General features: G+C 40.8%; 1 protein-coding gene across 2 annotated transcripts; it reads left to right on the forward strand.

Moving 5' to 3' along the window:
* Nucleotides 1-18,887: 18,887 nt before the first annotated feature.
* Nucleotides 18,888-59,718, forward strand: LOC103469653 (transmembrane protein 132D). Of its 2 annotated transcripts, XM_017306460.2 has the most exons (10): nucleotides 18,888-19,499; nucleotides 26,790-27,666; nucleotides 41,999-42,136; nucleotides 50,435-50,627; nucleotides 52,423-52,566; nucleotides 56,773-56,826; nucleotides 56,899-56,978; nucleotides 57,203-57,467; nucleotides 57,707-57,898; nucleotides 58,000-59,718. In XM_017306460.2, exons 1-10 carry the CDS (start codon nucleotides 19,382-19,384, stop codon nucleotides 59,320-59,322), a joined length of 3,384 nt encoding a protein of 1,127 aa, XP_017161949.1. In that variant the 5' UTR covers nucleotides 18,888-19,381; the 3' UTR covers nucleotides 59,323-59,718. The 2 variants fall into 2 exon arrangements, with proteins under 2 accessions (XP_017161949.1, XP_008415673.1); XM_008417451.3 differs by having other exon boundaries at nucleotides 56,773-56,978.
* Nucleotides 59,719-60,948: the final 1,230 nt, after the last annotated feature.

Here is a 60,948-nt window from a genome sequence, read left to right on the forward strand (position 1 = left end):
TGATTGATTGACTGACAATCAATCAGTCAATCAATCTGATTGACTGATTGATTGTCAATCAGATTGACAATCTGATTGACAGATCAACCAGAGGGTTGATTAACCAGAGGGTTAATCAACCCTCTGGTTGATTAACCCTCTGGTTAATCAACCAGAGGGTTAATCTGGTTGATTAAGATATTTTGAGTTATATACACTGACCACACACATGCCATTAAGCTATTTGGTCAACCGGATGGATTTTGTATTTTTAGGGATTGACATGCCAAAATTCACTGATTAGGATCGCTGTACTGGGCTGGACGTACTTCCACTCTGGAGTTGCCCACGGTGAGAGGCGCCGGGCTGGAGTGGGCATACTTGTTGCCCCCCATTTGGGCGCCTGTACGTTGGGGTTCACCCCGTTGAACGAGAGGGTAGCCTCCCTCCGCCTACGGGTGGGGGGACGGGTTCTGACTGTTGTTTGTGCTTACGGGCCGAACGGCAGTTCAGATTACCCACCCTTCTTGGAGTCCTTAGAGGGGGTACTGGAGAGTGCCCCTCCTGGGGACTCCCTTGTTCTACTGGGAGACTTCAACGCTCACGTGGGCAATGACAGTGAGACCTGGAGAGGCGTGGTTGGGAGGAACGGCCCCCCCGATCTGAACCCAAGCGGTGTTCTGTTGTTGGACTTCTGTGCTCGTCACGGATTGTCCATCACGAACACCATGTTCAGGCATAAGGGCGTCCATATGTGCACTTGGCACCAGGACGCCCTAGGCCGCAGTTCGATGATTGACTTTGTCATCGTCTCATCGGATTTGCGGCCGTATGTCTTGGACACTCGGGTGAAGAGAGGTGCGGAGCTGTCCACTGACCACTACCTGGTGACGAGTTGGCTCCGGTGGTGGGGGAGGAAGCCGGTCAGACCTGGCAGGCCCAAACGTATAGTGAGGGTCTGCTGGGAACGTCTGGCGGAGTCCCCTGTGAGACGGAGCTTCAACTCTCATCTCCGGCAGAACTTCGAACACGTTCCGGGGGAGGTGGGGACATTGAGTCTGAGTGGACCATGTTCCGTACCTCCATTGCCGAGGCGGCCTATCGGAGCTGCGGCCGCAAGGTTGTTGGTGCCTGTCGCGGCGGCAACCCTCGAACCCGTTGGTGGACACCTTCGGTGAGGGATGCTGTCAAGCTGAAGAAGGAGTCCTACCGGGCCTTTTTGGCCTGTGGGACTCCAGAAGCAGCTGATGGGTACCGGCGGGCGAAACGGCATGCGGCTCGGGTTGTCGCTGAGGCAAAAACTCGGGCGTGGGAGGAGTTTGGAGAGGCCATGGAGACAGACTTCCGTACGGCTTCGAGGCGATTCTGGTCCACCATCCGGCGTCTCAGGAGGGGGAAGCAGTGCAGCACCAACACTGTTTATAGTGGGGATGGTGCGCTGCTACCTCAACTCGGGACGTTGTGGGCCGGTGGGCGGAATACTTCGAAGACCTCCTCAATCCCACCAAACATGCCTTCTGTTGAGGAAGCTGAGCATGGGGACTCTGGGCTGGGCTCTCCAATCTCTGGGGACGAGGTCGCCGAGGTGGTCAAAAAGCTCCTCGGTGGCAGGGCCCCGGGGTGGATGAGATCCGCCCGGAGTTCCTTAAGGCTCTGGATGTTGCGGGGTTGTGTTGGCTTACGCGACTCTGCAATATCGCATGGACATCGGGGGCAGTTCCCCTGGACTGGCAGACTGGGGTGGTGGTCCCCCTGTTTAAAAAGGGGGACCGGAGGGTGTGCTCCAATTACACTCTTAAGCCTCCCTGGTAAGGTCTATTCAGGGGTCCTGGAGAGGAGGGTCCGTCGGATAGTCGAACCTCGGATTCAGGAAGAGCAGTGTGGTTTTCGTCCTGGTCGTGGAACACTGGACCAGCTCTACACCCTCAGCGGGGTCCTGGAGGGTGCATGGGAGTTCGCCCAACCAGTCTACATGTGTTTTGTGGACTTGGAGAAGGCGTTCGACCGTGTCCCTCGGGGGGCCCTGTGGGGGGTACTCCGGGAGTATGGGGTACCGGGCCCTTTGATACGGGCTGTCAGGTCCCTGTATGACCGGTGTCAGAGTCTGGTCCGCATTGCCGGCAGTAAGTCGGGCTCGTTTCCGGTGAGAGTTGGACTCCCGCCAAGGCTGCCCTTTGTCACCGATTCTGTCATTACTTTATGGACAGAATTCTAGGCGCAGCCGAGGTGTTGAGGGATCCGTTTGGTGGCCTAGGATCGCATCTCTGCTTTTGCGGATGATGTGGTCCTGTTGCTTCAATCGGAACGGATCTGCAGCTCTCACTGGAGCGGTTCCAGCCGAGTGTGAAGCGGCCGGATGAGGCTCAGTGCCTCCAAATCCGAGCCTATGGTCTTGAGCCGGAAAAGGGTAGAGTGCCTTCTCCGGTCAGGGGGTCGTCCTGCCTCAAGTGAGGAGTTAAGTATCTGGGGATCTTGTTCAAAAGGAATGAGGGAAGAAGGACGGGAGATCGACAGGCCGATTGGGGCAGCGTCTACTGTGAAGCGGGCGCTGTACCGGTCCGTCGTGGTGAAGAGAGAGCTGAGCCAAAAAGCAAGCTCTCGATTACCGGTCGATCTACGTTCCCACCCCATCTATGGTCAGGAGCTTTGGGTCATGACCGAAAGAACGAGATCACGGGTACAAGCGGCCGAAATGGGTTCCTCCGCAGGGTGGCTGGCTCTCCCTTAGAGATAGGGTGAGAAGCTCGGTCATCCGGAGGGACTCAGAGTAGAGCCGCTGCTCCTCCACGTCGAGAGGAGCCAGTTGAGGTGGCTCGGGCACTGGTAAGGATGCCTCCTGGACGCCTCCCTGTGAGGTGTTCCGGGCACGTCCCACCGGGAGGAGGCCTCGGGAAACCCAGGACACGCTGGAGGGATTACGTCTCTCGGCTGGCCTGGGAACGCCTTGGGATTCCCCCGGAGGAGCTGGAAGAAGTGGCTGGGGAGAGGGAAGTCTGGGCCTCCCTTCTGAAGCTGCTGCCCCCGCGACCCGACCCCGGATAAGCGGAAGAAAATGGATGGATGGATGGAGGATCGCTGTGATGGGGTAAAAAATAGTAAGGTAAATTTAGGCTCAAGGTCATTGCAATATTTCCTAATATTGCAGTTGGGAGTTTTAATTACAAGGTGGAGTCCTTATTGGTATATCAGAAGTGGCGGTGGTGAAGCGGTGGCAGTGGGGTCATGTGTGTCAAAACCTAAATAATGCACATGGGAATTATAGGCTGGTTGGTGGTTTCTGAACCAACACACAAACTACTGTAGTTCAAATTGCTGGAGAAGTTAATGCTGGTTCTCATTAACTTGAGAACCAGCAAAACAAAGTGTGTTACAGTTTGTTGTGTCTGCATAGCTACTGCATAGAGATAGACTGGTCAGGGTTCCCTTGGTAATACCTGGTTCTCCACCAAACGATACTACAGCAGGCCTAAAAACACAGAAAAGCATACGACTTACGCATATATTTTTTCTTGACAGATTTCATTTTCTTGTCTATTTGAATCATTCTTTCTTTAAAAAGGTATACTATCAGATTACTAATTTAATTTAATACGCATTTAAGTCCACTCAGGTATGTTTTTGAGTGAAAGTTGCATGATATTTGAGGTCCTATTTCCCATAATTCTTTTTATAATACAAGAAATGGGACTACTAAAAGATGAAGAAGTTGTGTTGTTCCTAAAATGATCCATTTTAAGATTTCACACATGGCTTCCTGGACACCCCTGTAAACAGCAAATAGTCCCAGAGCACTGTGAAAACTTTATCTGTGTAAAAAAAAAAATGTTCCAACATTAAGTTTTAGAAAATTTTATTTCTAATATATGGCGAAGGTGGCAAACCTCTCAAAGACTAACCCAGATGCACTTTGTGAAGTTAAATGGAAACTCTGCCAAAACTGCAGCTTTGATTCCCTCTGGGATTACCCTCACTAGAGACATGTTTACTCTTTGGCACTGTGAGATGCTCTTAAAAAAAGCATGCACTCAGGCATATTTCTTACCCACACACACACACACACACACACACACACACACACACACACACACACACACACACACACACACACACACACACACACACACGCACACGCACACACGCACACACACACACACACACGCACACGCACGCACGCACACACACACACACACACACACACACACGCACACACACACACACACACACACACACACACATAGACATACAGAAAGAGAGAGAGAAAGAGAGATTAGGAGAAAATTAACATACTTTTTGTCCATTTTGTATTGCAACACTAGATGGCAGCAGAGCTTTGCTCCTGCACCTCTGACTGATTGCATATTTAAACATTTACACATCTCACCTGATCATTTATATGACATAACCTGATTACACACAGAATCATATCCACATGTTCACCTGCTACTGGAGTGACATGTTGGCTGTCAAAAAAAAAACTCTTGATGTGCACGCCGTCATCCCTGGTAAGAAAAGGGGAAAGAAAAAAAATCTAATAACATGGCTGAGTAGCTGCTCAGCCTGCATGTCTTGCTGTTGTGAGTTTGCATGAAAAGAAGTGTGCATAAATTAAAGCTGAGTGCACTGACATCCCTTCATTGGCCTTTTCCTTTAAAAAAAAAAAAGCCTATGGAAATGGAAAATAAGTCTGACTTTTGGAACAGAATAATTCCGTTAATCCTTCAGACCTGATCACAGTTTGCCAGGTAATTCTTGGAACTTGGCACCCTATCTTTGAAAGGAAATTGGGCTTAAGATATGTAGTTCCTCTGGTCTTCAGAGTGACTCAAAGACTGCCAGCAGGGGAAGACTTGAAAGTTCGGATTTTAGTGTTTTTGCCTCTTTTTGCTTCTGAGTTTAGATTATCTTCATGTTAAAACAAAGTTTCTCTTGATTTTCTGTGCTGTAAAAGCATAATTTCTATGTTTGATTTATATTCATTTTCATTTTCTACCATACTGACACAATTAAATAATTGTTTATATTTGTATTTGTATATCAAATACAAAAGAGTAACTACAAATGCAAAGCTATTTATTAATGCTATATAAAAAAAGTAACCGTGCCTTAAGGTGAATACTGGTGTGCCGTTATTGCAGGTAAAAAAACAAAATCAATGTGGGAACTGGTGAAAAATCATTCCTATAATTAGTAATACCCTTTAAAAAGGAAATATCATTAACATTGTATGTAATAAATTGGATATTAAAACCTAAGCAACATTAAGAAATAAAGAAAATAGATTATAGCACCTCAGAAGCTCAGTTAATCAGGCCTATTTCTATAACTTAAGAACACAGCAGCCATGATTTGGAGATTGAAACTGCACAAGAAAACCTTGTAAAGCAAATTACAGTCTTCACTGCATGTAAAATATCAGCGGTCCTTTGCAAGTGTTCAGAATGGCCTACTTTCTCTATTGTCTCATTTCTAACTTTTCAGATTTCTTGGACGATCTGCCCTGGACTCGGTAACCTGATTATGACGGACAAAACTACCAAACAAAACAAGGCTTTTTGCCTAAGTACTTCACTGACAGTCAACTTTGTTAAAGCGTCAGTAAAACTTTGGATTGAAACATAGAAAAAAAGAATGCTTTTAATTTGAATTAAAACATCTTACATCTTTGGTCACCAAAATTAAGTAGGTTGCATGCTGGATGCATTGTTTATTTGCTCTGTGACATCAATTAATGATGGCATGTTGCAAAAATGGTCAATATGTTACTTCAACAACCATTATAGGAATAATATTTGTAGTGTTGACGGACATATTTTTCTTGCCAGCTTCAATCTTAACAGATTATAGTTATTGTGATATATATGACATTGCACCCAGTAATAATGATACAACATCCTGAATGAGTCGACATTCTTGCTCTCTTGGAGTAATTTTGGTAGGCCGATCACTTTTTTGGCAAAGTCCCTAAGCCTTGCAAAAAGTATCAAATGTTACACATGTTTCCTTTGAAGGTTTAATGATTCTCTTGTGGAGTTTTCTGGAGCCTTAAAAAATGACTTTGGAACCCTTTCCAGACAAAAACAAATTGCTGAATTTCTTTAGATCGGGGCATGATTTGTTGTTTCTTGAAATCTTTTGGACTACTTCAGGATGTCAGTCAGGTTCTATTATAGCGATTCCTTAATTTTGTTAGCCTGGTGGTGGATAGCAAAATTGAAACAAGCTTTAAAAAAAGTGATTAATTACAGTTAATTCAACAAGAAAGTAATTACTTTCTAAAAACGGCCACATCAGACGTTTGGGTAGCTTTTTCCCCCACTGCAAATATTAAATAATAATTTCTTATTTACTCAGGTTGTCGCTGTGTCCACTGAAATTTCTTTGTTGATTTGATTTGATGTTGGTACCAAGGATCAGAAAACTGCAAAGAGGCCAATAATTCCTTACAGTACTGTAAATAATCCACTGACCCTGAACAAATGCTGTGGGCTGCCCATGTTGTATTTGTGCATGCAGTGTTACAGTAAACACACTTTTTGACTCTGAGAGGCCGTCATGATTCATCCCATCATGACTGACTGCATCTCTGCGGTGAGAGGGTGCGCGGGGTGAGCTTATCATCCGTCTCCTCATTCCATGCCCTGTAGCAGACAGTCTTCAAACACCGGTGTGGCCATCACTGACACACCTTAATTGCTCCACGGGAAGCGTATAGGAAGATGCAGCAAGCACACATCTAATCATCATATTAAAAGGAAGCTTCAGGTGAGATTCTCTTGCTCTCAAAAAAAAAAAAAAGAAAAAGTGTAACCTTTCTGGCTACAGCGTTTTCAGGATAAGGTGAGCCGGCTGCGATAGCCTATCCAATATCAGAAACTAATGAGGCAGAAAGAGGAGCCAGAGCAGACAGACACTATCATTTCAGCTTCATGCTTTTTCAGAAGATAAGCTTTGTCAGAGGTCAGATAGTGTGTGATAGTTTGACCAATTTCTAGAACCATTTCTGGCAGCGGCTTTCGATTTGATGGCAGCTCGGATTGTTGACTGTGGCGAACGAGCAGCAGGCGTCGTGCTTGCTCCTCACAGGGGAAATCTCTTTTGGGCTGCTCGGAGTTGAACCGCCGAGCGCTCTTACTCCCGGTGAGAAGATTGCTCTCATGTTTTATTGAACGATGCCCCCAGCGCCTCTCATCCATGACAATCTGATTCTATGAAGGCCCACCTCCTGACCTTAATGTGCAACCAATAGGGTGTTGCATTTCACTTGGGCTGACCCCTGAATCATCGTCATCAGCCTCATGGAACCTTTGGATAGTATTTATGGGCCGCCTTCAGACTGGATTAATATATTTGCTTCCCTCCTGCTTGTATCTGACTGTCCTTGCCCATGAATAACCCGCGGGTCATTATTACGTTTCTTGAATTCATTAGATCATACACAAGGCTAGATGGCGTCCTATCCGTCCCCTCTTAGCTCTAAAGCACTCATACTAGCTATAGATGTGGCCCCTTGAAATTGAATATGTTGGACTGAATGGATTCTAATTTGAGTTTGAGTTGAGCTGGATTATAACTGGTCTCAAAACTTCGACTGAACTTATCTACCTTTTAAAGCGATTTGGCCACAAGTCTAGTGTAGTTTTAGCGAATGTGTTACATTTGGGTCAAGGCTTTTTCATCTTGCCAGCCGCTGCCCGTCGGACCTCTGCAGCTGTCCGTCAAGCTGCATTTTAGAGGCGATTTAATCCACCGACGCTGCCACGGAGTCAGTGATGCTGCCACATAAAACAAGCTAAGTCCTCTATTATCTGTTTTATCCCTCAACCTTTATGGAGTTTTAGAGAAGGAGCGGAGAATCTATTTTCTGAGGTGTTCTTTAACTGATAAATCAAAGAAAATCTACTCTCCCCAATTTTTATGTAGAGGTCAAAAATGGAGTCATAAAACCTCTAGAAAGCTACCTAATATGGAGAGCTCACTAAGCAACAGGGTCATTTTTATAATTGTATTTGAGGCGCAGGTAACTGGAAAGGACATTTATTAACATATTTACAAATTTTTTGGTTATTTTTTAAAACCATAAAGCACTAGGTTTGCACTTGTAAAAGAGTTAAATAATATACAATGACACTGTTAGTCAAAGCATGTACTTTTCTGATTGATAGGTTGGAAAGTGGGTGAGATTGTCTGGTGTGCTAATTTGGTTGCTTCTTAACAAATTGGGACTCGTTTGTCTCTTGACAGTTACAAATGTGCACAAAAATCACATGTGGGGTTCCCCAAGGCTCCATTCTCAGGTTACTTTTATTTATTAACTGCATGCCCCCCCACCCCACAGCTTAGATTATTGAGTACTACAACATCTGCTACCATACACATGACACATACACTCCAGTTTAAGAAAGGGTCAGACAGAAGTAATGAGATCAAACCTTATCTGCAGTCAATAAGGAATAACTCTGCAGAGCATGCTAGACATTACAGTTTTATTAGTTATGAACTCTTAGTTACATTTCAAAAGCCAAATAAAGTCTATGTTTAAATGTGCCTTACTCATTGTCAGAACTGATTTCCTGAGAAGCTGCAGAATATATCGAGTCACAATTGCCATCCAAATATTAATGTTTGTGATGTTGCTACCACAAAGGGTTGAAAGTAATTTTTGGTAAGCTGTATTATTTTATTTACCACGCATTCAAACTCTGCATAGCAATGACATATTTGGTGAACTGGAGGGAATCTAACTTGATTCCTACAGTACGTACAGTATCTTTTTACTGGTCTTGATCTAAAGCTTACAGAGAATGCTGTTTATATTGGAAATATTAATATGAATATGATGAAAAATGGAGGAAAGAGCCAGAAAATTTAAGTTTTTCACCATCACAACATTCAGCAATAGTACTGCAATTGTTGCATGTTTCCCTGACAACGTGCAGCTCTAGTTTTCTGTCAAAACAGAACAAAAATTAGTTTGTTCTATTTTCAGTACTGTAAATATTGTAATAATGTCCATACAGCTCTCTACACTAAAAGGGGGAAAAAAACACACAGCTTTTCGTCTTCTAAATGGTTTCTGCCACCATCCAGACCACCACTAGGAAAATAGATTACATCACAGCAGTCCATAAATTACAGCACAGACTCCACTGATTTTAAAATGTTTTTAGATCTATTTTACACATAGCTTCTTGGTAGTCATCATGTTGACCCCTTAAGTCAGAGACCTACACATTCAGTGTTCCCAGAAACAAAACCATAAAAGAGGAAGCAGCATTTAGTTTCTGAAGCAAACTCCCCAAAAACCTGAATGAACAGAAATAGAGTTGGCTTCTTCAAATCATGGCTGACACATTATTTTCTAAGTCATTTTTTATCATGCTTTACATTTCATGCAGTACTTCTGATGTGATTCTTGTCTTTAATATATATTTGACTGTTTTCATGTTTTTTTTCTAAAAAACTTTAGGAATTACCTTGTGCATGAATGGTGCTGGACACATAAACTTGCCTTGCCTCACACAATGTGTGCGACAATGTAGTCCCGATCAATGTTAACACGCATATCTATCTTGTCCTTCAGCATAATTCTGCCTGTTAATATGCTCAGACTGGCTAATTAACCCTAATTATCACACAGAGAACAGCTCAGGCTAATGAGAATGTGTTTGTTTCTATTTTTTTTAATCTGAAAAGGCATGAAAAATTCAAATGAATCCACTGAGACTGATAAAAGGGAAAGATTTGAGTATTGATGAATAATTCATTGTGTTAATTAAATTTTTTTTGTAAATGTAAACAAAAGTTAAAACAGTGTCACTCCAGCTTTGGTCAAACTTTGGATGACTGTTTTCTGATTTTATCGTAACACTTCATACAGCTATCTCTTTGATTCTTACTATTTTTTTCTTCTTTTTTTCACATTACATTTCCTTAGAGGAAATGATTGATCTGTTTAATAAAACCGTTTTTTTTGCTTTGCACAAAATGACTCTTGTACAAAAGATATATTTATATACGAATATGAAAATCACCTGAGAAACTTTTCCTCTGGCTATAAAAAGAAATAACCCTTTAGATGTCACATTTCATTCTTTTCAATGATTATTGTTCACTTTCTTCTGAAAGAAACGTCAATGACTTGTCTTTTTGAAATGTCTGCGCCGTTTCATCGGACAAATAAGGAAACCCTAGAAGGAAGAAACATTTGGATCCTTGAGAGAAAAGTGCCTTTGACTGAGCAACTAAACATCTGTCTTAGGGTTTTTCTGCTAGTCTCAAGAAGCAGCTCCCCACAGGGGAGGTGGCATAACATTTTTTCTGCTGAACGAGCCTTTTGCTGCTTTGCTTTCACTTAACCACTGTTTGAAGGATGAACAGAAACACGAAAATGGGCTGAGAAAGTTTGATGACACTTCCAGGCAGTTGGGCATTTATGCGAAATGCATGTTTCTCAACGTAATCGATGTTATTTCTTCACTCGAACAGTGAAACGACTCCAAATTGCATGCTGACGTGTTGCCGTCGCCCCTGTGCAGATATCTGCTGGTGAGATGCAAGACTGAAAACGCAGAAACTTATTTATCCCTGAAGGGATTTTTAAATGATTTGTTGTAATTTTTTCGGAAGTAGTCGTGCATATTTCTGTGTTTTTACTATTGGCTCTGGAACTAATTGCCCCCTTGGGGATGATAAAGATTCTTAAGCTTGAATTGAAGTCAACATATTGTGCCTTGCGAAGATAAAATATTTAAATGAAAATCTGAAAAGTGGGACGTCTCTATTCGGTCTCCATTACTTTGAAACCCCCCCAACAATTCTAAATCGTGCGCAGTGTTCACAAATTCAATGTCCCTGTGAAGGAGTTTTAATTTTATTAGTCTGGTCAAAATATAAACATCATAAAGTGCTTCACAATAAACCAACAGCCCAAGAGTCAACAATACATAAAAAGCAGTAATTAGCGGAAAAGCAGATAAAAATATATGATTTTAACAAGGTTTAAAAAAAAAAAATCCAGAGTCCGAAGGAAGTCAGTTGCAGAAGCATTGGTTATTCAAACAAGCCAATTGAGGCACAATTGAGGCACAATTGAGGCATCTAAATTGTGTGCTAGAGGTAAGTCTATAAATAAACAGTAAATAATTATAATGTTATTAGAAATACTTCTCAGAGAAGGGACTTTAATAGACCAATCAATCAATCAATCAATCAAATTTTATTTGTATAGCACATTTCAGCAGCAAGGCATTTCAAAGTGCTTTACATAATTAAAATAAAAACAGAAATAAACAGTGAGAAAGAGAGAAAATTAAAAAAATATATAAAAATAAAAAAAAAAACAAATTCCCTACCAGAGGACGCCGCCGTCCACACAGAATTAAACTAACTTATAGTTAGAGGAGTCTGCCTCCCGCGGACTTAACTGGTTCCATTCCATTTCCATTCCACTTTAATTTCATCGTTTTCCACCCTCATTTTCACTTCTTCCCCATACATAAAAAAAGAAGAAAAAAAAAAAAAAAATTTAAAACATTAAAGACATAAAACATGGAAGACATCAAACCCGCACTCTAACCCTAATTTAGCCATAGCACTCTAAAACAGGTGGGTTTTAAGTTGAGGCACCCAGTGTTCAGCTGTTTTACAGTTTTCTGGAAGTTTGTTCCAATCTGTGGTGCGTGAAAACTGAATGCTGCTTCTCCTCGTCTGGTTCTGGTTCTGGGGATGCAGAGCAGACCAGAACCAGAAGATCTGAGGGGTCTAGACGGTTGGTACAGTAATAACAGATCTTTAATGTATTGTGGTGCTAAACCGTTCAGTGATTTATAAACTAACATCAGTATTTTAAAGTCTATTCTCTGAGCTACAGGGAGCCAGTGTAGGGACTTTAAAACTGGTGTTATGTGCTCTATCTTCCTGGTTTTAGTGAGAACCCGAGCAGCAGCATTCTGGATCAGCGCTTAGCTGATCTCTGGATTGACCTCAAGTAACAGGGAAATGATGAAGATGAGCAACAGGTGTGGCGATGCCTTCAGAGAGAACACTGGCTCCCCCTACAGGACAGAAATGATCTAGGCACCGTCTCCTACCAGATCCTCACAGTATCTGAATTTTCACTGAGCTCAAGCCACAGCATGAAAACGAGGACTTCAAACCTGTCAAAGCATGGCTACCAACAGGTAACAGTTATAAGGGAATGAAGTGGCCAAAACCTTTGTTCCACCACTAAGTGTGGAACAAAAGTAACAGCTGGAGCCACACCATGTCCGCTGTGGCAGCAACATGCTGCAGGGATTTTCTTTACCAGGGAAGCTTTCCACTTAATGGGAGTAAATACAGGTCAAGACTGGAGGGAAATGATGTTATCTAGTAGTAAAGCTATGCTAAGCTCACACCTAGACTTACAATGGAATAGTTTAGTGCAAAGCTGTGTCGCACATCACATTGTGGGGAAATGTGTCAGGCAGAATTTGACCAATTAAAAAAAAAAAGGAAACCAATCGTCTTGTTCCTTCAACATCACAATTGTGCACCATTTCATGTTGGTATAACACATCCCAACCTAATAAAATATATCTACATTTGTTCTTGCAATATGTGGTATGTGAAAAGACTAAGGTTGAAACGTAGCAAAAGGAGGAAAAAGAATTGTGCTGAGGATACTCTCCGGACACGTACGTCTTTCTAAACAATTCGTAAGAAATTCTGTAACTTGTCGAGGCATTCAAACCTCAATGCAATCATGAATGAGCGTCAAATTTCAAGTAAAGCCTTCAGTTGAGTAACCCTGTATGCGTGCTTGTATACCAACATCAGAGTGTGGCTTTTGCTGGCACTGCAAAAGCTCGTCCTGCCCACACTGGTGTTCCCGACTTCTCTGTTGTGGTTGTGCTGGGATTACGGCAGGGGATTAGCAGGGTACTGGCAGCGCCCATCAATGGGACAGAAATGACAGTTCCCATCATGCATTCTCCCCCCCCTCTTCTCCGACCTCCTTTCGCCACTTCGCAAACTTAAAGCGCCACAAACAGCAGATTACACGAGCTCAACTGCAGAGGAAGAAGTCAAACATCTCACAGTGGAGATTAGGCTAAACAAACTTGTCTTCCTCTGCTTAGCACCATTCAGCCCATACACAGAGAGCCGTCTCCCATGTCCCAGTTTGGACGAGATTAGGAAACTCTGTCCTTCTTCAAAATAATTAAAAAAAAGTATCAGAATTTCCACCCCATATTACTGGCAGTTTTGATATATATATATATATATATATATATATATATATATATATATATATATATATATATATATATATATATATTTTTTTTTTTTTTTAGGCAAATGATGCATATTAATACTTCAAATGAATACCTAGCACAAACATCCAGAGATCAGAATCACTTGTGTTGACAAGCTCAATGCATGTTTTGGTGCAGATCTTGGTAAAATTGGTCCAGGGCTTAGTTTACGTGCTTCCAGGACCTCGGGCAATAACAAGAGATCAAGCTTTTATGTATGTTTGAACCATCTGTGCCCTTGTTTGTTCAGGTCTTTGCTCTGAACCTTTTAAATTTTCCATACTTGGTATTAATGTTTTTATCGAAAAGCAGCTTGCAGCTCAGACTGTGCCCGAATGTAATGGATGGGGTTAAAAAAATTAAAATAAAAAATATATTCAATTTCCCTTCCAAATTTCACACACTGAAAAATGACTTTGTATCTCATGCAATAAGGTCAACCACATGTCAGAAAAATAGTTTTTTTCCTGTCTGATATATCCAGTTTTATTTGGAGTAAAATGTCATGGAAAAATATGCATTTCATCATTACAGCTGGATATTTGGGGCAGAATCAAAAATACATTTTTTTTTTGAAAGGTAAAAAGACCAGATCATTTTCGCCGGCTTGCAGATCAACACATGGATGCTTGCAGGTCCCATTAACTTGCTACTATGTTGTGCAGGGGTTTTGCAGTGTGTAGTACATTCCTGTACGCAGTAAAAGGCTTCATAATCTCGTCCTTTCTGGTTCCTTCCATCAAAACCTTCATGTACCATCAAGCTACATCAGCAAGAGAAAAAACATGTCGGTTTGCTTTTAATTAACGAGCGACAATTTCTTGATAATAAAATCCTTTATCCGCATCAAAATAAGTGATACAAGTGTTAAAACTCAACATGATGTCAGTCGGTCTAATTAAACAACCACAGCTGATTTGAAAAGGTGTTAATAAATCTGGTGACAAATACGAGAAATGTTAGTATTAGCTCAAAATAGCTCTGAGTCTACAAGCGTCAAAACAGCAGAAGGTGTGTAGGAGCTATCTTTCATAGCATAGCTTCTTTTCAAATATTTTAACATGACCCCTCCACCCACACAGGAAGCGTTGGAATAAATGTGTTATTTATTCTTGTTAGATCATCCATATTTCAGGTGACATTTCCTAAGGAGGAAATTGTAATTTTGAAGGCGTTAATGTCTCTCCCTAGCGAAGTTCTTACAAACCACATCTTCCTCTGCTGCTGTCTTGGCCATCTCATGCTAATGCTACTGCTAAGGGTAACAAACAAGAATTTCACTAAAATTAAGAGAGTTTGACTGGTCAGTCTTTCTTTATACTGTATATTCTAGGCTTAATTTAATAAAAGCATTTACTTAAAAGTTTTTGGGTGTTTGTGGTTCTACTTTCTGTTATATCAAAATAAAGCAAGGACAGTAAATCATGGCTACAAAAAGACACGAAAGAAAAAGTGTTGGAAAAAAGATTTTCTGTTCCGAGAACATTTTAATTTGTCATTAAACATTTAGTTCAGAAAAATGACAAAAACTGCCCATTCTTGGACTGGATCCAGGAGCCTCAGGTGGCTCCGGGGCCACACTTAGGAATCCACTTCAATATGCAGAAAAAGAACAAAATGAAGGAAATGAAAGTCCTCTCACTACGGACTTCTATAGTGAGAGGACTAAAAAAAAGTATGTTAAATGTGTGACAGTTGAAAACCTTTTTCAGTTTTATTGCTGAAAACAATTGAAGCAGGTGCATAAATTCTTATGTTACAAAATACACAGTATTTTTTCATTTATTGTTAATAAAACACATCAAAGCACATGCTACGTTAATTCTCTGCTGAATTTATGTACCAGCTCAGTTAAATAGTGGTACTTTTACACCGCAAACAGCATCAATCTATTTTGCCTTTATCTATTTTTAAGTACAGTTTTTTTTTTACTCTTCTGACATTTGTTGCATAAATATGACATAGCATTATCATTTCTGTTGTACAGTACCTTCTAAACCGGACCTCAGAAGTCCACTCTTGTTGTTACACGACTCCAAATGCGGCGCCAGCTCCAAGTCTGCCAACCGCTGTAAAAACATCACTGCTGCCTGTCTGGGTATGTGGTGGTCTCTCCAGCATGAACGACAATAAACCTTCCTCTATTTCGCCTTTGTGAAAAATGTTTTTCAGATGAACAACAGTTTCCAAGTTACAATCACAAACCGAAGGACAAACAAACCTTCAACTGATGATTTAACTTTTCCCCCAAATGTGCTGCAGAACTTCTGAAAATTAAGCCATGTGTATACTAATTATTAGCAAACACTGACATTTGGAGAAATCCATCCTTCCGGGCAAACATTGACACCACAGTCATGTTCCTGAAGGAAACGTGACGCTACAGGCAGCTACAAAGCAGCTTAGCCTATAGCTCAGGGACTAAAACTAAGAAGCAAACAGGCGCGCTTTGTCTAAAAGGTAACAAAATCCAGCCTTGGGGACCCTTCAAGGGCGGGTTTTGATTTGAAGACCGCTCAAGAAGATTTTCAACAACCCCCCAGCCGATATTTCGTAAAAAACAATTTCGACGTCTACATTCCTGTTGACGTGGAAGCTGTTAGCCGTTTCACTTTGTCTTCTGTTTTGATAAGGTCACATAAATTCAAGGTTACTAATTCATGAGAAGAAAAGTAAGAAAAAAACATCCTGATTAGAAGGTAAATAGTCATTTATTCAATTACAAATGAGCTGATTTATGTCCTCGTAGAGCAGAAATCGTAGCACGGAGCAGGTGAGGAGGACCTCAGAGCTGCAGTGAAGACGTGCTTAAGGAGGAGACAGAGATGCACACACAAGCTAGTCAGCATTTTGTTCAATGTCATTCCGAGGCTATGCAAATTTAAGATAATCTTTTCACTGGGTTTGAAACGAAAATGAGACTGGAAACATTAAAGCGTTTGTGGAAGCGCGTGTGGCTAAATGCTCCTCGGCAGAAGTTACCTCGATCTGTCACACAGAAGGATGATGTACACTGAAAACACATTCCCTCCCTCCTGGCACTCGCATTTATCTCTCGGTTTATGACCACTCTTCCCCCCACGCTGGCACATTTCTGCCGTGACATCCATCTATTTCAGCATCCTGACTCGCATATCCGGGGGCCCGTCTTGTCTCGCCGTCCTTAAGATGTTCAGGACGCATCCGTGATAGATTCAACCATATGCTTTCTCTTCATTTGGAAGCTGAGAGTGACAAGGCGAAGGTCAGCAGCATCCTTTTTTTTTTTCTTTCCTTTTTCTTTTGTCCTGTAAAATGATGTGTGGGTACGGTTGGTAACTTTTGAGAAGAATTTATTTTTGTGTGTAGCATTAGATAATTAGATAATGTAAAAAAGAGCATTCCTGTGACTTTTTAAGATAAACCAATAAATCAACCATCCGGCTGCCATAGCTCTGCATCTAGATTTGAAAGTTTAACTGCAGCACCAAAGTGTACATACCTCTTGAATGTTTTTACATAATTCCCTAAAATTGTGTGGCTGTAACGTGATAAAACATTGAAAAAAGGAATAAATATTTTTAAAAAGGCACTCCGTTTCCTCCTGCGTCACTGTTATTATTTTTTTTTTTTGGTTCTAACCCACCTTCAGAGTACAGCTCACAGTGCAGTTGCATTTCCCTGTGTGTGAGGAGCAGGTAAATAGCAGAGGATCTAAATCATCCCACGGCGGCACCGCAGCGCATGGAGCAACCCCAGCACACAGATGCTTCTGCTTATCACTGCGCTGCAGTGATGGAGAAGCTCAAATGTGCTCTCAGCTGTAGCTCATGGCAGCCTGCGTCCGTCTCCAGATAACTCCCAGCTGCTAGTTATGAGCTCTGTTCATTGATATGTTGCCTAATCCTCTTTATTTGTTAATAAAGCCCCAGTGCGTTTGCAGCAACAGGTCTGCGAGCCTCACGTGAGAGAGCAAGCGACTAACTTATAACTGAGTGATACAAGTCAGAGCATGGACCATGTTCAACCACTGAGGTAAAGGTGTTTTCATTCCCCTCCTTCTGAAACATGCATTTTCCCATCCTGAAATGTGTTCGCTAAACCCAAACAGATGTGTGTAGAAAATGTCTGATAAGTTTAAATTCTGCTCATCAAATGAGCCCATATGAAGGAGGAATCTATGAAGGAGGAATCTCGTTCCTCATCTTCAGCTGTAACTGAAAGTTGTTCACACGTGTCATGTAAAATCCTCTTCACCATTAGAGGGCACTAAAAATCCACATGAAGCTTTCACAACATTTCCTGCCCTTCAGAAGAAACTATTAGGGTTTTTTTCTACAAGAAAATCCTGTGGAAGGTTTTAAGATAAGAGACTTATTATTAGTTTGTTACTTTTTTTTTAAAGAGAAGTGGCAATAATAATGACTAATGCCCAAATGAACAGTACAGAAATATGAGTCATATTTTTTCCAAAGACTGGCAAAAACTGCATCTCTTTGAATAGCAACATTAATTTGATTATTTTTGGTGATATGAATCAGCTTTGTGAATGTTAGGAAATATTTAAGAGTTAGATTAAGTGGGCCAATTCAGCAAGAGATGAATGACTGTTTTTTTTTTGTTTTTTTTAAATAGCTTATTTTATTTTTTCAAAGTAAGTTTTAATCCTCAAAAGTGGAAGAAAACCGGGTTTATGCTCTAGATAGTGAGCCTTCTGCAAAATATTGTTGATTAACTCTCAAAGTACCAATACACCAAACCTAAACTGATTTGTTATGATTACTAAAACGTTATTCTTGCTAAAGAACTTTTTTAAATGTTGCTGTTATGCGTCCTTACAGAGTCAGTGTAAGGTTTAATGGAAACTGAAACAGAACGTGATTTGGAGTTCCACTTTCATCACCCACCAGTCACCACAGCAGCACTAATATCTTGTATGTTCTTTTGCTTATTGTTTACAGAGCATAGTCTATTCTACACTGACACTGGTGTCCATTAGTTTGGAGTTAGGATGATGTTATTGGTCAGGATGCAGTCAGTCAGAGTAAAATAGCAAAAATTAGCCGCCATTTATACATCTTGACATCTGTGCATATGACAACTGTCTCAAGTCCAACAATATGGGAGTCATGAGGGTCTGGTCTAAAAGGGAACCAGAAGCAGAATAAATGAATACAAACAAATTCATCATATAATTGTGCACAACATTTCAGCATTTTTACGGCCATTTATCTCTAAGGTTCATGAAAGTTAAAAACAAATGCGTGAATATGAAAAAGAATTAGGCAGATGGGGGAAATTTGGAGTTTTTAGGCTTTTAGCCTTGGTTTTCCTGTGTCTGATGGCATTATGTGTTTGTAGATGAACTGGGACGGTTAGGAGCAGATGAGTGCCACACAAAAATGGTTCCCTGTGAAAGAAGACAAACAAATATGTTGGAACTCTTCACAGCTTGATGACTAACGAATGAATATTAATTTATGAATAATAATTTTCTTTTAAATTAATATTCATAAGCAGCTGGCAAATTTATATTAGTCCCCCCCAACCCCCCATAAACCCCTGTTACACCCCACACCTCAGGCGCCACAGTTAGTGACGCTGACGTGATTAACCATCATCAGACATTCAAAATCGAGAAGCAACGTTTGATCAAGTCTCCCATCATCAGATTAAAATCCCGTGCAGGGTTAATCTGCTCGTTGCCTCCTGAGAGGATGAGCAGTGACACATGATGACTTTAGTGCTCTGAAAGGGTTGCGCACAAGACAGCCCCGCGATCTGCGTTGAGCTCCGCAGAGTCCCGTGAGCGGCGGGACACCGGGAGTCAAACACTGATCAACACGGACCTTTCCCTCCGCCGCAGCGCTCGCTTCGCTTGCATCCAGCATCCCCCTCCCCCACAACCCACCCGCCAAAGTCTCTCCGGGCTCGTTACGCACGGCTTTTACGCACAGTCCATGAGCGGAACTTGACTCGCGCTCCGCGTTTTCACCGACGCGCGCGGACCACGCTACAACTTCCCACTCCCACAGGTGTGATGGTGTCGAGCCAGCGAACTGAAGGGATGAGCGAGCCGGTCCGCTCCGCGTTCTGCTGAAAGGGGAAAAGTCCAACCAGCACGGACGATGGAAAGTAGTTGCCTGCAGCCGCGAGCCGCGCCGCGTGCCAAAATGAGCTTTAACCGGCAAAGCTGGATGATCCTATTGTTGGTGTTTGCAACTATATCAGCGGTACTCACACAAGGTAAGCGAGCGGAGAGTGACCATATGCTGCATTTTAGCCATTTTTTAATATTAAGCGAGCGATATGTCCCAGTGCGGAGAAAGTCTTTTGGAGCATCTTGGGACAGTACTTAATGGTAATAAAGAAAAACAAAAACAAAAAAACGAAGCTACTTGATATCTCCGTTGCATGTTTCTTGTTAGAGGGCTGGCTCCCTCTCAGCTAAATCATGATTAAAGCAGCTTTCTCTGAAGGTCTGAATAATAAATAAACGTCCCCCATTTACACCACAAACTTTCATCTCGCTCTTCAGTAATACAGCGTTGCAGCAATCCTAAACTGAGCATAATTACGTGTCTCACTTGCGGCAAAGAATTGTCACAGTAGTGAGGAGTGAATTAAATATTTAGGATGAAATCAGCGACTTGATGGGGTTGTATAAAAATTTGAACCGTGCCTTCATACGCTCGGTACATTGTCTCTGCTTTGATGTCAACCAGGAACCCTTTCCCCCCCCCAACACACTCAGTGAAGCAAGCACAGAGACATACACTTATACCCTCAACTTAATCAAGAAAAAAATGGAGTTAAAAAAAAAAAAAAGCAAAGGCAATATATGTGAAGCGTGGAAAGTGCTTCTCAGATGGCCATTTCCTGGGAGTGCAGGCAGACTGACTTTTAATAGGATGACAAAAGCTGAGAAATTGGGATAAATCTGATTTTTCAAAGCAGCTTTAAGAGTTTCATTGGAAATAACAATCCCAACCAATCACTACGCAAGCTTAAGCCTCCCTCAATCTATCTGCCTTTTCTCTCTCCCTCTCTTCTCTTATCCTTCCATGACTCCTCACATGCCACAAGATCTCTACATGTTTGAACATTGTCATGCATTTGTCAGACCTTAAAGCTGTGAAGGTGCTGCGATGCGTTTCCAAGGGTTATCAGTTAGACTTAGCCCAACCCGTTGGCACGTAATTTGGTGGTGGTTAAAATGTCACAATGACAAATGGGGACAGTTTTTTTTTGTTGCCTGTTTCTAATTATGTTTTTTTTTTTTTATACTTAATGAGCTTCAAGTCTGAGGTTGGAAGCCCTTCTTGCCATTATCTCCTTTGCTCCTCCCTCCTGTCAGGACTCATCTTGGCCACTTGAAAATGTTACTTAATTTTGGGCCAGATGCATTGGTGAATATTAGGTTTTTTTCTACACCTTACTCCTCAGACAAGTAGTGTTGGTTGCAGGAGATGTCACTGATGAAGTGTTCAATCTAGCTGATTTATTGCAAACAGACAACCAGACAGCTGAATATGTTGTGAAAAAACACAGAATTAACTGTACATATGAGTAGATTAGTGCACATTGATCCATTATATGGTGTTGGAACAAGGCCTGTCACAATGACAAATTTAGCAGGTCAATAAATTGTCCCAGAAGTTATTGCTATAACTTCTGGTATTGTTTTTTTCTTTTTTTTTGTATTGTTGTTTTGAGACCGTGTTCAAGTAACATGATGGTAATGGCAGAAAAATGCAAGAAAAGCCTCTCAAAAATCAATATGCTTCGATTTCTAACAAACATTTTACACTGGAACTGGAAGATATTTTAAGTATCAAAAGCCACAGAAACAACAAATAGAACGAATTAAGATGTTTCTGTAAACAAAATTGTCCTTCAAAAGAAAAATGACTGAAGACTTTTGTCGTCCAACTTTTGGCAGAAAATCACGGATATGGAAATTATTGAGCTCGTTTTAATTTATTGTACGATTAACCAATTTATTGCAACAGGCGTAAATGGAAACTTGCCATTTGAACTGGAAAATGATTCGACATCATGCTAAAGGCCCACATCATGATGCTGCCAGCAGGGACCTATAGGCCTATGGACAGAACAATGCTTTAATCTACATAATATTGTATTACATCCCTGATTAGTCTGAAATCTATATGCCCTTGTGCCTCTACCATACATAAGCTTGAACAAATCTCTTTCCGCTGCAGATTGCCCCTGAAAAATGTAACTTTCAATTAACTTATTACAGGACTTTTGCCAAATTAACAAGTGTTAAGTGTGTGTCCCAAGTGGGTGCTTAAATGTTGTGCCAACGCCAGTACATATTTTTTGTACTTAAGGGCCTCTTCTTCGGCAAACTGTCAGAAGCTCATAAAAAAAAGCTGCCATGCTCCGTTAAAGATAGCTGCTCTGCAAAGGCGAGCCAGTCAACGGACGCAAAAACTCACCACTAAAACTTGATAAAAGATGCCCACCAGTGTCACAGGTGTATAATTAGTTCTAGTAGTAACATCTGGGCCTTCGCCAGCGCTTTTTTAATTCCAACATATTGATATCGAGCGAATCGCCTCATATGCGACCGACATTTGATCTCCAAAAGCACCTGTAACAGCAGTAGAAAAGGAAAAACCAGATCTTTTCATCTCACCATTTACTAATTAGAATGCAGACACCCATTGCCTTCTGCAAAGCTGTTGGGATGGCAGAGTTGTTTTGCACATATGGTGAAAGCCATCAGTGCACATTAGGATTCACCGAGGATTTTCAGGCTTTAAGCATTTAATGGAAAGACAAAGATTGATTAAAACTCTGGGAGAAATGCTTTAAGACAAACACACTGAGCAGATGCAGAAACTAAAAATCTACAGGGAAAAGACTGTTCATTAGATATTGTTTTATCCAAGGTTAAAAAAAGAAAGAAAGAAAGAAAGAAGGAAACAAACCCACTGATCAAACTTTAACTTTTGCATTTTAATAACATAAAAATATTCCTCTTTATGAATTAAAGTAATTATTTATGCTCAGAGATGAGATGTAATCCACATCACAGCTTTGTTTCATGTGGAGTTTCAGTGAATAATTTAAAAACATTATGCGCTGGAATGTTAGATTATTCCTAGGTTTTGTATAATTTATATGAACAACTGTTTTTCCATGGAGGAATGTTTACGAGAAACAAATTGAATGATTTGCAAAGCAAGAGGTGAATGCATGCGTTCTTACTTTCAGCACTTTTTTATGTTAAAACAGTTAAAATTACACATGGAGTTTGTTGAAGTTGCTTGGTTTCCTGGCGCGGCAGGAAGCTAAGATTTGAGTCCGCACGTTTTTTGCTGAGGCCGATGTTGCTAAAGACGCTAAACGTGAGTCTGCGTTATCCATTCCAAAACCAAGTTTTTTTTTATCTGGGATCGTTGCACAGTTCAAACGCTGAACAGTTTTCAAGTTCAACCACATAGCTGTTGATTCAATGTGGAGGTGAACAAGTGAACATTGTTCCTCCTTCAAAATCTCATGCACGTTGCGAGGAGCTAGCAGAAGGAGCTAATATGCAAACAAAGCACAAGGCTCAACATGGCAGCAGAAGAAATAACTGAAAAACTTTTATTCCTGGAGCATGGGCAGCAAACTGGAGGAACTAGAGAAAACTAGGGAGCTTATATACTGAAGAAAGAGAGAGAGAAAAAGAGAGAGAGAGAGAGAATGACCTTGGATCCAGGTGAGCTTTATAAGGGGAATGTTGAACAGCTGTGTGAGGAGAGTGCTGAGGGAAGGAGACTAATAAACATGAAAAAACACAAAGAAGAACAAGCCTAATAATGGAGAATAAATTACATGCACAATCAGAAGAAAAGAATAAATAAGAAGCTAAAAACAAAACACAGAGGGATGAGCTGATGAGGAAAAACTTAACAAACATAAACGCTAACTAAAACACAAACATCAGTGGACTACGACATAGTTGACAAATGGCACAGTGGTTTTAGATTTTAATGCCTCGTGTTGGTTTTATTCAAGCATATTTAATGCCTTTGTGACCAAGTAGCTCTTTTTTTGTTATGCGTGATGAGGCATTTGCCTTGTCTGTATGGCGACAGCAACACTCTACTTGGAATTAAAATTTCACATTTGGAATTGGTTTAATTTTTGATCAGCACCCTTCGATAATGTAAAAAAAAAAAAAAAAAAAACGTCCACTTTGGACACTCCTGCTGGTGTTTCTTGGTCGTCCTTGAGCATCCAAACCAGTTTCATCCAAAGGTAGCAGGTCAGAGTCAGATTGTTGGAAACTTGACAAAACTGGGAGTTCCAACACGACATTGATCCGAAACACACATTAAAGCTTCTTTTCAAAGAAGTAATAAAGTCGATTTATCTAAACCTTGTCAAATTTTATACATTTCTTACACAAAAAAAAAAAATTATCACAACACAAATCTTCAATAAAGTGAATAAAGTAATCGTTTCTGGCTGGTCTTTTAAAATGCACCTGGCATGATGTAATAAAGCAGAAGTTCATTACAACCGTCTGTAGAGACAGTTGGGAGCGTCAGCACTGATGTTAACCAACTTGGCTGAGGAGCAGGAGCAGCTCAGGAGGAGAAAATCTGAGAGGCTCAAACAGCTGGAATAGTTGGTGCCGCAGAGTTGCTTATGTTTCCCTCCTGAGAGCAAAACTATCTCTTTTGGAGAAAAATCTTCTCAGATTGCTTGACAGATATGTGAAATTTTGGCAATGAACAGTTCATCTCCGACTCAGAGCCTGCCATTTTTAAGTAGTTCTCAAAAAAAAGAAGAAAAAAAAAACCTGGAACGAACAGACTAAGGTATACAAAAGAGCCCTCCTTTAGATTTCATGGTACATATATATGCATATAGATATATAAAGACTAAGATTACATGAGGGTAACAAAACCGAGCCGAAGAGATGATCAAACGCGCAGCGTTTTGTAACCTAATCAGAGCTACAGAGGTTTCCCTGCTTTTCAGATAAAGTAAGCTAGTTTATATTTACTCCAAGTGGAGCTTCTGCCAGCTCTGGTTTCAAACGGCACATCTGTCACTGTGGCCCCTGGTAGGATAAGCTTCAGCAGCCCAGATTCAGGCTCCAGTCTCCTCCTCGCACGGCACGGCGCGGCGCCCACTCAGCGAACATGAATGACACTCATGTCTGTGTGGGCAAGGAAGGAGGGAAGAAAGAAAGAAAAAAAAGAAAAGAAAAGCTGCTGGCTTCTTCTGAGGGCTGCTAGCTTGAAATGACTGTGACATGTAGAGTGAAGTCAGCGCAGTGTGAACGGTCCGGGCCAGCTTGACAGGCTTTTTAGCTGGAGTGGATGAACAAAGATGAAAAGCGGATGAGATGGATAGATGATAGAGAGACTCATCAAATGCCAGCAGCCATGAGGGGACATGACGAATGATTCTGCTTTAAACCTTCCGAACTGGAGGCACAACAATCAATAATTCAGGGATAAACACAAGTTATGTGACATCTCTTCGTATTTCACAAATGCGCGGGGCGCAAATTTTGTTGGAGATTTGATCTTTTTGACGATTTGCGGCCGCGTGTCGATTCGTAGGAACGCGTTTGATTCCCTGTCGGATGTGATTTTATGTGCTGTGAGAGACTCAGTGTTGGTTTTTCTTGACTTAATCAGATGTTGGATTTTATTATTACCAACTAGAAGAACGCAATTTAGTTTTGGGCCTGCTTTTGTATTTTTTTTACAGTTCTGTTTAAAAAGACATTCAAAAGAGATTAAAATAAAATGACCTTTGAATCAAAAGACAAAAAAAAAACTTTCAGTAAAGATCAGATAATATTCATTCTGCTGCTCTCATGCTCACATGAAAAAGCCCAGAAATAACTTCTTTTTGTATTGTCTGAATGTTGTTAACACATGGAAATCAGAGAAAAATACCACACTAAATGTAAGGTTAAAAAAGCATTCTAAACTGTAATGTTATATTCAACCTTCCGATATTAAAAATAGGACTTAACAATAATGTAGTTGCACAATAATAATTATAATTGCATAATAACTTACTGACATAGTACTCCTTTTGTCAGATTGTGATCCTGAAAAGCAAATGGTAGGTTATAATGACAGGCAGCGAAAAAAATAACGATTCAAAATGACATAATTATACTGTTTGGAATTGACTGAAACTACATTCTTGTGTTATGCAAGAAAAGTTTGTTTCCAAGCTTTGTTAAAAGAAATTGATGCTTTCAGAAGTTTGAAAGAAAAAACTGCAGCCAAGATCCTGATCATTTCATTCAACGCTGCTCAAACATCAAAAATAAAAAGAATGGTGTTGTTCCCATCCTGCACCTTTAAATATTCAGCTCACGAAAACAACCAGAAAGAAACAATAAGCTTGTTCAGACTGTGGGTGACACCAATTAGAAATAAATAGATCATTACTTTTTTTACTAAAATATACTAAAATAACAACAAAACAAATTAAGGTGTCCATTTAATGAATTCATAACGTTTACAAATACATTAATCCACATTTTTTCCACCTTCTCTGCCTGATTTCATCTTGTGGAAAAAGTTCAGTGACGTCCGATCAGGTTTGATAGTTCCAAACTCGTCTCTTCTCTAACTTGACTTTAACGACTCAGTAGCAGTTTTTTGACTCTTTGTTTGGTTGAATCTAACTGAGCTCCTACCCAAACCCAGCATTTGGATTGTAGGCACACTTTTTCTGCACAAAAAAAATAAAATAAAAAAATCTGAATGCTGCAACTAACCTAGAACTGATGGGAAAGTGTAGCTTTCTTGCAATGTGCTTTCTGTTCGTTGATGCATTATCGATCTTCACTATCTCGCATTGTGAAATCTTGTGTCTGTGAATTAGCCCAAATCTCCAAAAGTTACATCATCCCATGATCGTAGTAGAACAAAGCGTCCGATGGGTGACGAGGTAATTTATCTCACCCGTACGAAGTGAACTTCTTAATAACTTATAAGAAAACTGTGTTGAAAAAATAAAATTCAATTTCCATTTGTAATATTCTACGGACTCCCCTGTTTTTTTATTGCTGTGCCTTTTTCTGTGCCACACCTATCTGTTTAAGAGACGGAGTAAAAGATAATCATCCAGGTGCACTTTCCCATAAATCACACACAAACAGCTCTGCCTCTGTTCAGTGGTTCAATACCGTGGTCGCTCGGTGACTATTAAAAATTTCATTATGATATTGATGTTTTTGAATGGAACGCATAAACTTCTACTAGTAATATTGTTTGCCATTCTTGGTAAGAGAAAAGGGGAAAGCTTAAGGTTTAAGGTTAATCTCAGAATCCTTTTTAATTCTTTGATGCCCTACTCAGCTGATAGGCTGTCCTTCAATGGCCCCTGGGTTAAAGTAGGCTATAGCAGTTTATTACCAAATGTACATGCAGGCAGGGAAGGGTTTCTTTGGCTATACGTCTTTCCAAACAGTACAGCGTATTTTTGTTTTATTTTATTTTAGTAAATTGTAAGTTACTGTTCTTTATCTTCCAGATCCAAACAGCAAGGAACTCACTGATACTAAGAGTCCAGTGCCTTTCCCTGTCTTCCTGCCGGTCAACTATGAGGTACGGGACGCCGACTACCTCTTCCTTAAGGAGGCTGGGCAGGACTTCATGAGGAACTCCAGCATGCAGAGTCACACGCAGCCCTTCGTTCTCTTAAGAGCCAGCCGCCAGCCAGCTGTCAACGCCAGCTATGGCCCCGTGTCCACAGAGAGACTGGTGCCTCTGGATCTGGTGCAGTCGGTGCAGCTCTTCAACGCCCCAGATGTCTTCACATTCAACTGGAAAATCCAGGCCTTCGTGCTGACGCCTCGGGTTTTCTCCTCCAAACCCAAAGTCCGGGTGCTCTTCTACGTCGCAGGGAGGGATTGGGCCAGAAGCGAGGGCGCCTTGGACGAGCTACCATGTGTGACGGTTTATGCTTTCTGGCAAACGCAGGAGGTGAGGGGTTCTTGCGCCATAGGAGGCGAGAGGGGAACTTGCATGGCCGAGCTTCTGCCTGAGCCGGGGTGGTTTGCTGCGGGGTCGGAGGGCACCGGCAGGGAAAGGCAGGATCCATCTGCTGGGAACTCGGTGGAGCTGTACTACCAGGCTCGGCCCAGGGTCAACGGGAAGTGCTTTTCTGTGAACGGAAGCCGGTGGAGCAGCTCGGCGCCGCCGGCCGAGTACGTTCCCGTGACTCCCATGCAGAGGATCGGAAGCGTGCAGCTCCTGCAGATTCCCAAGGGGATGGCCACTCTGTCCCGCCTCAAGCTCGGGAACGCCATCGTCATCCGGACGTCGTCCAAACCTCTGAAAAAGACCGACATCGCCACCTTCTACATACTGATGGCCAGCTCTGCTCAGCTGACTAACTTCACTCTCAGGTACGGCCGCGTCTGTTGTTGCTTCGAGTGCCACTGCACGAAAAAGATAGAAACCAGAGACTTTTTTCCCACTCACAGTATTAGTCATCTTCTCTAATTCTTGCACTAATCCACCGGCATCAAAAATAAGGCCATGTCAGGAGCACAGAGATATAACGTGGATTATGGCATTTCTCTGAAAATATCACAGTGGTTTTTCAGTGAAGGGAGCGAGATTACTTGCTCCGGCGCTGCCTGATGACATTAAGAGCTGCTTCAAGAGCGGTAGTCATCATGGTTAATGTGGATCAAATAAAGTCACGTGTGACTCATTATTCCTGAAGGAATGTATATGCCCAGTGTTTGCATTATGTTGGCGCATGAAGATTGTGGAGATTAAGTCAGTCAAATTCAAGGCTTTTGCGGTGCAGCTTGTTTCCCTTTTTTGACGGCACATGCTCTTTAAGATAAATGTATTCATTTGAAGGTGTTTGCCTCATCCATAGCTGCAAAAATCATGTGTTTCTGACAGCTGTGATAAAATTACTTTTCTTATCTCCGAAAAATAAACGCTTCACTTCTTGATGTATATTCTTCTTGTTCCAACATTTATTTCACCATTTCAGCTTTTTTCATAGTTTCATCTCACATCACATTGCAACCCCTCAGCCGATACTATTGCGATTTTAAGCAAACGGCAGGATTGTATAACTAAGTGAAAGGAAAATGATACAGGTTTTGTTTCTTTGTATGTGTATTACTAAATAAGTCCCACATATTTCACATGTTTACCGCTGCAGGTTTTCCAGTCGATTTACCTCCACTGAGTTTGACAATTTCTGGACTGGAAGTTGTTTCTCATTTACATTTAACAAAATATCTCAAGCTTGGTAAGATTGGGTTGGTTAGACAAACTCTTTAAAGTTTTGCCTCAGATTTCTGTGCTAAGATCCACACTGTAAAAAAATAACAAAAAAACTTAATAATAATGGCAACTGTGGTTGCCAGAATTTTACTATGTAAATACAGTAAAATACTTTGTTACTTTGTGCACATAGTCTTTCATTTACAACCTCTATTACAGAGTTTTTTTCTTCAGGATTACCAAGAATTTAACTCCATCCCATCTGCTAATGAAATCTCTCTAGTGGTGCCGCTTTTTCCTATGAAAGGCAAAACATTCATTTTGCTACAACCAGAGTGATGTTCAGGGTCATGTGCAGTATTAGTCAATCCCTCCAGTTTTTCATGATTCTGCCATGCCAACAAGGTCAAGAAAAATCAACAGATCAAGAGCAACGTAATTATGAGTTTATTAACAATTTCCTGCAAAAATGGTCAGAAACATTGGGTTCAAGTGGCTGCTGACTCCCATCTGCAGGTTTCAGTATTTCTTACTTCTACTACACTGCTGCCAAGTTAAAGGCTTTGATTGATATGGCCAGTGACGAAAAGTCATATTTCACAAAATAAACACAAATATTGCAAATATTTCTGAAGCAGCACCATAAAATGAACAATTCTGATCGCAAAAAAGCTAATGAAAACAATTGTGAAGCCGTGGAGGGACTGATTAGTATTCGGCCTCGGCTGCACATAGAAAAACTTCAGCTTTGATGTCCTCTGACCAGAGAGCCTTCTTTAACATATTTGCTGTGTCACTTACACTATTTGGGTAAAAACTTGTCTTCTTCACAGCTTCCTCCTTACAGCTCCCCCATAAAATACAGATTTTTGGAGTTTAATACTGAATCCTCTCCTTGTCCAGGCTGTCGGTTCATGTTTTAGAAGAACTAATCAGTGCGTCACAAGATATTTAAAGTTTGGGCTTTAAACTTTTCCACACATGTGTGGTGTGATGTTTGGTGTTCTTGGTGCCTTTTGATAACACAGCCCAGGATGTGAAAACGTGTTGAATTCTGTATATGAAGCCAAGGAACAACAACACGACTTACTCTTTGTCAGTTTGGTTTTCTGTTGTCTCAGAAAGTGACGCAATACGGCAGAGATGTGGCTCAAAACTGGAGGTGGAGTGGATTAAATGCATCTGACCTGCTCTCATGGTTTCATTGATGTTTCCAGGGTCATGTGCAGCCTTTTGTTGTCTTTATCCAGTTGGAGATCAAACAGAACCTCTCCGCAGTAACGCTCGATATGCTGATTTCAGCTGTCAGAACAGACGGAGCAGAGATTTGCGCTAACCTGATTACAGACAGATTTATTGTGTTATTATTCAAGACGGGGTCTTCTTTACTCCGAGCAGGTGAATAATGATCTGTCAGGGGGAATGGAAAGCTTTTTCTCAAACAGGACAGTTATAGATGTGGTTGGTTTGAAGAGGTAACGTATCGCCTTGTGTTTTTGAGCAAGGCGTCCTTACTTAGAACCCAACAAGAACCCGTAAAGGCTGTTTACCCATTAGTTAGTTCCTGGGTACTAGTAACATAGAGTTCCGTCCAAGTGTGCGAATACTCTTTGAACTGTGACAATAAAACCACAAACTTCAAAGGTTTTTGCTGAAATGTTACAGAACCTGTTGAAAGACCAACATGAAGTTTTGCATAATTGTAAAGAGAAAATGATATTATAGGATAGGATGATTGTCAACCTTTGTTTACATATAAAAGTAAGAAAAAATCTATACCCTCTCCAATTTAAAATCCCAGACCAACCAATGGCCTTCATAAATTAACAATTTTGAGAAAAAGAACCAACTTTTGAGTAACTTAAGCTCTATAAACAATACAGTAGTTATCTGAAGGCTTTAGTGTTTTGCTTTAGTGAAAGAGTATAATCTCAATTACAAACCTACTGTGACATGGGCATCACCTACACTGACAGGCCCAGCAAGGAGAGCATTAATAGATTTAGATATTAGAGGTTCATTGTTACTCTGGAGGAGCTGCAGAGATTCCCACCTCAAGAATCTGACAACTATTAGTCATGCACTCCACAAATTTAGCTTTTATGAAATAGTTACAGTTTATTTTAAGCCATGTAGGGGAAATTGCATATGTGTTGAAGAATTTGCTCTGGTCAGATGACAACAACAATTTGTTGTTTTTCTTCTGGCAAATTGTAGACAACTACTACTCTGAACACACTATTCCCAGAGGGAAACATGGCAGTAGCAACGTCTTGGTGTTAGAAATGACTCTTTTCAGCAGGGAAAAGAAAAGCAGACCGATGTCAAGATGGATGAAGTTAAATATAAAACAATTCTGGAGGAAATTTCATGTTAGAGGGTGCAAAGCACTAGAGGCTGGGGCAGAGGTTGATCTTAGCAGGACATCAGCCCAAAAGCTCGCAGGCTGCATGTGAGGTGGAAATGTCCCAGTCAAAGTCCTTAAATCCAATCGAGGATTTTAAAACTGATGTTTACAGACACTTTCCATCCAGTCTACCTGAGTGTGGGTTATTTTGTAAAGGAGATTTTGTGATAACTTTTTGTCTATGGATACCAAAAGCTGGTATTGATTCAAAGCAAATGCAGAAACCAAATTGTAGCTGCAATTCAAATGACTTGCAGTTGCAAGTCTTAATAAAAACAACAACAAAAAGAAAATTCTCAAAATCACCTATTATTTTTATCCCCTTCACTACTTTGAGTTGGTCTGTAACCCAAAATCCCCATGAAATACCCCACATCTTTAGCTGCGACGTGACAAAAAAGTTCTGAATGGCATAAATACCTTTGCAGACTCTGAATTTTGCTCCAGATTTCAAATTTTTTACATCGCTGATAATGAAACCCTGACAATGTTTTGTTGAAGATTTTGACTTTGTCTTTATTTAGTAATCCTCTTCCCAGTTTGAAAAAAAAAAAGATGAACATGGACTTGAACAATTGAGCACATGCAATGAGACATAGCAAAAAAGCATAAAGGTCAAAATGTTTCATCCGACACTTCTTCAAGTTTGGAAGAATATTTTTAGGAACAATCATTAAATTCAATAATAGCACATAAACCCACGTAGCTTAAAAGGTTAGGTCATCTATTTGTCTTAATTATCTAGTTTTCTTTTCTTCCCGTCTCTTTATTTTAGCTGAAGCAACGAAGCCAAAAATGAAAAGTTAATTTCCCTTCCTCTTCAACCTGTCACTTTTAATCATTGCCGCCTTATCTCATTTACTTAGTCACCCAAAAGAAACCCAAATTAAAATCAGATAACCGTGATGCCACATCACTCCCCCCCACCCCTCATTTTCTTCAGTTCCCTCTAATTCTGCTTTCTGCATTCGGTTGGAAGACTGACAATATTACTTGAAATCCTTTTAGTAAGCCGTCATGTCTGCACTGTAGGTTTCAGTGACTAAGACTCAGAAATTTCCGTTTTGCATCATCCTATAAGCACCGTGCGCTCCGTGTGCTCATTCCATTTCCGCGGCAACACGTCGCTACGCAGGCCCATCTTATCTGCATATTAACAAGCTCTGTGCATCCAGACTTCAACAGATGTCTGTGTGCTATATCACTGTCTGCGTATCCCATTAAGCTCTCCTTAATGCTCTCTCATCAGCATGATTAACGTGTTATTGATCTCTATGCCCAGAGCCGAGGGATATTTAAATTTAAGGTTGACCGAGGGGAAAAGAAACAAGAAAAAAGTGTCTGTTTCTCGTTTTCGTCGAATAAATCAGTTTTTTTTCATGCCACTTTACCGCTTTCATTTCCCCCTACTTAGTGGAAATTAGAGTATTTTTTTGTTACTTGTGAAGTTTAAAGGCATTGACTGTAAAACCAAAAGCGGTTTGTTTTGCCTTCTTCTTCTTCTTCTTCTCCTTCGCCTATTGAATCATCTTAAGGAAACATTCAGACATGAAATTAAATTTAGCCGTCTTTTCTATATGACATGGTTTCCGCTAAGCCTTTCAACCTGGAAATCTAATCCTTCATCTGTGTAACAAATGGGGGTTTTACATCCATTTTGAGGCCCGCCGTCCCCGCCATCTGGCAGGGGCGCTGTCATGAAGGTCCCCCCCCTCAAACTCCCTCCGCTCCATGAGAACGATGAGCACGTTGTCAATGGCTCGCCATCAGACTGGCTAAATGTTGGACATTTGCCTGCATAATTAATGACTGCATCTGTTTCCGATTTCATTGGGGTTTTGCTGGTGGTGCTGTGGCCCCCGTAGCAAACGTATCCACACAGTTAGATTGGAAAAATCATAGCGTAGAAGAAGCAATTACAAACCTTATGGAGCATCTCCATATTGCCATTAATAATGGAATACATAGGGGGTTGGGCGTCCAGGTTACACCAAGGAAATAGTCCAGCTTCTGCTTAATGGAATTTTTAAATAATTTCGTTGTTTCGTATCAGTCTGGAAAACACTTCATTTTAGAGTTAAGTCTGTTGGCAAAGCTGAGCTGTAATCCAAAATGTCATGACATGTTTGGCTTTGTAAGTGATAGGTTGTATACGTTTGTGTTCCAGTCCTTGTCATTAGCACACCATCAAAAATATTTGCACTCAGCTGCAGCTTCAAGTGCTTTGAACACTTTTGCCGTTGTTCTTTGCAGAACAGCTGAAGGTCCATCAGACTGGTCAGAGGTCAGAGCGTCTGGTAGTTTTATTCTGTTGTTACAGATTCTCATTTGGTTTTTGACTCGGCCATCAAACGCACAGATATCCTTCAGTCTAAATCAGTGATTCTCAGACTTTTTACAGCGAATACATCCCCAGCAAAAAACAGGTAACCGTCTTGATAGACATCTTAAAACGGCGATACAACAGGATTTGGACTTTTTCAGTCGCCCATCCATCCATCCATCCATCCATCCATCCATCCATCCATCCATCCATCCATCCATCCATCCATCCATCCATCCATCCATCCATCCATCCATCCATCCATCCACATCCATCCATCCATCCATCCATCCATCCATCCATCCATCCATCCATCCATCCATCCATCCATCCATCTTCCGCTTATCCGGGGTCGGGTCGCAGGGGCAGCAGCTTCAGAAGAGATACCCAGACTTCCCTCTCCCCAGCCACTTCTTCCAGCTCCTCCGGGGGAATCCCAAGGCATTCCCAGGCCAGCCGAGAGACGTAATCCCTCCACCGTGTCCTGGGTCTTCCCCGAGGCCTCCTCCCGGTGGGACGTGCCCGGAACACCTCACCAGGGAGGCGTCCAGGAGGCATCCTTACCAGATGCTCGAGCCACCTCAACTGGCTCCTCTCGACGTGGAGGAGCAGCGGCTCTACTCTGAGTCCCTCCCGGATGACCAAGCTTCTCACCCTATCTCTAAGGGAGAGCCCAGCCACCCTGCGGAGGAAGCCCATTTCGGCCGCTTGTACCCGTGACCTCGTTCTTTCGGTCATGACCCAAAGCTCATGACCATAGATGAGGGTGGGAACGTAGATCGACCGGTAAATCGAGAGCTTCCCTTTTTGGCTCAGCTCTCTCTTCACCACGACGGACCGGTACAACGCCCGCTTCACGGCCGACGCTGCCCCAATCCGCCTGTCGATCTCCCACTCCCTTCTTTCCTCATTCGTGAACAAGATCCCCAGATACTTGAACTCCTCCACTTGAGGCAGGACAACCCCCCTGACACGGAGAAGGCACTCTACCCTTTTCCAGCTCAAGACCATGGCCTCGGATTTGGAGGCACTGAGCCTCATCCCGGTTGCTTCACACTCGGCTGCGAACCGCTCCAGTGAGAGCTGCAGATCACGTTCCGATGAAGCCAACAGGACCACATCATCCGCAAAAAGCAGAGATGCGATCCTAAGGCCACCAAAACGGATCCCCTCAACACCTCGGCTGCGCCTAGAAATTCTGTCCATAAAAGTAACGAACAGAATCGGTGACAAAGGGCAGCCTTGGCGGAATCCAACTCTCACCGGAAACGAGCCCGACTTACTGCCGGCAATGCGGACCAGACTCTGACACCGGTCATACAGGGACCTGACAGCCCATATCAAAGGGCCCGGTACCCCATACTCCCGGAGAACCCCCCACAGGGCCTCCCGAGGGACACGGTCAAACGCCTTCTCCAAGTCCACAAAACACATGTAGACTGGTTGGGCGAACTCCCATGCATCCTCCAGGACCCTGCTGAGGGTGTAGAGCTGGTCCAGTGTTCCACGACCAGGACGAAAACCACACTGCTCTTCCTGAATCCGAGGTTCGACTATCCGACGGACCCTCCTCTCCAGGACCCCTGAATAGACCTTACCAGGGAGGCTTAAGAGTGTGACCCCCCTGTAATTGGAACACACCCTCCGGTCCCCCTTTTTAAACAGGGAGACCACCACCCCAGTCTGCCAATCCAGGGGAACTGCCCCCGATGTCCATGCGATATTGCAGAGTCGCGTGAGCCAACACAACCCTGCAACATCCAGAGCCTTAAGGAACTCTGGGCGGATCTCATCCACCCTCGGGGCCCTGCCACCTAGGAGCTTTTTGACCACCTCGGTGACCTCGTCCCCAGAGATTGGAGAACCCAAACAGTCGCATTTCAGTCGCATTAAGTGATAATAAGCAAGCATTCTTATCTTTTGTTCGCTAGTTCACAGGTTGAATGACATGGTTTTAAAATGCATTTTGTTTTTCCAAAATTTGAGATCCTAAGGTTTACAGTTAGAAACATTTACAGAAATCCCCATAAAGTCAGAGAGGTTTCTTACAAACACTGACCTCAAAATCCAATATGGCTTCTTTGTGTATATCACAAGGCGATCGTCACAGTAAAAAAAAAGAAAAAAGAAGGGAATTAGGGAGGCTGACATGAAGATTTTGGTCGATATACCCTTTCAACAAAACAATCTCACCACTCACATTGTTTCTCGGTTCCACAATCGTGCTGCGCTTCATCACCATCACATGACCAAATAAATAGCGCCGGACTACTCCCCTCCATCTGCCGAAACACTTAAATGACAACAAGATGAAAATACATGTTTGTTATTAACTTCAGTCCAGTTTTGCTGATCGGGCCGATGCAGATATGTTGGAAAATAACTTATATTGACAGGTATCAATGTTAATGGTTGTGTATGCCTGAAAAAAAACAACAAAAAAACACTGTACATTTTCTCTTTTAATACATGGCATATCATTGAATCTTACCCACAAACACTGTACAGCTTCCTTTTGAAATGATTTTGCCAGTTTGTATCTGAAGACACAAAATTAAGAGGAATACAAACACGGAGCTCAAAACCCAGAAATACGCTGCTTCCACCTGCTATTTCTAACAGAAGCCAGTTTAACAATCATGGATCTAAACCATTACATTGTTGATCTGGCTGAAAGCTTAGGGTGGTGTAATCTTAAATCTTTTAGCTCTCAACATATTTTCTTCAAGAATTGCCCTGTTTTTATCTCCATCTATCTACCCAGTAGCTATGGGAAGCTTCTCTGTGCTTGCTGAAGAAAACATCCCAAGAGCTAGATGCTATATATGTCTGCTGTGTTGCCTATGTAGTTGGTGGAAAAGAGAACATACTATTTAACATTATACTGTGAATTAATCACATATAGATGAACTCTAGCTACTTGAATTATGACACTGCTCCCACATACTTGTGCGTAGTCCGTCAGCTCCACACACACTGTCTGCAGGCGGTTGAAATTTTACAGTCGATCTTTCATATTGCTCAAATTTCTCCTGATAAATTTTCCACAATCTGAATGAATACTAGTGAGCTTGATGAGTTATCACACTCAGGTCTTCTGGTTCTAGTCTACACTGCTTCCCCAGAACCAAACATGGAGAAGCAGCATTCAGTTTCAATTCTCCATAAACTTCTAGAAAACCGCAAAAGTGCTGAAACACTGAGCTCCTTTAAATCCAGGCTAAAACCCCCACCTGTTTAGAGTTACCATTGATTGGTAATAATCAGAGCAGTGATTAATATATTTGATGTATATGTGTTTGATGATGGTGTTCTTGTTACATAATTGGTTACTGTATTACATACTTTTGGTATAAAGCACTTTGAGCCGCCTTGTTGCTGAAACGTGCTATAAAAATAAACTTGACTTGACCTGACTGTGTACTCCCAGTAAAATACATTGAAGTTTCTGATAGAATGTGCAAAAGTACAAGAGATGTAAAGTATTTTTGCAGGACAGGGTTTATTCCATGAGCGCATATGGAAAATAATAATAATAACAACAAAAAAGAGAGTATTACGTAATAGCTGAGCCACTCCTGCCACTCACATCTTACCTGGTCAGAAAGTGAGATGGATGGCTGTTGCAGCACCTGAAAGCTGCCTTTCACACACGCTGTCAGCATCCATCTCCACAGCCATCCATCTTCTCTGCCCCGGTGCCTCTCCCCGCTTGCTGTCTTCCTCTGGGCCCACTAACACCATGGAGACAGGTTTTAGTTTCCCAACCACTTAAAAAAAAAAAAAAACTAAAAAAACACCTTTTCCAGATGCAGGGGAATCCTTTTTTTTTTTACTTTGAAAAAAGGGACTTTAGATAAGACTCCTTGTTACTGCCACTTTTCATTAAGCACACCCTGCTCCACTCGGCCCTAATACATGGAGGTGTTCCATCATGGCAGGCCACCGTATTCAGAGGCAATTACTAGATTAACCACCCTGTTACGTTTTCTCATTATTACTGTGAATATTCCATCCTTCTTCCCTCGCTGATTGCAGTGCATTAAAGGTTTTAAGGTTTCCCCGATTGGAAGCAAACCGCACATTCACACTGCAATTATTATTCTCTAGAGTCAGCAGAACTGCAATTATATCTAAAAGAGCTTACAAATCGCTGGTTCAACTAACACAGAGCGAAGCAGCTTAAAAGTAAAAGGGGGAAAAAAAAGTCAAATTGCAGATTTTCAATAAACAGATTCATTGTGGGTGGTGTGTTATTTTTTTCTCTCTAATATAAAGTGACACCAAACTGCTGATTATCTTAGCCTTGCATACAGATTTGGAGCAGATTTGTGCAGCGCCTTGCAAATGGATCCAAACCCCCCTTTTGTCACATTACATCCACATTGCATGAATATTTTATTGAGGTTGTTTGTGATGGACTGACACAAAGTAGAAAGTAAGTCTGAAGTGACATGAAGAGAATACAAGAAAATGTGGAAAAGATGGGATAATCTAGTAAAGCGCTCTGTGCTTAGTTCTTTAATTTAAGCACTTCACAAAAAGCTATCAACATTTCACTGTTGATCCCAACAGCAGCTATAAGGGGACACCGTGTTGACACTACATTACCATTACTGTGAACAACAACGGGTCCGGCCACCTCCCATCTTGTTATCTGCTAAACCGAAGCCAAATCAGGAACAAGCAGGTCCTCGGACTGAAACCTCATCTATTCTCCTTTGCTCATTTAAACCACACTGTGTGTTTTCCTCCTCCGTTGTTGCCTCCACAGCCTCCTGGGAGCGCTCAGACTGTTAACAATTACCCCCTTCTGTTTTCCTCTGTCAGTCACTCTGATGTACACAGAAACTGGTTTCAGCGACTAACCGGAGAGGACTCTGAAGCACCTTGAAGCTGTGCCTTCCTTCTGGGGCTTTATTTTCTGTTCCAAATTAAATGTGATTTAAGAAAGTCAGAGATTTTTTCTTTTCTTTTTATCATTTGTGAGTTTGGAGTGGCAAAATGTGTGGTGAAATACACAGAGAGGCGCAGCTTAGACTTGGGTGCTGTGTTTAAAAAAAAACACATGACACAAAATTTCGAGGGGGTACCCAAAAGTTTCCAGAATGACGCTGCTGCAGGCGCAGTTTTCGTAGTACACGATTCTGCCGCTAGGTATTTGTTCAACCACGCCTTCTCAATCAGTGTGCCAAGCGGCGTTGATGTGGAAGGTTTCGTTTACCCGCAGTGAATTTTCTTGGAAGAGCTGTTTTGTCCAGCCGTCGTTTTTCTTCATGGAGAAGTTCTATGAGCAGCGCGCGGCTGAAGCTTTGCTTCCTGCTCGGGAAAAAAAGCATCGGAAACCGTTCAAATGTTGAAGACCGCTTACAAGGATGACCGTATGTGTCAAGCTCAAGTTTACTCGTGGTTCACCCGCTTTAAAAATAGCGAAATGTTAATTGATGATCAACCGCTTTTTTCCGGAGCAGGAAGCAAAACTTCACAGCCGCGCTGTGAAGCCGGAAAAAAGCGGTTGATCATCAATTGACATTTGTGAAGAAAGGTGGCTATACGGATCCAATAAATAACCTAAACCGGGAGGAAGTTGCTCAATGTTGTTTTGGTTTGATCAGAGTTTTATTAGAATCCAATAACAAGCCTAACAAATAGAAATATGACGTTTTGTTCATAATTTTGGCAAAATGGGAGAAATGAGAAACAATAGCAAAGGATGAGTACAAACTACTGGTATAGCTACGTGAAAGGGTGAGCTGACCCAGAAGCACAGATGAAGCTAATCCCTAAACAAACAGCCTCAATAATTATAACACTGTTTTCTTCCACATATTTTTTATCAATTTGTCTTTTTTTTTAATCTCTAGTAACAATTATGTCAGAAGTATTGCATGTTGTATTTAGGGATACATCAGATCAGATTTCACCTGACATGTTCAAAAGAGGTGTTGTCCGACTCACTAGGAACACATGGGCCTGTCACATTAACACATTTTGCTGGACGATAAATTGTCCCAAAAGTTATTGCGATAAACGATAATATTGTTGTTTGGATTCCATTATCAAGCACTGTAACTGTGATGGCATAATAATGCAAGAACACATTCTCAAATATCAATAACATTTACATTCAAATTAACATTTAACCCTGGAACTGGAAGGCATTTTAAATATCCAAAATAAATCAACAAAATAATGGAAACATCAAATAAAATGGATTATGAAGTCTCCGTCAAGAAAATTGTCCTTCAAAGAAAAGGGCGAGTTGAGACCAAAAAACCAGACCGAAGACTTTTGTCATCCAGTTTTTTGTAAAACGAAAACAATAGATAAATAAATAAATCATACAAATGGAAATGATTGAGTTTGTTTTAGTTTATCATACAATGATTTACTGCTTATAGGAATACACATCTCTTGCATGTTTTTATTTGACATAAGAATAGATAATTTATAATTCATTATAATTAATTAACAATACACATAAATGCATGTGCTAGCTCTCAATGAGTGCTTTTTTTGCTATCAGTAGAAGAGCTACTACCCTGGTGTCTTGTAAAGGTTCATGTTGTAGAAATTCAGCTTTGGTTTCTTCCAAACCTCTCCTACAGTCTCTGTTACTCAGCGACTTTATTTAGTGCCAGATTAATCCAGAATCCACCCAGCCCCCAAGCAAATAACACACAGACAGTCCTCCAAATGAAAGAACCAAAACACAAGTTGGTTTAGAGGAAATGAACAAACACCCGTTCTGCTCTACTGTCACAGATCTGCTCTGAGAATCTGACGCGTTCAGGTAGTTTGGAAAACTTAATTCCTTCCTTTTTCCTCCCCCAAACTTTTCCCCTAAAATTGACATTCTTGACGGTGACACTTTTAAACTCCTGAACAAGATGTACGTTTTTGATGAAGCTTATTCTTCCACCGGCTGAGATAACATTTTGGACATCCAACCCCATAAACGCCCCGCTTTTCCAGAAAGCAGTAAATTGCAGAATTAGGGTTAATTGTGATTAGGATGGTTCCCTCAGACAAGAATTTATCCGTAAGACACAATTTTGACTGATGTCTTTTAAGGTTTATTGGACAGATTATTAACTTTGGACCTAAACTAAAACTGTTTGCTGTAGCATAACAACTGATACGTTGATAATAATTTGTGATGTAATAACATTTCTGGACATGAATCTCATAACAGGATCATGACAACACTATTAAAACCTTTTTTTCCAGATTGGTCAGCTTCTTCATTGGCTGTTCACCAATTAAATGCCAATTAAAATGCCTTTTGACTTTTAAGCAGCGGCGTTTAGCTGTGCATCATAGACAGCAAACATTTTTTTTTAATTTGCGACCCAGTTTCTTTTTTTTTTTTTTACACTAGAGGATTTCCCCTGTTAGCCTGGTCCTCCTTTTGGGAACTCTTATTAATCAGGGTAATGAGCTTCTGCAGCAAGCAGGTGGGACGGAAACGGACAGCCTGCAGGGTGGGGGCATGAGCTTACACAGAAGCCATGCTCACAGATCATTTATTCCTTCCTAATTGTAACCTTTAACCTTTAGCGATCTTCTTCTGTTTGAATTTAAAGCAGCCAAATTCATTCACTGAGAAAAAGGAACGCCCTCCAATCTTGATTTCCTGCTGTTAGGACAGCGGGTCATGGCGGGTGCTGAAGCTCCACGACGGATGTTCGAATTAGCTCCCACTTAGGCAGATGTGCAGTCGAGCTCCGACGCCTCAGGAAACACAAATATGTTCAAAATATTCAATGCAGTAGGTCAGTATTACTTTATATCACGGGCATAATAATACGTGTAAGGTTGTGTTCCTCCACAGGGCTCAGCGGGGACCTGCATTTCATTTTCTTTTGGCTGAAACTAAAACCAAAGTCAGCAGCAGGAGCGGCGCTCAGATTGCTGCTGCTCTTATCGCAGATTATGCTTCCTTAGAGACTCGTAATGCGCTCTACACTTGTGTTTATCTTGAAGATTGGGAGATAAACCACACAGCTTTACATGCGAATGAAAATCAAAGAATTAGACTTTTTTTTATTTTTTATTTTTTTCTAAACTGTCTACCAGAACCTGTTTATGCTGTTTGTGAGCAGGTCCCACAAGAGATTTGAAAAAAACAAAAAAAAAAAAAAAAAAACAAACCCACACACAAATGGAAGAGGCAACACATGTACAGGGTTCTGTTGTTGTTTTCTTTTTCTTTTTTAAAAAAACTCGGGCGTCTCTCTTGGCCCTTGCAATTCTTTCAGAACAGCATCTCATTAACATTTGACCTACTGAAAGCTGCTTATGCCGGGGAAAGCCCGCGGGGACGGCATTTTCTCCCTCATAATGTACACAATTTATAAATTAGTCAGCCAAGAAAACTCCCAATCCATCTGTGTATTTTAAATCATGAAAGCACACAGCGAAAGAACAGACTTGAAGGTGGAGAAACTGGCACCGGGGGGTTGGATAAGAGTTGCTACATGATAGTTGTTTTATGTGTTTCAGATACACACACACACACACACACGCATACACACACACACACACACACACACACACACACACCCACACACACACACACGCACACACACACACACACACACAAAAAAACGCTCTCCTTTTGTTGAAAATAAAACTCTGTTGTTTTGTGCGGTGCACACTTGAGAGGCCTGGAAAACAAGATGTGAAATATCACATACATATACAGACATTTTCCATTGGCCACATTCTTGACCTTTTCATTTGTGGCTTTCTGCAGAGCATCAGTAAAGAAAGGTGTGACCTTTCGAACAGCAACACCCAGCAACTCCTTACTGTGGGACATCACGCTGGATATGGGAGCAGATGGAGCCATTGCTGTGATTTGTCAGAGAAAGGCCCCCATCCCCGGGAAAAGGTGAGTCGATGAAAAGTCAACACGGCTCTTATGACTTGGTCAGAACATTTTATGCGTGCCTGGTTTTTGTACCTGCAAATTTTTATATCTCATCATAACTACTCGCCCTCAAAATGTTGTATTTTAGTTATTAAGGAGTCATCGTTTCTTCTGCAGAGAAAATATATCCTGCGTCGTGTTTCGTGTTCTGCGAAGTGAAACAGTTTTATTTTTTGGGAATAAACCTAAACCGTCCCTACTGAACAAGTCTAACGTCAGTTTGGTATCCGCTGTCTGCACCGGGTCCCAGAAGGACTCTGGCTGCAGGTTCTCCTGTAAAACCCGTCCTAAATGGGCATTACCTGCTCATCTTTATTACCCGCTTCCACTCTGTTCTTGTGTTTATTTCAAAACATTTACCAGCTGCGTGGGGTCACCAAGTCCTAAAATGCGGCAAATTTGCCTTTTTTTTGTTTGTTTTTATTTTATTTTTCTTCCGCCCAAGACTTTCAAGAATCTGAGGAGTGTGGTGAGCTGCATCGATGCGACATTAAAACTATTTACAACAACATCTGCAGGTCAGTTGGATCAAAGTCGGCTCTCAGGGTTTCTGAGTACCTAATCTCATTAAACAGGGCTACTCCCTCTCTTTATCAGGGATGTCCTTTCTAAGTCAGCAGCTTTACACTGTTCACCTAAATTTAACACAGGTAAGTTATAGGTTAACTAGATGACTTCTTAACAGTACAGTGCCTTCAAAGTACCGACGCCCTGTGACATTTTGTCCCTTTGCATTCACAAATGATGCATTTTATTAGGATTATTTTGTGCTAGAGCAACAAAAAGTTGCACATAACTATAAAATAATAATATTTTTTCTGTATCTGTGACATCTCTGCCGACGACACAGATTCCGTTACGGAGAAGTTTGGAGAACTGTTAGGCTATAAAACAATATTAACAAGCTCAGAAAATCTTAGATAGTGATACTGCACATCACTTCTAACTCACCATCCTTACAGTGAAAAAGCAGTGATTTCATCATCATGGTGTGAGGCTGCTTTCCTTCAGCAGGAACAGGGAAGCTTGTCAGAAAATGAGTGGAGGTAAATACAGGTCAGTCCAAGAAGAAGAAGAAAAAAAAAACTCCTCAAAACTGTAGAGGCCTGAGGTGGAGGTGTTCAACATGTTTTAGCCACTAAATGCAACCAGAGCTACAAGTCAATGGTTTACAGCAAAGGTATAGTCGGCATTTAACATACTAGATACGCCCAGTCAGAGTCCAGACATATATGTAACTATATGTCAGGGGGGTTGGACATATAGTTACATTGAAAGCTGATTGTTTCACTTGAAAGAATAAACTCCAATCTGACTAAGTTCTTGTTTTTACCCATTACTTTATTGTAATGGGGTTTCTTTTGATGTGAAGATGCAGGTAGGAATTGCATCAAAAGATGGTACTCACCACCGCCGTCTGCAAGTAGCTAAAAACTGCAAATATTTCAGACCCGATCTGAAAATAATTATAGCTGTCCTTTTTAATAGTTCAAACATCAAATGGACCATTTGATGTTTTCAATGTTCAAACATTAAAAGTAGTTCAAACATCAAATGAACTTTAATGTTCATTTGATTGTTAGCAAGCACAGTGGAAACCATCTTAACACTTCCACAAAATCTAATATTTACAGTCCTTGTCTTTACTCTAGAGGCTGCAGCCAATCAGCACAAAGGAAAATAAATGTTGCTCCCGAATTTGCTTTAGAAACATCTTTAGAAACACACCTTCTCCGCAGCTGAATCTGTGAAAATAAAGAAACACCAGCCAACAGTGTGTCAAGTGACATTGGGTATTTCAACTTCCAAAGCGGCATTTTCTTTTGACTATTTTAGATATGCTCTTTGTAAAAAAATCTCCAAATAGCCAAACTTCCTGCAAATAACTTTGGCTTATGTTACACAGAAAATTCTGTGTATAGCTGAGAGCTTGAATACTAGAACACAAATTTAAAATCTTTTTCATCTTCACAATCCTACATCACTTTTATTGACATGTCGCAACAAAACACAATAAAGTTTTGTTTTTTTAATTAAACTTTTATTTAACCAGATAAAAACCCATTGAGATCAAGACTTTTTTCACCCGAGTGTCCTGGCCAAGAAAGGCATCAGCACTGGTCGTAGTGGCTGAGACGAGCACGCAGCAATAAAAGTCATTAAAAATATATCAAGCATGAACAATTTGACAATAAAGTACAGTAGCTGTGACAGTAATAATTTAAAATGTAAAGGCAGTGGGAGTTTAAGATTTGAAACACGGGCACTGTTGACAGGATTTCCGTTGTCGGTTTTTGAAAAAATTTTGGCGAAAGTGTTTGATGAAACAAGTTTGGACAGTTTTAGCTCAGCTTGCAAAACAGAGGGCGCTAAAAGCTTTCTTCTCCTCTTCTGTCCTCACACAAAGAGCATAGAATGAACTTTAAGCATAAGGCACAACTGATGCCTGTTCTCCGAAGAAAAGTGCATAAATAAATAGGAAGCAGGCCAAAAAGGGCCTTGTACACCAGAGTCATCCAGTGCGTATATCACCCAATATTCAGGGAAGACTTGCCAGCTCTAACAGTTGTGGGTGAGGCGACTACAACCAGTGATAAATCTCAAAGCATAGTGATATACTGGAGTCAAGGACTGGAGACTGCTGGCTGAAAGCCTCATATACAATTTTTGCCACACTCAAGCACAGGCAGAAACGCAGCTGGGATCAAAATCTTCCAGGTTCTGAGGAGGAAACATGATTTGTTTCTGCAGTGGACACCAAGCTTCACATTTAAGTTGGAGATTAAATGTTTCACATGACATGAAAAGTAGACGCCATGCAGATTGCCTGACAGAATCCGATCAGCTTTTTACTTTATGCAATGTCTCTCTTACTCAATATACATACAGTCAACAAGATCAAGTAGAATTTTTTTTATTATACATTACAATAACGTTTGTCAAAGTCAATGTTTATGAGCCTCTGTAACAGAGAGAATTAGAGAATTGAGATCACTGGACAAACATTTTTACTAAACAGCCTAAGGATTCAGCAAGGGGAATTTCAGGTGTCAGATTCCCCTTTGACCTTTTGTGACGTATAGTTATTACTTCCTGTTATGAGCCATCAGGTCACGCGCGGCTGGTCTCAGCAGATAAAAAGTCAACCTAGTTGGCTGCTTGAACGTGGTGTGTAACCGTGGAAGGGTTTTACAGATGAAAACATAAAGTAGGTCATTGAAAGCTGATTGTTTCATTAATGTTGGACAACAAAGTAAAACGCGGCACAAAGGCCACCTAAAACTGGATTGCAAGGGTTTTGATCCAGTCTAAAAAAGACATCTTTTTTTTTTCTATGACTCAAATGTGGCTGCAGCAAAGAACATCAAACATGCTGAGCTGCTGAAGGATTTGACAGTAAATATCATTCATAAACCAGGGATCACACACATTTCGGACCTCTTCATGAAGCCGCACTCGAGATATTTACTGTCATTTAGGAATCAATAAACTAATATAAGACTACTTGTCATGCCATCATCTATATAACAAACCTGCCATCCATCCAGCTGCCTAGCCACGTTGTTGTGTACCGCATAAATCTGTGTTGCTTTCCAAGCCTGCAAGTGAACCCCAAAGTGGTTGCTTTGAGATTAAATTCAAACAGTAAGATTATGTCTGCCTTTAGAGTGGCTCCAAGAAAAGATTTTATGACTAAGGCTCGCTTGAATGGCTTCCAGGGTAGGAACAGCGTAAAGTGTGTGCAGCCAAGTTTTGCAAGGAGCTCAATGAAGGGCCAAGCAATAACAAGAGGAGGAGGGAGGTAATTCATTGGTAATCAAGCAAATGTATACACTTGAATATTGGTCTAAATCATTATTGTTTGCTTAACTGAGCTCTGTTTTTTTTTTTTTTATAACTGACAACTTTGTTTGGTTTAAACAGTTAAGCCTCTGGACGTTGGTTTGACCTCGTTATGTTGTTTTCCCCACTTGTTGTGGATTATGACACTGTTTACAACAACATTGTATGTTGGTGAACATATTTCTTTCGCCATTATGGCTAATCCTCTGTAAAAAATGCGACAAAGTACGCAGGACTCCTGCTGAGGGGTGTCTGCTGTCGCAACTCTTTTGGGATTTCTGCGACTTTATGCCTTGCTAGCCTTTGTCGGCTCAAACAGTATTTGCTGTATCAGTGCACTGGGGCAGTTTTTTTTCCCCCTCCATGCTCCATTGAAGGAGCTTGGCTTGGATCTTAATAAACTTGCAGGCAGATTGCGAGCAATAAAAACATAGCCGATGAGGTTGTTGATCATTCCTCTGCGAGCTTACAAACTATGACAGGGGCGTGTAGCATGGCAACACTGCCTATCATATGGATATCTGTGCTAATGCAGACTTAAGGGGATGTGCTCTGCCTGCTGATGTGAGCCAAGCATATCTTCTTGTAATACTTGACCAGAATGCGATTACTATCTTTTAATCTCAGGTCTCTGAGCAATATGTTACAATGATTAAATTACACTAAATCTTTCTTTTGCCCTTAATAAGGAAAATCCTTTAGCATGCTTTGTTTTTTAGGTTGGAATTTAATAATAAAGGATTCATGTATATAATTTGTAATTCCACATCGCTGTCGAGCCAGCAGCACAGCGCGGCTGTGATGCAGCCCCCAGTTATACAGTAAAAAAAAAAAGGAGCTTAGTGAGTCTGCACAACTATGACACTGATTTATAACTTGTGCACACTGTGGAGAGTCTGATAAAGTCCATGATGTTATGTGCATGCTTATTTTGTTTTGCCCAACCAATAAATCTTCTCTGTTGTTCAATGACACGCCAAGGAATAAAAGCTAAACTACAAACCGGGGGAACATGGCAGAAAAAAAAAAAGAAATGCAAAGTAGCAGAGCACCCTGCTCCAGCTGGCATCAGGAAAAGGCCACTATAACTTACAGAGGCCAATGCCTTTTGCCAACTATGCAGAATGCCACTGTCCTTAGAACACCTCATATCCCATTCATACGTAACACTTGCAGACACTTCCAGTGAAATGATATCTGCAAAGGATTCTCTAAAAAACCCTCAAGTTGCAGAATCCTCCTCAGTGCTGAAAAATAGGCCAGGCCATGTCTTGTCTCAGTTCCTCAGATCACACATAGAAATGTGTTCTTTCATGGGGCGAAATTCATAACATGTCACTAAGAATTTGTTGCCGGATATTGCTTGAAGTCTGGTTGAAACACAAACTGGTCTTTTGAAGAGTACACAATTATTTGAAAAATAAAGTATGTTAGATTTAGGGACGGACTTTCAAAAACCAAAATGAAAATTTTTTCTAACGGACAATGAAACAGGGTTGATAATTACTTTTTTTTCCCAAGCTTGGTAAAATTTGATACATCAATAGCACAATAATCTCAATAAAAGATGCTAAAGTATTTCAGAATGGTTAAAAAATTAAAACTGCATTGACATTTACAACACATGCCATCTCACAGTCTGAAATAGTCCAGTAAATGTCTTAACCTCCAGTATTGTACAATGGCTGTTCTTCATATGACCAACATAGTTTAACACACAAAGTGTTATGTTGGGAGAGCTCCACCCTGAAGTTTTTTTATTGCTTACTTTTTACTTTCATGTGGAGTTTAAAATTTTTTGCATCTGATTCCCAAACTGCTATTTCGCATTAAGCTGTAGCACCCCCTTTCAACCCTTTTGATTGAATTTTGAGACATCTCTAATTTAAAATCTAAAATACTTGAAGCGATTATACAGAAACTGAATTTTCTACAATCAACAGATTTACGCTAAAAACAGTATGAGATTCTTTAAACCCCTTATTGTAATTGTGAGAATACAAAAAAAGCATTTTTTTATATTTTTTTTTGCATGACATTGCATGAAGATTGCATTATGCTTACCTATAAAAGATGGACTGACATATAATACACTAGGTATGGATGGACTCAAATATATTTTCAGCTTAAGAAACCTTTTTATATTTGAAATCCAACTTCTCGCTTTTTACAAAATGTTTGATATCACGCCTGCTGTCAGTTTAGCAGTTGAATAGTCTCTCGCTCTTTGTGTAGCGATTGCTTGCTTATTGTGCAAGGGATCTGCTCCCCTGTCTGTGAAGAGGTCAATCACTCCATTAATGAGAGATCCATACAAACGCCTGCTTGTGAAGAGGCGGTAGCCCTGGCAGTGGAGAGATCTCACTTTGTGTTGGTCAGGAGATCTGTTGATCTATCTGGCAAGAGATCCATTTTTCTGTGATACAGTCTGTCACACCAGCCGTTTGGAGATTTACCTCATTGGGAGTCAAGAGTTCCCTCCCTCTGTCTGTTGAGAAACCGATCGCTTTTTCTGTTGAAAGATCTGTAACTACGTCTGATGAGGGAGCTATTCCTGTGTTGCTTGAGAGATCAATCTGTCAAAAGATCTATTGGAGTGTTAGCAGAGGCATCCATTTCTCTTTCTTTTGATAATGATGTCTGCCAGTCGAGAGATCTGATCCTTTGTCAGTCATGAGATCTATCATTTTGTCTGTCCGGAGATCTATAACTTGCTACACAAAGAAATCTGTAGCTCTGCCTGTCCAGGGATCTATTCCTCTGTCTGGTGAGATATCAGTTACCGTCTGTCAAAAGATTTGGGGTGAGCACTCCAGCACTCGGATGGTTTAGCTATCAATCCCTGTCAGCCAAGAGCTCCCTCACTCTGTCAGGAGAGGGATCTATTGCTTTGTTGGTTAAGAGATCTCTCTCTGACTTTGTTACTCTGTCAGACAGAATAATCTATTGGTCAGGAGATCCACTGCTTCATTGGTCAGGAGATCTATCACTCTGTTACTTGAGACATCCGTTGGTTGAAAGATTTGTTGCAGTTTAATTTGAGAGATCTATCAGTCTGCCTGTTATAGTTTGAGAGATGTGTTACTCTGTCAAGTAATCTATTGCTCTGTCAGTCAAGAAATCGGTCACTCTGTTGGTCAAGTGATCCAGTGACTGTCTGGTGAGAGACCTACTGCTTGGTCAGTCAAGAGATTCATCACTTTGTCTGTTAAAAGATTGATTGTTTTAAGTCAAAAGATCAATGTCGCTCTTGAGCGATCCATTGAACAACCGTCTGTCAAGAGTCATCAGTGTGTCAGTCAAGAGATCTTTTGTTCTGATAAATCTTGCTTGCTGAGAGATCTGACACCTTGTCTGTAAAAAGATCTTTTAAGGTTGAACGATTGATCTTTCTGCAAAGACACCTTTCACTCTGTCTACAATATACCTGTTGCTTTGTCAATCAAGAGATCTATCACTCTGTCAAGTTTTTGGTCAAGAGTTGTCACTCTTGACCAACTCTTGATTTATAATCTTGGTTGAGAGATTTGACACTTTCTCTGGTGAAATATTTATTGTCCTGTCTGTCTAAGACATCTTTGGTGCATCTTAATAAATTGGAATATTATTGAAAAGTTTGTTGATTTCACTGACTCAGTTGACAAAGTGCAACACATTACATATATATATTAATTACACATGGAGTGATGGTTTCAAACCTTTCGTTCTGTTAATTAAAATGATTACAGCTAATGAAACGGTGTAGTTAATTTCTTAGTCTAGAATGTGACGTCTGACTAATAAAAAAAACCCATTTGATTAATTGAATACAATTTGTAATAAGGCTGTACTATAAAACGTGGAAAAAGTGAAGGTCTGTATACACTTTATGAACACACCATACAGGTTGTTATTCTTTTAATCTCTTCATCTGACAAACGAGGCTTACTGGAATGCATAGTTTGATTTTCTGAGATGTATTTCTCTGTCTGGCAACGATCACTTTGTCTGTGGACAAATCTATTGCTCTTACTTTTAAAAAACTATCAATGTGTCCAGAGATCTGCTTATATATGACCCTGGAGTCCATTTGTGGAATAACCTCGACTAGTTCTACACAAATGCCTAATTTATCTTATTTGATTTTGAAACTCCTGGATGATAAAGTAAACTTAAAGTCATTTTTAGACCTTACATAAAGTTGAAACTTTATGAATCCAAAGATGGTTCTTTTTCCTTATAGGGAGCTACCAAATCTTGGAATCCGGGAAGGAGTTCATGCAAAGTTTTATGTCATGTAACATCACTAATTAAATCTTGAATTTTAAAAGAATGTGTCTGTATTCTTTTTATTTATTTTTTTATATTTGTGCCGTATGTCCGTTTAAACATTGCATTTATAGGCTCTTCCCAACTTTTTTTTTTGTCCTCATCCAGACTTGAAAGCAGTCTGCTGGAGGTGCTTCAGATGGACTTTGAGGTTGAGGAACTGAGCAGTCCCGTTGACAGCCAGGTGATCGTATGGAAGCTGGAGCTGCCATCTGCGCCCAAAACCGTCGCCAAGACCGAAGGAGCCATGAGGATTTACACAACTCAGAGAGACTTTGTTGGCCTCGCTCCTCTTGTGATGGTGAGTGAGATGACAGCTTCCGTGTCACCCCTGATCATTACGAGCGCCGGCGCCAACGTTACAGACAGCAGCCCCTCCGCTAACCGCCAACGCTTCGACTGCGTTTGAGCATCGGCGCATAAAAATATCATGAAATGCACTTTGCTGTGATCCGTTCCTGTCTGGCATGCATATTTACATAAGTCTGACTGTGCTTGGGTTTTTGTTTAGGAAATGGCTTCTATTTTCAGCAGACTGTGACCTTGCGTCGCTGACTGTCAGCTAGCTGATGCCTCTCTTCTGTGTTGTTCCGCTCTGTTCTGCCGTGCAATATGTGGTCATTCTCTGATCCTTAACAGCTGCTTCATATGCTGCTACTTCGGTGCCTCAGGCCTCTTTATCATGCTACACTACCTCTATAATTAATCCATGGTGTAATCCCCTGTCACTAAACATTACAGCTGTTTGAATAGCAATATTGAATCTTGGTTATTTGTCACCTGGGTCATGAAGATTGTACCAAACAAACAGTTTGAGGGCAATAACATGAGTTTTAGAGTAATTCATAAAAATACGGAGAAGATATATTTTCTTTGCTTTAGTTCAGATGCTACAGTATCCTGATTTGCGAATGACACAGTTCATCTTACTTGTTGAGCAGAGTCTGACCACAGGCTGAGGGCCAAACATGAGATTTTCTATTTGGCTCAAAGAAACATCAGCTTCTGTTCCAGTCTTCAAAAGAAAAAAAAAAAAAGCGATGGTAAAACTTTTTCTGACAGACCCTTTAGCGCAGAGATGGGGGTGAGAAAAGGGGTGCATACTTCAGTCTCATTTAAACAAGTTCTGGAGTCCAGGGATGCAAATCCTCATTTTCATACATAAAAAGCACATAAAACTGTGTCCTTAATGTTGATTTAATAGATAATTTAAAGAGGCTAGCCGCTCTCGTAGCACTTCCTACAAATATTATTCTATTATTTAAGTTCTATTCCTGGCGTATATGAGGGTTTTGCTGAAGGCCAAGTTAAACAGAGTAAATAGGTCTGTAAGGAACAGGACAGGACTGCAGAACTAGATTGCTTCATCTTGAATAGGAGGCCTGGATTTCAAGGCCATTTCATTTACCACTGATTTCAGGAACATTTGACCAAATGTCTCCTCTTTATCTACTCAATGTATTTTTAGAAGTAAATGTTAGTACATATACTTATACACAGATACGTTTCAAGCTAAGAATGAACATGCTGCAGTTATCAGTTGAAGTTATCAGTAAATCAATAATATTTCCCCTGCTTCAAAGATGAATTATTATTATTTTTTTTTTTTAAAAGGAAATACAGATCAGGTCATCGCATTCAGTTCATGACTGGTTACGTCCCATTCTCTGGTGAAGGGCAGCAACACTTCAGACTAAACACCACAGCTCATTTCCAGTCCATTTCTACTAGTGTTTGACCAGGCTTGAAATGTTACAGCTTCCTTTGGACGGACATGCTTGAGCAGAGAAATCAGGCTTCATCTCTCGTCGCCCTGTCAACTCTGTGTTGACCTGGTCATTACCTCTCCTCTCCTCCCCTCAGCTCTGCTCCATCCTTGACTTCCCACAGGGATAATGGCCTTTTTATGACTTCAGCACTTCGACGTCAGTGAGCTAGCCATCACCACCGCTGCCTTTAGCCTTTCTCCTGGACAGGAGTTGTAAAAAAAAAAAAAGCATTCAGTGTCTGAATCATACATATTTTTAAACATGGAAACATTGAGATGTTATATTTGCTGTTCTGATGACATTGCTTGATCTTTACATTCCCTGCAGGACACGGAGATCCTGAACACCGCCGTGCTGACTGGAAAGAAAGTAGTGATGCCCGTGAGGACGGTGGCTGTGGAAGAAGATGGATTGGTCACTGATGTGTCCGACTACACAGACTGCAGCTCCTCTGACGAAGATGTTCTCAAGGTACAGTCCATCTATTATTGAATTCAATCTTTATTCGGTTGAAACCGAAAGTTTCCACACACAAGCAGACCAAACTTCTTTTGTTGGCTATTTATAAGTTTGCATTGCAATAGCTTAACGACATATTAAATATATTATTAAATAGAAAGAAAAAAAGACTTAATTGAATATGTATGTATTCACGGTACAATGACGTATCATTTTATTTCATTTTGCTCCCTTTTTACCATACATGAAATCGTCGTCCGGACTTTCTGAGATAGCTAAAAACATGAATCTTACTGCACGTAATCTCCTACAAAAGCGACAAACTATTCTTCATCTCATCATTAGTTATGAGACCTAAGGCAACAGCATTTACCTGGATGAACAAATGCGTTAGACCCTTACCTCTGGTACATTTTAATTTGGTGGAGCATGAGGGGTTTCAGCCATCATGAAATGCTCTTGCTTTATAAGAGAATTTCATTTGGTTCAAACACAGAATGCTGAGGTCGACAGAACGGGATAAACACGCATTGAGTGGATAAAGGTGTTAAGAAAGTGGAATCATGAATGAATATAAAAAACGTGATGGTGAATGAAACAGCCCCTTTCAACCCTGTAACATACCCGTCTTTTCCTTCATACTGAGCTCACTGTGGCTCCTTGCGTGTCTGCTGACCTAATGGCTGCTCCGGTCACAAACATTCACTTTAATCTTCTTAGTCTAACAGCTTGACACAGATATCCCTCTCCTCCTCTGCTGTGCCTAACGGGTATCAAATATACCAGTGATAGATGGAGACGGATTTATCTATAATGGACAGCTCACATCACAAGATGAAAGTGACAGAAAGTGTAATCTGCTGTGTTGGCTGGGATTTCCCATCGTGCAGGAGAGATGCAAAGGCTGAATATATGTAAAGATATTTTCCAGTTGGACGTATCATAATTAAATATCTCACTGAAAACTGGTGAGTCTTCAGTGGACTTTTTTTTTTTTTGGAGATTACTACATGTTAATCAAATCGCCACTCAAATAATCAGTACCTCACCTTTTGCAGTATGTAGTCATATTTCTCATAGAATATGTATTAATTGGGAAAGAAAATTACAAACATAGCTGTGCCAGTGAAGCAAAGCAGACGTTTCCATTTATTGCTCTGCTTGGCGATGAATGTCAAAAATCCTATTTCAGATGAATATCTAAAAACAGGAAGATATTTTTGGACCAATCAAATTGTGTTTAAAATAACTGGGAGGCCAGCAAACAACACAGCATTCCTTATATACTGGTGTATTAAAAACATATTTGAACAAACAAGGTCTTGAAGGTCACACTCTAATTCTAGTCAGTGAAACTATTTACAGGCTTGAGCAATGTTTCTTGAAATTTGATGTATGGATCATATAAGAAAATATGTAATTGCGTCTCAGTTGGAAAAAAGGAGAGTGGACAGTGATGAGGTCATGTTATCATGGGCTTATGATTAAAGCACAACTCAACCCTGAAATGACTCACGTTCAGCCGGCCCTTTGAGAAAAACACGGCTCCATCTTCCTCACACGAATCTTTGTATTTTTCCTTCGGTTCTTCATGAAACAGACGCGGTTCACCTGATCTTAACTACAAGGTTTCACCAACTGAGTTCTAATGATGTTTCAATTAAAGTCTTATTCAGTTTTTGTCTATTATATTCAACATTTTGTATCACAAGTACTAGCTCTGTAAATGAATGCTAAGGTTTGTCTTTCCATGGATCCTGTTTTATTGAACAATTGGTATCAAGGGTGTGAAATGTACAGTGTTCTGCTGCGTCACGACAGGCTACTTTACTTCTGTTATGTCACTGTCTCATTTCAGTGTTCAAGAATTATTTAAGTGACTATCTGGGAATGACATCACAATGCTCTCTCAATAAGTGGACCCAAATAGTCACATAATTATTTCCTGAATCGATCAGAACGTCGATCAAGGTGCCACTTTCACCTTTTAAGCATCCAGTGAATTTTCTTCAGTGTAGATAATAAATACTAGAGTGTGATTAGATAATATTGTAGTTAGTGCTAATGTAAACTATCTGATCGATAATTGATGGTTTATTTAGCAGTGGGCAGATGTGTGATATACATTGTTTGAGAGCTGTAGATCTGAAATAGAAAGTCAAATCTTTTACTACCTGTAGTTTTTGATCTATTGATTTAGTGTTTGAAAATGCATTATCAGCTTGAGTTGAAAGCAAAAAGTTATCTTTTCACCAAGTTTATTAGTTAGCAAGTATCACATTTTGGAACCTGAACATTGGTTGGTACAGAAGCAGATGTGTTTGGCATGCAGGGATGGCACATGGATCATGTGGTTCACCGATCAAACTAGTTTACTGATATCCAAATTATTCCATCAAGGAAAAGCACAAAACTAATCCACCCTGTAAAAAAAAATAAAAGTTTTAATTTATGTAAAATTCTGTACCTGTACGGTAAAATTCTGGCAACCACAGCTGCTGGTATTTTACCATAAATTAGAGATGTTTTTTGTGTGTGTGTGTGTGTGCGTGTGTTTTTCTTTTTTTACAGTGCAGTAAGAGCATGATAGAAGCTGTTTGGCTACATTGATATGGAAATGAGAAATCCCTCTCAAACCTGAGGGTCAGTGGAGCCATTTTCTGTGCACAGCTTCAGAGTTTGCTTTAAAACTCTCTTTTGAATCAATGACTATTTCATGAAATCTATAAAGATGAACACTCTCAACTTTCCTTTAACGGACGGGACCTGCTGTGCAAGAGGATATGTCCTCAAGTGAAGAATCACATTTTTTGTCTCTTTTGTATGTTCAACTGTCAGTAGATAATCACAGAAGGTTATTAGTGGCATGTTACACATACAGTATATATTCCATGTTTATTTATTTTTCTTCATTTTTATTAACTCACATCTTGCGTTGTGGATTTTTGAAGGAACTCTTGAGCATTTTCTTTTTCGCACATGTCACTAAAACCCCCTCTTAAATATATACCCCAACACAAAAGGTGAATTATTCTCCTTTCACAGTGGTAGGTTTTGGTTTGAATGAATTAATGTTCTTTAGGTCCAGACTCTCTTTGGATGCCAAAAATGCCCAACCGGCTTCCATGAAACCAAATATTTAAGTTTGGTGGCCTCTAAGCAGAGAAACGTGCATCTGGAAACATCAGCATGTCATTTTAACAAAGAGTTGTGATTTTGAAAAAAGAAAAATGTGTTCCTTCAGATTCAACTTCTTGTAATTTTCTCTATTAATGTCATTACAGAAGTCCAAGTCCCATAAGTTTATTTTATAAAAAGAAACCATTTAACTGTTTTTTATATATATAAAAAAGAAAATCAAAACAGAAAATTAAGCTAAAATTCACATAGTGAAAATTCTGGAAGTTATTAAACCTTTAGCTGCTTTCATCAAGTCAAGAGAGAAACAAAAAAAGAAAAGTTTAAAGACTTTTTTTTCGTTCAGGCACGCCCGTTTTTGCTGTGAATTAATTTAAAGGGTAGTTTGTTTCATGAGTGCCCAAAGGTTAATTTATTCATATATACTTTGCAAATTATACCCCAACATAAAAATTCTTCAAAGTACTAATACCGGCAGCTCATGTAACATATATGACATCAGCACCACAGTGTGAGAACCATGTATCTAATTAGTTGACAGCAGAAGAGAAACTGTTAACGAGATCAAGGAGAAACTCCTGATAAATGTCACAAAACCTCCGTGAGCTCCGTGGACACCTAAAAAAACTCGCAAAGGTCACCTTTGAAATTAAGATGCAATGAATGCACATGGTGGTTCGAGCAACTGATGTCAGCACCACACCGCAAGATATTTGAATTAACATAAAACTGCAATGCTGCCTCTTCCTAACGCTGCGGACTGGTGATCATCACGGTGCTTTATTACAGCCAGCTGACGTTACGGTGGCAGCATGCAGAGCAAAACTGCTGCAAGCCCATTTGTTGTTGTAGGAACAACCTATTTGTTAAAACAGTGACTTTTATGGGAATATTTAATTATTTTTTGTCATTGGTTAGATGACAAACATCTCCTTCATGGACAACAAATTTGCTCTGCGCTGGATAGAGATTGTCTACGTACCAGTGCGAATACAAATTCATGGCGTTAGACAGGTGATCAAATTGATATGTGTGATCTGATGAATTGCTCCCTCCGCTATTGTCTCATCCTCCGTCCAGGTGTCAGACAGATGCGACTACGTCTTTGTGAATGGCAAGGAGACGAAAGGCAAGGTGAAGATGGTAGTAAACTTCACCTACAGCTACCTGAGTGCTCAGCTCGAACTAAACGTGTGGATGCCTCAGCTTCCTCTGCAGATTGAGTTGTCAGACACAGAACTGAGTCAGATCAAAAGCTGGAGAGTTCCAATCCTGACCTCAAAAAGGTGAGAGTATTACGTTGTACGAAATCCCACTATGTAGTTTCTACATGTTGTTTTTTAAACACTTGATTTAGGTAATTTAAACATCTTTCCAAGAATTTAAAGGACATGATTCCGTAATTTGGAATAATCCAATCAAGCAAAGAAGCAGGGTTAGATGATTGAAGGTTGACGTTTCCTACGTAACAGGTGTGAACTTCATGTTTGTTTGTGTGCTTCTATCCCAGGTCTGGCTGGAACAGTGAGGAGACTGAACGGAAAGGGAAAGGCTGCATGCTCCAGCTTCAACACGCGCTTGTGCGGGTTCTAACCCATTTTGTGGCTGAGCAGGAAGACCCGCGGGACCCTACTGCCTATTTCCTGGGCTCTGACTGGCAGGTGGATATTACAAGGCTGGTTCGATACTTCATGAAGGTCGAGGACCCAAGAGTCGCAAGACTTCAGGAAGGAAGGGTGCTGTCAGGACGAGACTTTGGGACCACAAACATCCAGGTAACAGGCTGAACCACTGATTGTTATGCTTTTAGAAATTAGCAAGTGACAAACTGCACAATCAGCATTTATTAAGTCCTGATTGAAGTTGGATTCTAATATAAGTCACCTTTTATTTATTTTATTTATTTATTTATTTATTTATTTATTTATTTATTTATTTATTTATTTATTTATTTATTTATTTATTTATTTATTTATTTATTTATTTATTCTCGTCCGACATTGCTGTGTGACAGGTGTTTTCTCCACTGTCGGATGTTGTCTTGGCAAAGACGACAGTCAAAGTTGTGGATGACAAAGTGAGCATCACAGAGTTGGGTGTTCAAGTGGTTTCTGGACTCTCTATGACGTTACAACGCAGCTCAGGAAGTAGCAGGGCCATCTTGGCTACAACAACCACACAAGAGGTTCTACAAAGCCCGAAGCAGGTACTCTTCTATAATTTATTTTTAATGTTTCTGAGGAAACCAAAATCTTATAGGAAGTCATAATTTCTGCTATTTTTCTGCCTTTTTTGTTTTTTCTTTAGGAAGCTTTGGTCAGTTCGTGGGTCCAGTTTAGTGATGGCAACCAGACGCCTCTTGACATTTATGATCCAACCAACTACCGACTGACCGTGACATCTCTTGATCAGGGCGTGGTGTCAGTGCAGGGCAGACCTCCTCTTGTAGTGGCAGAGGGTGAGGGCGAAGGAGTCCTGGTTAGAGTAGAGATGTCCATCTGCGAATCCTGCCAAAAGTCTAAACGCAAAAGTACCGTGTCTGTGGGCAATGGCAGCCTTAAGGTCAAGTTTCAGGCCAACACTCGGCGGCCTGGTGGAGCAACCCGCAGCGTAGACCGGAGCTCTGTTGGCAACAAAGACGGCAGCAATGACTATGGCAACGACGGGGAAGAGACGGATGTCGAGAGAAAGCAGCGGAGGCCATCACAGTTTCTTCCTTCAAGTATCCCAAATTCAAACAAAGAGGAGAGTGCTATTCAGAAGATCCCGACCACAATCAGATCTACTGTGAGAACTATGACTAGCGGCAGTCTCGGAGGGGTGGGCAAGACGAAAGGACCAGAAAACACCGGCAGTCCAACCAGCGTAGTGAATGTCAGCCTCATGAGCAGCCCCAGAGAAGGCAGCAAAGTATTCAGCTCAGACAATATGATAGTGGAAGACATGAGCAGTGTTAGTTTTACTAGCACTGTGAAAGCCCCTGGGAATCTGGTCAACTACAACGACTTCCCCACCAAGGTGGAGATCCCCAGACCCAAAATGCCGGAGGTAGAAAGCGGTGAAGAAGCTTTGGCCAACAGGCCTCTCACAGACTTGGAGATCGGCATGTACGCCTTGCTGGGTGTGTTTTGCCTGGCCATCTTGGTGTTCCTCGTGAACTGCATCTCGTATGTTGTGAAGTTCAGGCATAAGAAGCCTCCATCTCATGGCCAGGAGCCCACAGGGCACAGGCATGACTGGGTCTGGCTCGGCACAGACGCCGAGCTGGTGATGACTGTGCCGTGCAGTCCAGTGCAGCAAGACTCGCACACGGCGACCACTGTGATTGACATTGGGCCCGACAAGACTGCCTCTCTCTCCAGGAGGCCCAGTTGCCTGGCCTCCGTAACAGAGTCTCCCCTCAGCTGTGCCAGCTCCCATCGGACCAAACCCATACAAAGCGAATCCCTTCACTCGCCCACCAGCAAGAGAAAGAGAGTTCAGTTCACCACGTTCTCCACACTGGAGCGCCAGCATTCGCCACACCTCTCACCCAAGGAAAACGGCCACGGCATCCACTGGGTCGGAAAGGAAGAGTGTAGTGGGGAGGAACCTCAAGTGCCCATCATAAAGCCTGGGGACCACTTATAACACAGAACCCGGCCAGACCTCACATGTACAGCAGATGTGGCTTCGATCACCTCAATGCCTTTGTCGAGAAAATGGGATTTTGTATCAGGCCTCCTCAACATTTCATTGCCCATTTAGGCCTTTTACGTGTACATGTCTTGTATATTGTATATACTTAATATAGGAGAATGGATATATGTGGTAATGCTACAAATGGCTGAGCAGATGCATTATTGTATAGACAATATTTAAAGCCACAACGTGTTCATGCTGCATGAGGCGCCCTTGATGCACCACACTCTAAAAAATACTGAGGAAAAAGAAAAGCGAAATATTTAAAAATAAAACTCAAACGTAAATTAACACCTACAACACCGAGTTCAGCCAAACAACTGTTTTTAATATATATATATATATATATATATATATATATATATATATATATATATATATATAAATGACTAATTTAAAAGAATAAAATGTATATTATGTTAAGTTTTTTTTCTATTATTAAAAACATAACATTCTTTGACATTACATCTTAATTAAAAAAAACAACAACAAAAAACACTGTGGGGTTGAACAATTATTATTATAATCTAAAGTACCTGTTAAAATGCCAGGTTGTTGAAATGTGACCATGATTGAAAATTTCAAAATCTTTCTCAAATGTAGCAAATTACTGAAAAGTCGGCAGCTTGGTTAGAAGGTCCAAAATGAAGAGGCAACAACATGATTACAATAGTGTGTATTAATTCCTCATTGAAGCATTTTTCAATTGATTTTTACTATTGTTCTTCGTTAGGAGTCTGTCAGCATTCCATACGTTGATTTACTCTCTTTACCTCGCAAAAAGGTTTTGCGAATCTGTCAGGTCAGCCCTCTTCAGGTGATTCCTGCAGATATACTGTCAGATTTGTTTTGAACTATTGCTGAGCCATTTAAAAAAATATTATTTCCACTGATAGACTCCTCCTTTTGTTAATTTAGATGTATACTTGGACTCACAAAGATCCTGAAAATAATAAAACGTTGAAGTCCTTGGGTCAGAACGATCTCGTGGTTGGAATAGATTCAAATGTTCATAACCATTCAGTCATTTTGACCAAATCTGCTCCATCTGAAATTCAAACTGCAGTATGTCACTTTATTATAAACAATATGGTTTTCATATACTGTTTTAAACTGTCCATGTCGTGACAATATAATATGAGACACAAAAATTGAGCCCCTCTGCGCTCTAGCTGTGGTTCTGCTGCCATCTGCAGAAACACACCAAGAAACAACCAATCAGAGCCAGGAGGAGGGTGTTAGCGTGGTCAATCAAGTTTGTGTATACACTCCTCACACCCTTCCCTTTGAACTGTTGCTGAGCAACTTTGTTATATTTAGCAACTTATGAGCTCCTTTTTCTTTTGAAGCGACTAACGACACATGGAGCAACATTTTTCTGTGCCAACGGAGACTTTTATGACAACATGTGAAAGCACCAATCTTACTGCAATTACAGCGAGCAGAGAGCTGACCTTCCCACAGTCAAAGGACTTACAGGTAGTCAGTCTGACAGCAGTCTGGTCATGCAGCAAACAGCCTTCAATCAGAGCAGAAAGGAGACCCGTCCCATTCCGTTTCCACATTGTAAATCAC

The sequence above is a fragment of the Poecilia reticulata genome, chromosome 9 (genome assembly GCF_904066995.2).
Source record: "Poecilia reticulata chromosome 9, P_reticulata-male-v2, whole genome shotgun sequence".
NCBI lineage: Eukaryota > Metazoa > Chordata > Actinopteri > Cyprinodontiformes > Poeciliidae > Poecilia > Poecilia reticulata.

Coding starts and splice junctions, on each gene's coding strand:
- LOC103469653 (XM_008417451.3), top strand. CDS start 19,382: ATGGAAAGTAGTTGCCTGCAGCCGCGAGCCGCGCCGCGTGCCAAAATG. Junction 57,468..57,706: donor TTGGGACCACAAACATCCAG/GTAACAGGCTGA, acceptor GCTGTGTGACAG/GTGTTTTCTCCACTGTCGGA. Junction 57,899..57,999: donor TTCTACAAAGCCCGAAGCAG/GTACTCTTCTAT, acceptor TTTTTTCTTTAG/GAAGCTTTGGTCAGTTCGTG.